Genomic DNA, 67,115 nt, shown 5'->3' with positions numbered 1-67,115 from the left:
ATGTTAACAACTTGGGAGATTTCTTTTTCCACACCAGCACCTTTTTAGTATTGGGGCTTTGGAAGGGTAGTGTGTGGAGAATACAGTATTCTGCAGGGCCATGACTGGCTGCCTCCCTTTGCCCATTTCTGTCCCTTTGTGATCCCCAGATGATGTCGTCCCCTTCAGAGGTAACAACAACTATATTGAACACTCATTTACTTGTCTTGACTTAAGTAACCCTTAGTTTCCATCTCTTTTGCATACACTGACTGAGCTGGCTGCACCATTCCCATCAGTACTGATATAACATGGAAGAAGCGTTGTGAGAGCAGACTTTCCCCTTGTCCTGAGTGTGTCTCACAGATGGTACAGTGAGTGAAGGAGCAGTCAGAAAGAGGCCGTGCGGATAGCTATATGGTAATGTAGGAGTTATGGAGGATAGCCTCTCTAGCTCGGCCTATCCAGACCCAGTCATCCATCTTGTGTGGAGGTTCCCATTTGAGTCGGGCTGCAGATAAATCAGCTTCAGGCCGTTCAGGCCCCAAGGCAGTAAATTAGAGCCACTTCCCGGTGGAAAATCAGCCTGCTCCCTCCGATGATTATCGTCACAGCTGCATCCTGGAACGGATCCGGCTGCCGCAGCCTCCACTGCCGCACCTTCCTCTGTCGGACCGGACAGGACCATCTGCCTCTGGGTGTGAACTACACACCCCACATGCCTTTACATTGCACAACACTGTAACACTAGTCAATGGGAAGTAACACCAGTCAACGAAAAATGTTTCCTAAGACAAGTCCATATGGACTGTTCCTCTCAAAGCACCAAAATAACAAGGGTTACACATAGACAAAAGGAAAAGTCGTGGCGGCAATCCAATAAATATGTGAAGTCTATCATTTTTTAAAACTTTTTTGTAAGCTGTAGTTCCTTTCTGGCCTTGTAGCTGATTCTGCAAGTTGAGGCAGTGGTTTCATGCCTTCACCAGAGTATAGTGCTACATCAACACTGGTACTGTAACTCATGTCATTTGCAGTGCATCATTACCACTTACAGGGTGAGAAGGGGGATGCTGGTTTTCCCAGCTGCTAATGCCTCAGCTAGGTCGTGAACCTGTAGTGTGTAGCGTTGACTTACAGCACAAACCCAAGTGGATGTAATGATATAGTGCATCTCTCCTGAACAAAAATATAAACGCAAGATGGAACGCGTTATCCCATGTTTCGTGAGCTGAAGTAAAAGATCTGACATGTTCCATACGCACAAAGAGCTTATTTCACTCAAATGTGCATAAATTTGTTAACATCCCTGTGAGTGAGCATTTGATCCTTTGTCAAGATAATTTATCCATCTGATAGGTGTGGCATATCAAGAAGCTGATTAAACAGCATGATCATTACACAGATGCACCTTGTGCTGGGGACAATAAAAGGCCACTCTAAAATATACAGTTTTGTCACACAACACAATTCCAGAGATGTCTCAAGTTTTGAGGGAGCATGCAATCGGCATGCTGACTGCAGGAATGTCCACCAGAGCTGTTGCCAGTATTTAAGGTTAATTTCGCTACCATAAGCTGCCTTCAACTTCATTTGAGAGAATTTGGCAGTACCAGCCTCACAACCGCAGACCACATGTAATCACGCCAGCCCAGGACCTCCACATCCAGCTTCTTCACCTGCAGGATCGTCTGAGGGGGGTTCTGAGGAGTATTTCTGTCTGTAATAAATGCTTTTTGTGGGGGAAAATGTATTCTGATTGGCTGGGTCTGGCTCCCAAGTGGATGCGCCTCTGCCCAGTCATGTGAAATCCATAGATTATTAGGGCCTAATGAATTAATTTCAATTGACTGGTTTCCTTATATGAACAGTAATGCAGCAAAATCTTTGATATTGTTGTATGTTGCATTTTTGTTCAGTATAATAACTCAGTGAAACGATAAGGAACTGTAAACACAGTCTATCTACTCTTACTAAATGATTCTGCTCATAGCTCACATGCCTTACATGTGAAACATTTGGTCCTTTACACCAACTCTGCTCCTATTTCCCTTTAGCTTTCCCCTCAATATCTACCCAGTTTCCCTATACAGTCATTGATCCAGTTATTGGTGGTAAGGTGCTTACTGTGTGTACCTCTACCTCATCGCATTCACAGTGGCAGACAGGGATGATGAGTATGGACCCTTGTCTTGCCCAGTCAGCTAACTACTACCATGGTTACTTCTGTCCTCTGCTTCGGTGCCATGTGATGACCTTGGAAAAAACAACCCACCCACAGACAGGGCTGACTGTGTCATCGCTGCCTTACAATCTGGACCACACACATACGCGTGGGGAGAGTAGGAGTGGACTGCCAGATCAATGCTGGCCTGACTATGGGAATTGGTGGGAATTTGTGGAGTAAGGGTTGTATGGACCAGATGGCTCTCAGACTCCTGCAGAGGGCCTGGGAGTGTCAGACACAGCACTTTGAGATCCACTACAGATTGCGTGTGTTTGCGTTCGAGCATGCGTGCGTGTATACGTGGGTGGATGGGTGTGTGTTTGTGCGTGTTTCTTTTAATCACTACTCAAGGATAGGATAATGTGGCCAGATAAGACTTCTGGAACATACAGTTATGCAGTGAGTTAATTCCACAATAACAATACTGTTATAGTAATGGTCACTGGTGGTCCATAAACCCTCACTACTCTCCACAACCTCATTCAATATGATTCCACTAATCAAACATTAATTTACTCAGAAACAAGATGGCAGCTAGCAGTGAATTAAGTGTATGCTTTCTCAAAAAATTAATGATGTGTTTGATAATACAATATTTAGAGGGTTAAAGATCCATTATGATAGGCTGCCTCAACATTCCAGAACATTTCCTGGAGTGTTCAGTTCTGAATAAGACTCAAATCATTCTCACACAGACCTCACCAGCCAGGTGGAAAACTTGCAGTTCAGCAAGGCTGACTAATTGGTCTAAAGTCTAAACTATTCCATCTACGAACTTCAGGTGTGGTAAGACTCCTTTCTCTTATTGCCACACTCTCTTCAATCCTGTATTAGGCTGTGTTTACACAGAGCCCAATTCAAATATTTTTCCATTAATTAGTCTTTTGACCAATCACATCAGATATTTTTCAGAGCTAATCTGATTGGTGAAACAAAAACTGAATTGGGCTGCCTGTGTAAGAGTACAACTTGGCTTGTTCTCTGGAATACAAAGCGGAATTTTCTGAATCAGTGGAATCCATCCAAATTGAATATTAGCCTTCATCTCAAATGCAGTTGGACTCAAGTACATTTCCCATTTATGAAGAGACATATGTGGAACTTTACTTTCAGACAGGGCAAGGACATAATATTCTAAACTTTCTCTCTGTGGTGCAGTATGCTCAGACAATACGCTTTATAAAGCTCAAAATGTATGTACACTGAACAAAAATATGAACACAACATATAAAGTGTTGGTTACATGTTTTATAAACTGAAATAAAAGATCCCATAAAATGTGCCATATTCACAAAAACCTTATTTCTCTCAAATGTTGTGCATAAATTAGTTTACATCCCTGTTAGTGAGCATTTATCCTTTACCTAGATAATCCATCCACCTGGCAGGTGTGGCATAAGAAGCTGATTACACAGCATGATCATCACACAGGTGCACCTTATGGTTGGGACAAAAGGCCACTCTAAAATGTGAGGTTGTCGTTACACAACACAATGCCACAGATATATCAAGTTGAGGGAGTGGGCAATTTGCATGCTGACTGAAGGAATGTCCACTAGAGCTGTTGCCAGAGAATTTAATGTTACTTTCTCTACCATAAGCCGCCACCAACGTCATTTTAGAGAATTTGGCAGTATGTCCAACCGGTCTCACAACCACAGACCACGTGCATCGTGTTATGTGGGCGAGCGGTTTCCTGATGTTAACGTTGTGAACAGAGTGCCCCATGGTGGCTGTGGAATTATGGTATGGGCAGGCATAAGCTACGGACAACGAACACAATTGCATTTTATCAATGGCAATTTGAATGCACTGAGATACTGTGACGAGATCCTGAGGCCCATTGTCATACTATTTATCCGCTGCCATCACCTCCTGTTTCAGCATGATCATGCACGGCCCCATGTCGCAAGGATCTGTAAACAATTCCTGGAAGCTGAAAAAGTCCCAGTTCTTCCATGGCCTGCATACTCACCAGACATATCACCCATTGAGCATGTTTGGGATGTTCTGGATCAACGTCTACGGCAGCGTGTTCCATTTCCCGCCAATATCCAGCAACTTCGCACAGCCATTTTAGAGGAGTGGAACAACATTCCACAGGCCACAATCAACAGCCTCAACTCTTTGAGAAGGTGTGTCGCACTACATGAGGGACATGGTGGGCACAACAGATACTGACTGGTTTTCTGATCACACCCCTTCATTTTTTACTTTTTAAAGTATCTTCGATCAACAGATGCATATATGAATTGCCGGTCATGTGAAATCCATAGATAGGGCTGAATTCATTTATTTCAAATGCCCGATTTCCATATATGAACTGTAACTCAGTACGTCTTTGAAATTGTTGCATGTTGCGTTTATATTTTTGTTCAGTATAGACATTGACAAAAATATATTACATACAAACCCGAAGGTGTGGACAGTTGCATGGGTATCATACGATCCCCCAGTCTCTCATGAGCCTTCCTTTCTCCCTCGCAGAAGCTTCATCTGCCAGTTGGGGATTTGTTCTAACTGATCGGCCTACCCCTCACCCCATGGGACTCTGACAGGGAGTTGAGTATCATGACACTGTGTCACAATGAGTGCACTGAGGGCACAGACACACCAGGGTGCCCCTGCTAAGCTGCTCTAGTTCCCTGGCTGTGTGTGATTGGTGGTGGTGGGGAGGCGGGGGCAGTGCTGTGATGGGTTATTTCTCAATTCATATTCCCCTCGATTCCTCAAATGCATTGGAGAAAAAGGTCTGAGGGGAGGGACCTTGAACCTACTCTTCCAATACAGGTAAGAAAAAGGCAAGGAGTCACCATGTGAGGAATAACAGAAAGACAAATGGAGAGCCCTGGTAACAGAGCATCCAGCCAGTCGACCCCCTCCCTCCCTCCAGATGTCTGCTCCCCCAGGGGCCCAACCTGCCATATAGGGCTCACCAGAGCACTGCTGAACCAAGGAATCAATCAACACCTCTTGTAGCACCTTCCATCTGTCTAAAGCAAAACACTTAGTGCAGTCTGGGGATTGAGAGCTGAACACTAGACAAAGGCTTCCGACATCAGTATGTCTACTGTATATAGAACTATCTAAATCGGTTGTGGTAAATACTGTAGACACAATGGTACTTTGTGATAATGAGTGTACCCTTTGTACAGTTCCTTATGAAACATTTACAAGAAAAAAGGCTTCAGAATCAGCTCATAGTATTTTTAATCCATTTGAAAAGCAATCCTTCAAATTATTTTCTTCTATGCATTTTCCAAAACATTACAAATGCCTGTTTACTTCATTTCTTTACTTGGGCTTAAGAACCATGTAGAGCACATACAGTAGTACAAAAGAGAGAATTGTTCTAGAAGTATCCTTTACATTTTATTTACAATTATGTTTACATTCTGCTTCTGCTTGAGGCTCTATTCAATACATATAGTTGAATTCGGAAGTTTCCATACACTTAGGTTTGAGTCATTAAAAATCATTTTTCATCCACTCCACAAATTTCTTGTTAACAAATTATAGTTTTTGCAAGTCGGTTAAGACATCTACCTTGTGCATGACAAGTAATTTTCCCAACAAGTGTTTACACAGATTATTTCACTTAATCACAATTCCAGTGGGTCAGAAGTTCACATAAACTTGGTTGAATGCCTTTAGAAGCTTCTGATAGGCTAATTGACATAATTTGAGTCAATTGGAGGTGTACATGTGGATGTATTTCAAGGCCTACCTTCAAACTCAGTGCCTCAAAAGAAATCAGCCAAGACCTCAGAAAAAAAATTGGAGACCTCCACAAGTCTGGTTCATCCTTGAAAGCAATTTCCAAACGCCTGAAGGTACCACGTTCATCTGTTCAAACAATAGTACGCAAGTATAAACAAAATGGGACCACGCAGCCCTTATACCGCTCAGGAAGGAGACGCGTTCTGTCTCCTAGATATGACTGTACTTTGTGGCGAAAAGTGCAAATCATTCCCAGAACAACAGCAAAGGACCTTGTGAAAATGCTGGAGGAAACAGGTACAAAAGTATCTATATCCACAGTAAAACGTGTCCTATATCGGCATAACCTGAAAGAACGCTCAGCAAGGGAGAAGCCACTGTTCCAAAACCGCCATAAAAAAGCCAGACTATGGTTTGCAACTGCACATGGAGAAATGTCCTCTGGTGAAACAAAAATAGAATTGTTTGACCATAATGACCATCGTTATGTTTGGAGCACAGGGGTGGCAGCATCATGTTGTGGGGGTGCTTTGCTGCAGGGGGGGACTGGTGCACTTCACAAAATAGATGGCATCATGAGTCAGGAAAATTATGTGGATATATTGAAGCAACATCTCAAGACATCAGTCAGGAAGTTAAAACTTGGTTGCAAATGGGTCTTCCAAATGGACAATGACCCCAAGCATACTTCCAAAGTTGTGGCAAAATGGCTTAAGGACAACAAAGTCAAGGTATTGGAGTGGCCATCACAAAGACCTCAATCCTATAGAAAATGTGTGGGCAGAACTAAAAAAGTGTGTGCAAGCAAGGAGGCCTACAAACCTGACCCAGTTACACAAGCTTTGTCAGGACGAATGGGCCAAAATTCACCCAATTTATTGTGGGAAGCTTGTGGAAGGCTACCTGAAACGTTTGACCCAAGTTAAACAATTTAAAGGCAATGCTACCAAATACTAATTGAGTGTATGTAAACTTCTGACCCACTGGGAATGTGATGAAAGAAATAAAAGCTGAAATAAAACATTCCCTCTACTATTATTCTGACATTTCACATTTAAAAGTAAAAAGTGGTGATCCTGACTGACCTAATACAGGGAATTTTTACAAGGATTAAATATCAGGAATTGTGAAAACTGAGTTTAAAATGTATTGGTCTAAGGTGTATGTAAACTTCCGACTTCAACTGTATTGAGTAAGTTTAGCGTTACAGTGTGATTGAAATGTAAAGCCAATGTTCCCACGCTAGCAGAGACTGCATTCACGGTAAACACTGCTTAAGTCGGCTCAATTGGAAATTACCTTTACATTTCTATCACACAATCTGTAACGCTTCGATGATCCAGACTGAAGAGAGCCCTGGTCCTCTTTCTGCAATGTTTTGAGCAGGTCAGTCATAGAGAAATAGATGAGTAAAGTTTGTGTTATCAGAACAAAAACACTTTGAAACAGCTTTGAAATAAACATGCCAAATACATTAAAAGGAACAGAGACAAATTAACATGCATTAGGCCACGACTAGAGTAATTTGATTGGATTAGAAACAGTGCGGTCTTAGTCAGCGACACACACATCGGACATCAACACCTCCCTAACAACGTTTTTGAACAACTCAGATGAATCAACTTAAAACGACATCTAGCAAGTCCCAAATTCTGACATCATAGTGACTGTGTGTGTTTTTAAGAGCGCCAGTGGCATCAGTAGAGGTCCCACGGCAGTAGGAGAGATGTGTACAATGTCCATTAGCGTAGTTCATGACTGGACATCCAGGAACATTGTCATCATACTGCATTGAATAAAGGAAGTTCACCTGGCATTACGTCCTCCATTTTCTAATCCAGAAAATGGAAGAGGTGGAAACACAAGAATACACTGTACATCCTTCATACTGTATCTGAACAGCAATCGATTCAGGTTAATGCCCTAAATGGTTAGTTTGCAGAGTATTGTTCAGCAAAGTGTAAATACCAGACTGCATAATAACAAAAGGATTCAGGATAAAATAAGAATTCCTGTACAGCGCAGAGGAGGCTGGTGGGAGGAGCTGTAGGACAGGCTCATTGTAATGGCTGGAATGGCATTGAATGAACAGCGTCAAACCTGGTTTCCATGTTTGATACCGGTCCATTTATTCCATTCCAGTCTGTACAATGAACCGGTCCTCCTAAAGCTCCTTCCACCAGCCTCCTCTGGTACAGACACATTTTCTGTATAGCATCCGGCATGAGAATTGGTCACATAGCTCCCTGAGTTGTGACACATGTTCAGTAAACTACAAGTAAAGATAACTTAAAAACAACAAAAAACAGAGAGACACAGTTTTCATACCAGCATTCAATTTAATCTCATGTGTTTCTCCCAAGCACTTGCTAATAAATGTATCTGCTTAAGGGATGTAATTCTAGCCTTCAAGAACTGAATGTTCATTTGAGAGATCCACACTCGTAACTTGAACTTTTGCATAAATCAAGCATTTGTCTCAATAAGATAAAATGAGACAACCATGTCTCAATTTAGGATTCAGCTGTAAGAACATTCAGTAAACTTGACCAATTTTACATCCTATTCATGTCGCTATACAGAACACATTTCCTAATATTTTGTTACAGAGCTAAACTAAGCTATATTTGTATGAAAACTAGTGACAATTCATTAAGGAATGGCTGTTTCATATTTGAAAAGTAAACGAGCACGCAAACAGGATGATGCAAACAAGTATTTGACAAATAGGAAACTAAAAAGGTTCAACTGGGGCAAGGGATTGGATATCTTGTTTAAAACAAAGCAGAAACATGAGGTAGCCGTTTCACAATTATGTATAAAATGTGTTTCTGCACATCCTTTAAGTAAATCAACTTTCAGGGTCATCGCAATGAAAGAAAAAACAAGCCTGTCAAAATGAAGAAAAAAATAAACAATGAGAGATTAACATTGTCACTGGCAATAAAACGACCATAAGTCTGACTTCATTCACCTTTCACTTGGAGAGGAACACCCAAACAATAGTTCTGAAAGCTGAACGCTATAGTTTGTCTGTGGTAGGATTGTACTGTCTAGGTCAGTGACTTATGTACGTAATGGATCATAGGGACAGAAGAGGTTTCATAACGGTACAGTATATACAGACAACTCAAAACAGGTTCTTTACACTGTACAGCATGGATATCTAAAATCCACTCATTTCTAAGCATTTTTACTTGTTCATAATCAGTAATATAGTAACAATATCTCATCTAAAAAGGATAAAAAACAATCCCATAAAGCATTGCACTTTGAAAGAGAGTCCCTTTGTCTTTCCCCATGCGATATCCATAAGAAAAGTATTGCCTTTGTGAAAGCAATACTCTTCCATTGCATCAGAAAATATTTGGCAATGCAGAAGCCGTAGCCTACTGAAAAACAACAAAGGGTTGGTTATGAATTACTCGAAATACATGGCCCCGGTGGGCCTTTAAATCCAGAATTGTCATTTGTTCCCTTGCAGCACAGAAACACAAGAAGAAACTGAAGGTACTGTATATTGGAACATCCTGAGATTTTCCTTCCTTTCACAAGAGACAAGAACAATCATGCTACCCTGTACTGTACAACAACCAGCAGCCATTTTGTTTCCTCAGGAAAACCATTTGGGATGAAGCACTGTGTGAGCACCAGGGCATTGATTTTAGGACAGAGGGGATAGGATAGATGGTAGAGGGGGGCAGCCTGTCTAGAGTCCCATGGTGGGTGGTGAGCTGGCCCTTAGCTAGGTCTGCCGGTTGGGAGAACGCCTACAATTGCACCCTATTCCCTACATAATGCAATACTTGTCATGGCCTTGGCCTAAAGTAGTGCACTATATAGGGAATAGGGTGTCATTTTGGACACAGAACCTGTCTAGAGTCCCATGCTGGGTGGTGGTGAGCTGGACCTGGGCTACGGCTAGGTCTGCAGGTTGCCGTACCTCAGAGGGATGATGTAGACAGAGATGTCGTCTCCGGAGCCCAGACGTTCGTTGGCTATCCTCCAGCCTCGGTCCTTCAGGACCCCCCGTGCCCTCATCACCAAGTCCTGAGCTGCCATCGTGTACCTGGGTCACAATGGAAGAGACAAAAGACACTATTGACAATATACTTTGACATAGGGAAACAGTTAGTTGTAATCATCTCCATACAGTGTGTGAACAAAGAGCAAGAGAATGATGACATTATAACCTACACTTTAGAAAGTCTCTATACTCTCCCACCAGTCATCTGGAGTTTACTTAACCCCAAACTAAGAAAGGGGTAGGACATTTCAGAAATGATTTTAATGTTATCACTTAAATCAACCATCATGCCATGGGATCCTCAAGAAAGGAACCTTTACGTTACTAGTCTCACAAGCTCTTCATTGACTTCAGAAAATACTTTTAAAATGTGTGTAATTACAGCAAGATACTGTAAGAAGCATATCCTCTCCAAATAAGAGTGAGGTGAGTGTGATTTGACCACAGCATGTCTGTTAGCAGCTGGGCTACAGTAGTATGAGCAGAACATGGAACGTAGAACATGCCTATACTGGTCGTCAGGGCCACAGTTGGCAAGAAAACCAGTGACTGCCTCGGCAACGTCCTGGTTGGATAGGACGTCCCACAGCCCATCTGTCCCCATCACCAGGACGTCATCCACCCCATGTTCATACTGCGTCAGTGGGTACACTTTGACCTGTGGATGGGGAGAGAGGGGGTTAATAGTGATCTTATTACAGAGAAAATAGAAGATCACAGACACATCCAGTCTGCACTTTAGGCCATTAATGGTGATAGAAAATCAACACCATTCAGAGGTATGCACTACACAATTTGTAACACCGTCTCCCTCCACACATTGTAACACCGTCTCCCTCCACACAATATCCCTTTAAGACCGGTGTGGTCTTAAAGGGATACTTCGGGATTTTGGCAATCAGGCGCTTTATCTACTTCCCCAGAGTCAGAAGAACTTGTAGAAAACATTTATGTCACTGTTCCCAGTATGAAGGAAGTTAAAGCTACACACAATTCCCCATAATGGCAAAGGAAAAAATGGCATTTATAAATGTTTGCAAATTGAAATAAATAAATAAATAAATAACTGAAATATTCCATTTACATAAGTATTCAGACCCTTTACTCAGTACTTTGCTGAAGCACATTTGGCAGCGATTACAGCCATGAGTCTTCTTGGGTATGATGCTACAAGTTTGGCACACCTGTATTTGGGGAGTTTCTCCCATTCTTCTCTGCAGATCCTGTCAGGTTGGATGGGGAGCGTCGCTGCACAGCTATTTTCAGGTCCCTCCAGAGATGTTCGATCATGTTCAAGTCCAGGCTCTGGCTGGGCCACTCAAGGACATTCAGAGACTTGTCCCGAAGCCACCCCTGCGTTGTCTTGGCTGTGTGCTTAGGGTCGTTGTCCTGTTGGAAAGTAAACCTTCGCCCCAGTCTGAGGTCCTGAGTTCTCTGGAGCAGGTTTTCTTCAAGGATCTCTCTGTACTTTGCTTCGTTCATCTTTCCCTCGATCTTGACTAGTCTCCCAGTCTCTGATGCTGAAAAACATCCCCACAGCATGATGCTGCCACCCCCATGCTTCACCTTAGGGATGGTGCAAGTTTTCCTCCAGACATGACGCTTGGCAATCAGGTCAAAGAGTTCAATCTTGGTTTCGTCAGACCAGAGAATCTTGAGTCCTTTAGGTGTTTTTTGGCAAACTCCAAGTGGGCTGTCATGTGTCTTTTACTGAGGAGTGTCTTCCATCTGGCCACTCTACCATAAAGGCCTGATTGGTGGAGTGCTGCAGAGATGGTTGTCCTTCTGAAAGGTTCTCCCATCTCCACAAAAGGAACTCTGGAGCTCTGTCAGAGCGGCCATCAGGTTCTTGGTCCTCCCTGACCAAGGCCCTTCTTCCCCGATTGCTCAGTTTGGCCGGGCGGCCAGCTATAGGAAGAGTATTGGTGGTTCAAAACTTCTTCCATTTAAGAATGATGGAGGCCACGGTGTTCTTGAGGACCTTCATTGCTGCAGACATTTTATGGTTACCTTTCCCACATTCCACAATCCTGTCTAGGAGCTCTAGGAGACAATTCCTTTAACCTCATGACTTGGTTTTTGCTCTGACATGCACTGTCAACTGTGGGACCTTATATAGACAGGTGTGGGCCCTACCAAATCATGTCCAATCAATTGAATTTACCACAAGTGTTGTAAAAACATGTCAAGAATGAGCAATGGAACCAGGATGCACTTGAGCTCAATTTCTGGTCTCATAGCAACGGGTCTGAATACTTATGTGAATAAGGTGTAAATGCATCGATCAGCGCTACTCCATCTACTAGCACTGCTACAGCACACGCTCTTCAAGTATCTGGTATAATGAAAAGGCATCCTGCAGTATGTCACAATCAGAGAACACTAAGTAATGCCCCTGGCTTTGGTCTTTGTACAAAGTGCCATGGTTTTGAAGTATTGTTGTTTCAATGTGCTGGTAGAGGGAGTACTGTTATGGTGATAACCATGGACATGTTGCCATGTTGTTCCTCCATAGGAGGCATATCACGTCACCTCATACAAACTGGCAGTGCTAGTCAGTCACTGAACAAACACTACATGAAGACGGTGTTGTAATAGTGGTTGTGAAAGAATCAGTCGAAAGGCTATAGGCAAAAAATATTGTCTTATCAACCTCTGTCTGACTGGAATAATAACCAGCAATGGGAGACACAATCTTAAGAATCTGTTTCACAATACAGTTCAAGGGAGATTTCGAAATTGAGACGTCATACTGTAAAACAGTGATGACTCTCCCACTAACCACATCTAACTTTTGACCCACAACAGGAAGTGATTAACAGGAAGAGCCTTGACCTTGGGTTCACCCAATGGGAAACCGTGGAAACCACTGACCGCTGGATTCCATAGCAATTTTATGACCTCCATCTTATATACATACTGTCTGCACATGTATTTACTGTGACTTTAAAGCAACAGCAAGGGCAGATAGACGGCAAGGAAAAAAGGTTTAAAAGAAGAGATCTTAAAAAAAAAGTTAATCTACTGTAGTAGTTGCATACTGTCTGAACCATGACTGAACTCAGAGGGTGATGAATTAAAGATCAAGAGAGTGTTGAGAGCTTCCTGACTATCAGGAGGCAGGAGGTACGTGTTCAGTGGAGGGTTGGTTGGGAGGTGAGAGCTTCTTTTAAGACTTGATGGGCCCTGGTCAAAAGCGGTGAACTATAAAAAGGGATAGGGTGCCGTTTGGAACACAGGCATGGCTTCCTCTCATTGTATCATGATGATCTTGAGGTCAATAAGGATTGATGCACTGGAATGTGATTACGGCACTATTAAAAACCCATCAGGTTATTGATAGACAGGAAATAGAAAATGAGGAGTACAGTACTCTACCTCGGGACAGCAGGACAGGAAGGGCTTGATGTAGATGTTGGAGTCATGCACTTTGAGCTCGTGGTCTCCCAGGCCCCTGGTGACCCCGATGGTAGCCAACACACGGGCCTGTGGAGGGATGAGACCATCAAAGAGAGGAACTATAATCACCTCCCTCTGACCCTATGATCCTCATTCCCCAACTCTATTTTGGCAACAACAATTATTTCCAAACCAATGTTTGGAATCATTTGATTCATTGAAGTCTTTTGATGTGTTGACCTCAGGGTCAATTCTACCGTTTTTTCAACTCTGTCAACTCCGCGGGATGGGGAATTGAAATAACAAACATGAATTGAAAGAATCCTCTTAAAATAAATCTACAAAATTGAAATTCTATTTACCCTGGCCCAGATAAATCAATCATACTCCCCTCTGAGATTCCTTATTCATCAGGGCAGAACTGAAAACTGGACCAATGATGGCCTCATGACCTTAATAATGATGACCTCCAAGGATATGTTCTCTCTGAGAGCAAATCTGATCTTCATAAACGCACACAATCCTTAACGATCTCTCGCCTCTCTCCCTAGTCTGAGACACCGGCACAGTCTACGGTCTCCCTCATTTGTACTCTGTGTGAAATTCCTTTTGATTGCTACTGTCTGCACATATCACCTCTGTCTCTGAAAAGGGCTATCGGCTCGGAGCTGGGGAGCAGTACTAATTGAATCTATATCAAATAGGAGCCATGTGAGGAGGAGAGAGAAAGAGAGGAGGGAAGCGGTGAGAGTGAGGAGAGAGGAAGATGAGAAAGAGAATGGCAGACCGAGGGGGGCGAGGAAAGAAAGAGGGGGTAAGAGTGAAGGTAGAGGAGAGATTGAGGAGGCAGTTGGCCTGACCTTGGATCAGTGTGCAGTGCAAATGCCGCAACTAGAGAACGATGAAAAGAGAGACTAGATAATGATGGAGAGAGACAGGGAGAGAGGGAGTGAGAGAGAGCTCCTCGGGCAGAAGGAGAAACGTCCTGGGATTAACTGTTGAGCGTATGTACGGACCCAACATGCTGTGCCAGGCTTTGAAGTGCTCTGGCGTTCCTCTCCAGCAGATCCCCATGCACTCCCTTCTATCGCCATATCTACCCATCTCTCCCTCCCTTCTAACGCTCTATCTACCCATCTCATGCCCTCTCTCCCTACACTCTATTGCCCTATCTACCAATCTCTCTCTCCCCCACTGTAAAGGGGGGACAGGCCTCGGCTAGCACTTGATGTCATGGGAACAGCCGACTGTGATAGGAGGGTTAGTGTGGTAACAGACTGCACTTGGGGGGATATCTTCTTGGTCCTCAACTAACGACACAGCCCTCTACTACATGTCAGATGATGGGCATAGTAGTAAACTGTGATAACCAGACTTTGGCTTGGCATCTCAGGAACCACATTAACAAGATATAGGCTAGCAATCTTATCGTGTGTGCAGTGTGACTGTTATAAAGATGGTCTGTAACGCCACCATAGTGAGCCTTCCTGCAGGCTGAAACTGCTCCTTCCTCCAGTGTGACACTGGGTTGACTAATGGTGCCCTGGTGGAGCTTTGATTACAGCTTAGCAACACAAGGCTGTGGGAGTAACCCTATCAGCAGGCAGGGAGCAGGGAGAGAGGCAGGCGGTTCGGCGAGAGCAGTCTTACCTTCTTCCCTTCGCCGTAGATTAGGGGAAACTTCAGGTCGTCGTCCTCAATGGTTTTATATGCCCTGCACACCGGAGAGAAGAGACTTTAATGGGTTTTTGTTTTATGGCAGCCAGGCAGGCAGTGGTTCGTACGCAGTGTGCCCGGGAGATACACCACCTCCCTCAGCTGAGCTGAGGAGACAGAGTTAGGAAGAAAAGAGAAACACCCAGACAATACAAAGACAGAAAACACATCTTCACATTTTTTTTTGCGAATGTATACCCTTGTGACAAAGTGGGAAATACCAATGAATGTATGAGATGGTGTTCCCGTTTCAGATTGTTTGTGTGTGTGTGTGTAGAGAGGGGTGATTGATTGACCCCCCCCCCTGTATAATCCCCCATATTCTCAAAGCAGTGCTTAAACAACCCCCACTCATGCATTTTTCAACAGCATGTGACTGGGAGTCGATGAAGATGCAGTACAAGAGATCAGACTGGAAAATATTACACACGTGCTAAGGAAAGGTCTTACATTTGAATCTGGGCATCTATAGTACATTCAATGTAAAAACGTCTATACTGGCTCCTTAAGAAAGCCAATGTACTAATGCACATTCCTTTTCAGTGTTAAACGTTCCACCTTCCTTTCTAAGCAGCAGTTATGACCACATCGAAAGTAACCACCCCATGGTCACAAATCACACACCATTTATACCAACTGAAAGGATTCTGGATTTTCTCTTCTAAATTCACACCTGGTCCTGCATGTGAATGTGATAAACACCAGCTTGGTAATGAAAGCCATCCTACCATATCTTGTCAGATGCATTTCAGCTGTGCTGGTGTAGAGAGAGGAGGGTTAGACAGGACTGGAATGGTTTTTAGATTACTGGTTCCACTCGGAGACCATATGCTTCCACCCTGGGCCAGCAGGACTCACACACTCAGCACTTTCTGCAGCGTGCAGAGCTAGATCGGAGGCCATGCTATCCATCCATCTACAGTATTTATCTATTCATCTATCCACCCATCCATCTGCAGGTATTCCCAAACTGGGGTACGTGTACCCCTTGACGTCAGAGGTACGCCAAATAAAAATGTGATTCCCATTTTTAAAAATGTTTTATTTAAAAAAAAATTTTTTTTTAAATCTTCACATTTTCAAAACAGTCCCTTTATATTTTCCCACGGGGCCGGGCCATACATTTGGGTGTTTCCCCCCCCCCCTCGCCTGAGTAGCCTCGTTTCACTGCCAAAAATCTAATTAAACCATCTAGAGTTCAGATAAATAACAACAATGCCAAATACAGGTAACCTAGTCAAATAATTAACATCCAATCACATTAACCGTTAGTCTCTTGCGGGAATTGCACTAACCGTCCGTATGTAACCTACCATAGCAGCTGCTCATGTTGGTATCTGTACTAATGGCGCAAAAGCCATGACAGGGAGACATAGTGGAGTGGTAACTCGCATGCAAGCAGTTGCTCCCGACGCCACTTGGGTACATTGCAGAATCCACCGAGGCCCTTGCTGCCAAGGGAATGCCTGACAGCTTGAAATACGTTTTGGACACTACAGTGAAAATGGTTAACTTTGTTAAAGCAAGGACCTTGAACTCATGTATTTTCTGCACTATGCAATGATATGGGCAGCGACCATGTAACGCTTTTACAACATACAGAAGTGTGCTGGTTATCAAGGGGCAAAGTATGGACACGCTTTTTAAAAATTAAGAGACGAGCTTAAAGTTCTCTTTACTGACCATAATTTCACTTGTCTGTCCGCTTGCATGATAACGAGTTTCTCACACGACTGGCCAATCTGGGGATGTTTTTTCCTCACCTGACTGATCTGAATCTAGGATTAAAGGGACTCTCCGCAACTATATTCAATATGCGGTACAACATTTAGGCTGTTTAAGTAGTTGGAGCTCTTCTCTGTCTGTATTAACACGGACAACACACAGGACTTTCCATCATTGTATGATTTTTTTGTTTGCAAATGAACTCAAGCTTACGGACAATGTCAAACGTGATACAGCGAAGCACCGGAGAGACTTAGATGCTCAATTATGCAGGTACTTCCCTGAAACGGATGACACAAACAACTGGATTCCTTATCCCTTTCATGCCCTGCCTCCAGTCCACTTACCAATATCTGAACAAGAGAGCCTCATCGAAATTGCAACAAGCGGTTCTGTGAAAATTGAATTTAAATCAGAAGCCACTGCCAGATTTCTGGATTGGGCTGCGCTCAGAGTATCCTGCCTTGGCAAATCGTGCTGTTAAGACACTGATGCCCTTTGCAACCACGTACCTACAGTGGGGCAAAAAAGTATTTAGTCAGCCACCAATTGTGCAAGTTCTCCCACTTAAAAAGATGAGAGAGGCCTGTAATTTTCATCATAGGTACACTTCAACTATGACAGACAAAATGAGAAAAAAAAAAATCTAGAATATGACATTGTAGGATTTTTTTAGGAATTTATTATACCCTTTGTTGGCAATGAAAGAGGTAAAATGTTTTCTGTAAGTCTTCACAAGGTTTTCACACACTGTTGCTGGTATTTTGGCCCATTCCTCCATGCTGATCTCCTCTAGAGCAGTGATGTTTTGGGGCTGTTGCTGGACAACACGGACTTTCAACTTCCTCCAAAGATTTTCTATGGGGTTGAGATCTGGAGACTGGCTAGGCCACTCCAGGACCTTGAAATGCTTCTTACAAAGCCACTCCTTCGTTGCCCGGGCAGTGTGTTTGGGATCATTGTCATGCTGAATGACCCAGACACATTTCATCTTCAATGCCCTTGCTGGTTTTCACTCAAAATCTCACGATACATGGCCTCATTCATTCTTTCCTTTACACGGATCAGTCGTCCTGGTCCCTTTGCAGAAAAACAGCCCCAAAACATGATGTTTCCACCTCCATGCTTCACAGTAGGTATGGTGTTCTTTGGATGCAACTCAGCATTCTTTGTCCTCCAAACACGACGAGTTGAGTTTTTACCAAAAAGTTATATTTTGGTTTCATCTGACCATATGACATTCTCCCAATCTTCTTCTGGATCATCCAAATGCTCTCTAGCAAACTTCAGACGGGCCTGGACATGTACTGGCTTAAGCAGGGGGACACGTCTGGCACTGCATGATTTGAGTCCCTGGCGGCGTAGTGTGTTACTGATGGTAGGCTTTGTTACTTTGGTCCCAGCTCTCTGCAGGTCATTCACTAGGTCCCCCCGTGTGGTTCTGGGATTTTTGCTCACCGTTCTTGGGATCATTTTGACCCCACGGGGTGAGATCTTGCGTGGAGCCCCAGATCGAGGGAGATTATCAGTGGTCTTGTATGTCTTCCATTTCCTAATAATTGCTCCCACAGTTGATTTCTTCAAACCAAGCTTCTTACCTACTGCAGATTCAGTCTTCCCAGCCTGGTGCAGGTCTACAATTTTGTTTCTGGTGTCCTTTGACAGCTCTTTGGTCTTGGCCATAGTGGAGTTTGGAGTGTGACTGTTTGAGGTTGTGGACAGGTGTCTTTTATACTGATAACAAGTTCAAACAGGTGCCATTAATACAGGTAACGAGTGGAGGACAGAGGAGCCTCTTAAAGAAGAAGTTACAGGTCTGTGAGAGCCAGAAATCTTGCTTGTTTGTAGGTGACCAAATACTTATTTTCCACCATAATTTGCAAATAAATTCATTAAAAATCCTACAATGTGATTTTCTGGATTTTTTTTCTCATTTTGTCCGTCATGGTTGAAGTGTACCTATGATGAAAATTACAGGCCTCTCTCATCTTTTTAAGTGAGAGAACTTGCACAATTGGTGGCTGACTAAATACTTTTTTGCCCCACTGTATGTGAGGGTGGATTCTCCGCCCTCACTAGCATGACAACTAAATACAGGCACAGACTGTGTGTGGAAAATTACTTAAAACTGAGACTCTCTCCAATACAACCCAACATTGCAGAGTTATGTGCATCCTTTCAAGCACACCCTTCTCATTAACATGTGGTGAGTTATTCACAATTTTCGATGAACAAATAAGGTTTAATATGAAATATGGTTAAATAAAGAGTAAAATTATTGATTATTATTATATTATTATTTGTGCCCTGCTCCTGCATGTGAGCCGGGTTGTGACAAAAACTCACACTCATTCTTATGTTTAATAAATGTATTGTATAGTGTGTGTGTGGCAGGCTTACAATGATGGCAAAAAACAACATTTGAGAATGCGCTGACCCTAGTGCTAGAGGGGGTATGCAGCTGGAAGTTGAACGTTTGAAGGGGTACGGGACCATAAAAAGTTTGGGAACCACTGATCTACAGTATCCATCCATCCACAGTATCCATCCATCCGTCCACAGTATCCATCCATCCATCCACAGTATCCATCCATCCATCCACAGTATCCTCCTTCCATCCACAGTATCCATCCATCCATCCACAGTATCCTCCATCCATCCACAGTATCCATCCATCCACAGTATCCATCCATCCATCCACAGTATCCATCCATCCACAGTATCCATCCATCCATCCATCCACAGTATCCATCCATCCATCCACAGTATCCATCCATCCATCCACAGTATCCATCCATCCATCCATCCATCCATCCACAGTATCCATCCATCCACAGTATCCTCCATCCATCCACCGTATCCATCCCATCCACAGTATCCATCCCATCCACAGTATCCATCTATCTTCAGTATCCATCTAGTGTTATACAAACGTGTAAGGCTGAGCACAGAAATACTGTCCTTCACTTTAGCACTTAAATATGATCTATGGTCCTTTCTGACTCATTCTGTAGGGTTATTTTCATTCCATCATTTCACCTACAAAAACATAAAGCTTTATACTGAAAAGCCCCAGCAGCCTTTATGATTTCAAAGGACATCTAGCAGACATCTTCAGACTAGTCCCTATGGGGACTGAGTCAGACTCCCAGTGAAGTTAGTGTTTTACCAGGATGCTCCCAGTCTCAGAGCTCGGTCTCGCTCTGTCTAGCTGGAGATAAAGCATTTGTGACAGCGTGACATACACACATTAATCCCCTTATAATACCTGCTCCCACTCATACCTCTGGGACTGTCAGGGACAACACTATGGTCGCTGCAAACAGCACCAGACATTCACAGGCTCATTTTCCTGACGAAGACTCAGCTTGGGGTTGAAATATTGTCCAATGAACCTACCCCTGGGAGCATGTACCAGTGTGTGGATTTCATTGTTCATTAGACCATGGTTTTATACAGTGTGGTGGTCTATTTCAGACAACCACACTGTAGTGTGTGACAGAGGAGAGGGGAGGAGAGGTGGTGGGTGTAGTAACTGCTAGCCTGTATCCTCCACTCTGCTGGTGATGAGAGATGGAGAGATGGGCAGGAGAGCAGTGATCTCATCTCTTACGAGTGGGCAGGGCCACTGCTCAGTGTACTGGGGTGATAGAGAGAGACATTAGAGTTACGTGCTCAGTATAGAAACCACGACTCAAACACACACAGGCACTTACACACACACACATCAATAAACTGTGGGGTGACATTGAGGGGCCGTCAGCTGCAGTCAGTCATGTATGCAGTCAGACAGATTGCGATATTAGAGAGTAAAGGCAAACCTTAAGACAACCGTTTGCCCAAGTTTGATAGACTATAAATCGATGCAGTGTGCGTTCAGAATTAAAAACAGGGCCAAAGTGGACAGGGGTGTGGGCCTACAGTATCTCTCAAAAAATAGACTATTTACATCACACTGCCATCGTAGGCAAGAAAGAGGGGAGTGCATGTGGAGAGGGAGAAGGAAGAGCGAGAAAGACAAAAGAGAGCAGTAAATAAATGTGTGACAATGATGAACGTTCTAGGATTCACCCCTCTCTCCTCTCCTTTGTCTCAGAGAACAGGAGTCCAGTGAGACAGCTTGAGTCCCTTGATCTCCTGCTCCCTCTCTCTCTCCCTCCCTCCTGGTCTCCCTCCACTGTGAGCCGGGTGTTTGAACATGTAGAACATGCATGCTGCTAAACATCCATCAACAGAACACAGCCCTGAAACACCACCGCCTGCCATCCTTAACAACCCCCCCATCTGCACTATCAACTCACAGCCCAGCTCACTGCCAACTGGGCATGAGAGGGAGGAGGTGGTGGAAGGAGTGAGGGAGCACACACACAAATGCAGTTACGTCCTTTTGTCTGTTATGGTACACTAGTGGCCAGTTGTAGTCCTAAGAAGAGGCCACTTTTAAAGGAATCTGTTTAAAAATACATCACAGGCATGTCTGAGTCAGTGAGACAGATCCTCAGTTCTGGATTCAATAAGGAGCAGCACGGCTCTACCTCGGCACATCTTAAAAGCACACAGACAGAACTGCATTGAGAAACGCTCCAGCACCAATAAACCTCCCCTCAATCACCTCTTGCTCGTTCACTCCTCCCTTCAGTCTGCCTCTGTAGCAAAGATGATGTGGAGCTGTGATGGGCCCTAGTTCTGTCCAGATCACTGATGAGCTGAAATGTCCCTGTCATTCATACAGACAACACAGAATGTCTGGGTCTATCAGAGCATTCCCCGTCATTCATACAGACAACACAGAATGTCTGGGTCTATCAGAGCATTCCCTGTCAATCAGCTTTACTGAGTGCCATGGATGAGAATGAGAGTTTCAGATAGTCAAAGTGATTGCGGACAAAGGACATTATTTCAATAGTACTGTGTAGTTGCTTGTGAAATTGCAAACTGTAAAGTTCCAATGACAATTCATGCAAAGATGCCTAATTTGAATGATCTAATGATTATGGATCTCATGACTATGGTAAAATGGTGGGGTAGGATGATTTCCTAAATGCAGCATCGGTCTAACTTATTCTAATGAGAGGACCAAGGCCCTCATTACTTCAGTTCCAGTAATCAAACAAACCACTGGTGGAAAGAAAGACAGACACAGAGAGACAGTTGGGTAGAGACAGACTAGACAGATAAATAGATACCCACCAGCCAGACATAGTGAAGTCCCGGTAAAGCATCCTCTTCCCCACCTCCTTCCTCTGTACACGTCTCGGGAACTCCAGATGTGTAAACTCGCCTCCTAACAGGTGCGGCTGCATGTAGGCCTTTACAGAGAGAAGAGAGAGAGGGAGAAAGAGAGAGGAGATTGCCTTCCTATCCACTGGGCATTTCAATCACACAGTCTATTAAACCAACCAAGACACCAGGCAGGAGAGTTCAGCCTAGTTACTGTCTGTACAGGGAGTCATATGTTGTGATAACTGACAGCTGTGCTTAATAAGAACAGAGCAGACCTGGGTTCAAATATTATTTGAAATCTTTCAAATACTTTGATCGTTTTCTCTGCCTGGAATGTTAGATGGCTGGGGATTGCACTTTTGCGACTAGTCTATTGGTTCCATTGCTCCAGTCAAGCACAGCTAAAGTTCGCTATGATTCAGGGGGTTGTAGTCGAGTTCCTCCACTTACCGGGAACTGTGGGAGCTATTACGCAGACCTGAGCAAAAAATATTAGCATTTTGTAGTTTCTTTCCAAATATCAACAATACAATATTCAAAGTTCTCAAAAATGTAGTCGAATATAGAGAATCAACTGAAGGCAATTATTTCCCTTGATATTCAAATAAAGGTCTCAGAAAAACAATTAACATTTAAAAGTATCCTGAATACCTCTCAGAAAAACAAATAATAATATTTAAAGGTATTTGAATATATGCAAGTTATTTGAAACCCCAAAAAATGATGGCTGCTAAATATTTGATGAAGAAAAAACTACAATAGTTTGTTTGGTCTAAAATACTGTATATGATCATTAGGGTTGAGGTCAATAACTGGATCTACACAACAAATGACCTGGGACATGGACTTATGATGTCCCTTTCAGGCATTTAGCTAGATCTAGGAAACCGTTTGTGAGGAGCATTGACTCAAACAATAGAGCAGAACATTTTTGCAGTTTAAAATAATGACAAAACTACATTTACATAATGAGTGAGACATAAGGTTACTTACACTTGACATCAAGTTCTTATACATATGTAGTGACTTTGTGGTCATGTTTTGTGATACAGTAGTTTAATTCTTCCTCTTACCAGGAACTGCAGGCGTTGCCTCTCTGACTCTGGTGTGAACTCTGTAGACATGGGGATGACCTCTCCACCCTGGATAATGATCGCTCTGAAGGGCAAAGCAACAAAACAACATGTGTTTATTTCTGTTAGTGTGTGTGTAAATACAATGGCTCTCCCACACCACATGTCCCTGCAAGAATGACCTTAATACTAGTAGACAGCATGTTTTCTCTGTTAGCCAAATTGCAAGTTAAAGGCTTTTTAAAATAACCACACATTTGTGAATCATTATATTAATCAAGTGTGCACCACTATGTGCAATGTGGTTTAGATGAGAAGCTCCTGTATAGTTTGAATTGGTATCCTTATTTTGTTTGTCTATATACTATTACAGTATGCTAATAGCTGAACTCAAACCTGAAGCCGGAATGTGGCTTTGGCCACACCACATCCAAGGCTAGTGTAAACAGAAAAGTTGAGAGAGATGGATCTCACCAGACATATTTTACTCATCGAAATCCACCCGTGTGCGTGTGTCTCACCTGCTGTCCCCGGCATTTCCAACATAGAGCTTTCCCAATAAAAAGAGTGCACACAGAGCAGTACAGCCTCCTGAGATGTTAAACACAGCCTTGTCTCTCTCAATCTGGGCATCCTGAAAACACAACCAAACAACCAAACACATAAGTATACACACAGCAAAAAAGCTTGGTCTCTAAACATATATTTTCCAATTACAAAGTAGCACGAAAGAAGGACCTGATGTGGATTAAAGTCCTTGCTACAGTAACATACCATATATAACGTTTGCATTTATAATAGTTCCCGATTAGCTGATACCAAGGCAGTAGCAACTCTTCCTGGGGTCCAATCACAGTAAGAGCATTATGTCCAGGAGCAAAAACAATAAATGAAAACCTAAAGATGAGGGGAGGTTTGAGGGAGTACTCGTTATTACACGGCTTAATTAGGTTGATTAATTTAGCACTAATTAAAACAGAGAAAATTATTTTTAAAATCCATGATGTTAATTCATTAATAAGGTGAATAATTAATCTGTCACTGAATTCATCAAAAAAGCTAACATTAAAAAAATGTAACCAACCTACCTATAGCTCCACCAAAATGATGTACTATTTCACACGTTAACCCTTTCTACTCTATACAAGTGAGAGTCGTGGAGAAGTTAAAATGGTTTGAAGCACAAACCAGAGTATGTAGCCTTGTCCGAGCAAGAACAGCTGATAGGGCAGCAGCCAATCTCCTGTTTCTGTAGCGTGAAGCAGCTTGATGTACATTGTACACCCCCCTGGATAGGATGCTCGTCTATCGCAGGGTCAACAATCCTACTGTGACACTGGCTGTATGAATACGGGTCCAGACCAGGAATTGATGAGTGAAAATGTGTGTCCTGCGTTACAGCAATGTCATGATCTCTAGAGATATGTTAAGAGTGAAGAAATAGTGCACGCTAATACATGTACTCTGTCCCTAGCATGTAGTCCGCTGTGGAAAACACACACGGTTACTTTTACAAGACTGTGTGCGTGTGTGGTTTGTGTCAAATAAAATTGTATAGGGCCGAATACAACAGGTGTAGACTTTACAGTGAAATGCTTACTTACGAACCCATTCCCAACAATGCAGAGTTAAAAAGTAAGACATATTTGCTAAATAAAAATGAATTTTTTTTTTTTTTTACTGAGTTACAGTTCATGAGGAAATCAGCCAATTGAAATAAATGAATTAGGCCCTAATCTATGGATTTCACATGACTGGGAATACAGATATGCATCCTTTGGTCACAAATACCGTAAAGTAAATGGGATCACAATGGGCCTCGTGCACCTTCTGTGCATTCAAATTTCCAATTGATAAAATGCAACTGTGTTCGTTGTCCGTAGCTTATGCCTACCCATACCATTGCCCCAGCACCACAGGGCATTCTGTTCATAACGTTGACATCAGCAAGCTGCTCGCCCAAATGACGCCATAAACGTTTCCTCACAACTTGAGACATCTGTGGCATTGTGTTGTGACAAAACTGCACATTTCAGAGTGGCCTTTTGCCCCCAGCACAAGGTACACCTGTGTAATAATCATGCTGTTCAGCTTCTTGATATGCCACACCTGTTAAGTGGATGGATTATCTGGGCAAAGGAGAAATGCTCACTAACAGGGATGCAACATTTGTACACATCATTTGAGAGGAAGAAGCTTTTTGTGCTTATGGAACATATTTTATTTCAGGTCATGAAACATGGGACCCACACTTTACATGTTGCATTTATATTTTAGTTCAGTGTACCAGTAGTACCATTACAGAATCAATGTGCAGGGGTACGAGGTAGTTGAGGCAATACAGTATGTAGGTAGGGGTAAAAGTGACTAGGCAATCAGGATATATAATAAACAGAGTAGCAACAGCATATGTGAAGAATGTGAAAGTGTGTCTGTGTGTGTGTGTGTGTGAGAGTGTGTTTTGTGTGTTGGACTGTCAGTGTAGTATGTATGAGTAGAGTCTAGTGAGTGTGCATAGAGTCAGTGCAAGAGAGTCAGTGCAAAACAATTAAAATAATGAAATAAATAATAAAAACAGGGTCAATGTCAATAGTCCGGGTAGCCATTTGATTAACTAATCAGCAGTTTTATGGCTTGGGGATAGAAGCTGTTCAGGTGCCTTTCGGTCCCAGACTTGATGCTCCGGTACCACTTGATGAACGGCAGAAGAGAGAACAGTCTATGACTAGGGTGGTTGGAGTCTTTGAAACTTTTTAAGGCCTTCCTCTGACAACGCCTGGTATAGAGGTCCTGAATGGCAGGGAATTCGGGCCCAGTGATGTATGTCGGATGTGGCAGGGCTTGCAAACGATCACAGAGGATTATAACGGGAAGCACAGCCGAGAGCTGCCCAGTGACATGAGCCTACCAGACGAGCTAAATGGCTTCTATGCTCGCTTCGAGGCAAGCAACACTGAACCATGTATGAGAGCACCAACTGTTCCGGACGACTGTATGATAACACTCTCCATAGACGATGAGAGTAAGACCTTTAAAACAGGTTAACATTTACAAGACCGCACAGCCAGACGGATTACCAGGAAGTGTACTCAGAGCATGCGCTGACCAGCTGGCAAGTGTCTTCACTGACATTTGTGTGCATGTGTGTGTGTGTGTGTAAAACTCTCCTGTAACAAGGTCCTAGTGACACGCCAGCAACCGTTTCCCACCACTGCTGGCGGCTTGGAGGAGAAACGCATTTCTCAGGAGATGTGTGTGTGTTTGTCTGTGTGCTTGTGTGTGTGTGTGTGTTACGAAGGGGGAACGACGTGAACAAACGTGTCCTTCACCCAGGGTGAGTTTTGAATCTGTAGCGGTGCATACATATACATCCTGTCAAACGCCTGTGGCTGCAGGGAGGGAAGCCTTCAATAATAAATATTTTCCTCATAAACAACTAGCTACACCTTTCTTCCCTTATGGCATCTGGTAGGCACAATGAAAAAAACTATTTCACAATTAAGCATACAAACAGTCAATGCAAGACAACAAGTTAGGATTAGGGTTTTTACCCCATTACAGGCATAATTGACTATAGCTTTAGTGGGGTAAATGCATGTATTTCCAGAGCAGCAGAGAGGAAGACTAGGCTTCCCAAAGATCTGATCTTCCCCTGTTATTTCTGTCCTTCTGTAAACAGATTGCTGATAAGGCCGTCGTGAGCCATGTTTCTTTTTGATGTTTACTTGTCTCTGTGTGTTTATCAGGCTCTGGCAGCCTCCTCCAGACACGGCCCGTTTCCATAGGAATGTGGTGATTCATGTCAGCCTGAGAACTAGACTCCGAACCGGTGGTTGGTGGTTACCCCAGATAAGAGAGGGGTAAACTAGTCAGACAGAGTTACTGGCTAATTTGCACCACCACCCCAATAATGATGAAAGATTTACATTTATTTGAGAATTAGGTTAATTAAAATAAGAAGCGAGAAGAGATGGGGGAGCAGAGGGACAGAAAAGTGTTGCCTTGTCCCTGTGAAGAGAGAGTGACAAAGATAAAGAATGAGAGCGATAGAGAGGGAGAAAAGAAAAGAGCAGCATATTCACGTTATGAAATCAAGTATGTGAATGAGCGGAATAGTGTGGAATATCATGGTACGGGGTTTAACATCTAAAATTCTCCATAATAGACTGCTGTTGAATCAAAGCCAAAAATGTGTGTGACATCCACTCAACTGTATCGGCATGACCGTGTACTGTTATTTGATGAAATTCTGGATTTATATATAGATGTTTCATCTTAAATTCTTGTACATCACACTTTCATTATAACACAATCGTTAAGCATAAAGACAGTCAGAAATGTGTACAGGTGCATGAGGTATGGTGCATTATTATTAGTCTCGATAGATTGGGTTGACAGTGACAATAGGCTGGGAAAAATCACACTAACTCTCAATAAATGGCTGCACACTGCCATCTAGTGGTGATGTAGAGGAAACAGCTACCACCGCAGTACCCAGGTTTGTCTGAAGTTATGCATGTTAATGTCAGCAGTTATATGGAACAGGTGAGATCAGAATGCATTTTGGCACTCAGATATCAGCATTTCAGGCTTAGATGTTATCAATTAACTAGACACCAGGAGGTGAACTCTCTCTCAGATGTGTAGATAGGAAACAACAGCTGAAGTCAGCAGGGACAAAAGCAAGAATCCTCATTAAAAACGTTAGACAACGGGGCTAAAAACCCACAACCTTCGTGACCCCTCATTGGCCAATCCTGTCATGACCACCCTTTTGATACTCCGTGTGTATGACCACTGGGCTGCTGACTGAGCTGAATTTAAGTCCACACATCCACTTACAGCCCCACAACCAGATGTTGAGCAGCACAGACATTTTTGGAGGGCCTGCGGGTTGGAAGGGAAAAGTCCACCAATTGCGCTACTGTAGATTGACTGGCACCATATGCTGCTGATTTGAAGGGAACAGTCACAGATAATGGATTAAAGCGATGGGGAGATAGAGAGGGGGTAACGCCTTATCACTGGCAGCCAGCTGTTAAGACACCCACTCGTCTTAATGCTAAGGAGCTGCCAGAAGAACACACAGACACAGCTGAAGATGGAGCAAATAAAAATCAAACCTGGAGTTAAGAAACATTGTAAACTGGGTGGTTCGAGCCCTGAATGCTGATAGCCCTGGTATATCAGACCGTATACCACGGGTATGATTAAACATGTATTTGTACTGTTCTAATTACATTGGTAACAAGTTAGAAATAGCAATAAGGCACCTCGGGGGGTTGTGGTACAGTTGAAGTCAGAAGTTTACATACACTTAGGTTGGAGTCACTAAAACTCGTGTTTCAACCACTCAATCAATCCCAGAACAACAGAAAAGGACCTTGTGAAGATGCTGGAGGAAACGGGTACAAAAGTATATATATCCACAGTAAAACGAGTCCTATATCGACATAACCTGAAAGGCCACTCAGCAAGGAAGAACCCACTGCACCAAAACCGCCATAAAAAAGCCAGACTACGGTTTGCAATTGCACATGGGGACAAAGATCGTACTTTTTGGAGAAATGTCCTCTGATGAAACAAAAATAGAAATGTTTGGCCATAATGACCATTGTTATGTTTGGAGGAAAAAGGGGGAGGCTTGTAAATTGAAGAACACCATCCCAACCCTGAAGCACAGGGGTGGCAACATCATGTTGTTAGGGTGCTGTGCTGCAGGAGGGACTGGTGCACTTCACAAAATAGATGGCATCATGAGTCAGGAAAATTGTGTGGATATATTGAAACAACATCTCAAGACATCAGTCAGGAAGTTAAAACTTGGTTGCAAATGTGTCTTACAAATGGACAATGACCCCAATCATACTTCCAAAGTTGTGGCAAAATGGCTTAAGGACAACAAAGTCAAGGTATTGGAATGGCCATCAACACAAAGCCCTGGCCTCAATCCTATAGACAATTTGTGGGCAGAACTGAAAAAGCATGTGTGAGCAAGGAGGCCTACAAACCTGACTCAGTTACACCAGCTCTGTCAGGAGGAATGGGCCAAAATTCACCCAACTTATTGTCGGAAGCTTGTGGAAGGCTACCCGAAATGTTTGACCCAAGTTAAAAAATGTAAAGGCAATGCTACCAAATACTAATTGAGTGCATGTACACTTCTGACCCACTGGGAATGTGATGAAAGATATAAAAGCTGAAATAATTCTCTCTATTATTCTGACATTTCACATTCTTAAAATAAAGTGGTGATCCTAACTGACCTAAGACAGGGAATTTTTACTAGGATTGAATGTCAGGACTTCTGAAAAACTTAGTTTAAATGTATTTGGCTATGGTGTATGTAAAATTCAGACTTCAACTGTATATAGCCAATATACCACGGCTAAGGGCTGTATCTAGGAACTCTGTGTTGTGTCGTACTTAAGAACAGCCCTAAGGCATGATATATTGGCCATATAAATAACATTTTATTTGTCACATACATGCGTTTAGCAGATGTTATTGCGATTGGATGTACCACACCCCCTCGTGCCTTATTGCTTAATTAACCTACTTCAGACATATAGGCAGAGTATGTCTGTATGTACAATAACCAGACAGTTATTATTAGAAATAAAGAAGGAAGCTGCATTCATACAATGCTTACTAGTCCTATTCCCAGTGGGTTGCGATGTTGATCTCCGTATGCCAACTGCTTATATAAATCGGCAGAAAAAAATACCGTAATTGCCGAGAGGCCGCTGATCAACGTCCATCAATTGAGCAGATAATGAACAGATAATAGATAGTTAAAGTGTGCTGCGATGTCTCTTAAAGTGAATGTGCTGTATTTAATTGATGCTGCGGTGTCCCTTATGCTATAATTCATGTCTAATTAATGCATGGTTTATATATGTAGAGTCCCTTACTCCCAGAACGTCACTCAGCACAATTGAAAATGCGTTCCTTCAGACCGGAGTTCAACAGGCCACAACGTAGTCGTTCGGATAGAAATAGATGTAGAACAAATATGCCGGTCTCTGAAATATAAAACAAGGAATCACATCCACGGTTTTCATTACACTTCCATCTACAATGTTCGCCTACTGAACATAGCCCTGAACTCACCATCTCTTTAAAGGCGTTCTCAATGGCTCCCATCACCATGCTCTCGTGATGGATCTTCTTCTCCGTGAAGAACCTGGTAGGCGGGGGGTGGCTGGGGGAGCCGGGGGCCCCTGCAGCCCCCCGCAGGGAGGCGGCCCTGGTGATGCCCCGGTGGGTGGTGGGGGTGAGGTGGTAGTTGGTGGGCTCTTCCCCCTGGATGATGGGGGCCAGCTGGGCCGGGTTCCTCAGGACATCCAGGACCTCCTGGAGGTGTTCTATGATGTGGTGCTGGAGCAGCTTAGATGCCACCACCGCTGCCCCTGAGCCCGCATGGCCGTCAAACAGACCCCAGTAGTGGAAGGTCAGTCCGGGCTCCACGTCCTGGACACACACACACAGTATTTCAGAAGGAAACAGATATTCCCCAAGCACAAACATATACCGTTTTTTTTCTTTTTTCTGTGGTAGACCTGAAAACTGTAGCACACACAGTCTCTGAGATGTACACAAGCTTCCTATCAAATATACCTGTGTGGTCCGGCATGCACAGACACACACAGGAATTTAAGTAGAACAAAACAAACGCATACAAACCACATGCATACAAATACATCACTAGACTTCATGTACCTAAATCACTTTCATATCCCACTGTAGCTGCAAAACTATTGTTTGCAAGCAGTCTGCAGTGTACAACAGAGCATACCAAAAACAGTACATCATGCTTGACTCTACACTGGTATTATTTCACTGTCAGATGAAGTGACTAAATGGGGCACTTGTGTAGGTGTATATTGGTGTAGGCTTTGAGTGGGCCTGAGTAGGGCGGGTTGAGAGGGACAGGAGGCTAGACATACAGCAGAGGGGGTAGATACTACAGCTCTGGAACCAACCCTGGTCCTGGTGATCTACAGGAACACATCTACTAGTCTGTAGCTCTGGAAACAACCCTGGTCATCTACAGGAACACATCTACTAGTCTGCAGCTCTGGAAACAACCCTGGTCCTGGTCATCTACAGGAACACATCTACTAGTCTGCAGCTCTGGAAACAACCCTGGTCATCTACAGGAACACATCTACTAGTCTGCAGCTCTGGAACCAACCCTGGTCCTGGTCATCTACAGGAACACATCTACTAGTCTGCAGCTCTGGAAACAACCCTGGTCATCTACAGGAACACAGCTACTAGTCTGCAGCTCTGGAAACAACCCTGGTCATCTACAGGAACACATCTACTTGTCTGCAGTCTTTTGTTCCCATCCATCACTTACACTCCCCTTTCAGCTTACCATCATTTTGCAGATTAGTTGACATTTAATTTTTTATTTATTTTACCTTTATTTAACTAGGCAAGTCAGTTAAGAACAAATTCTTATTTTCAATGACGGCCTAGGAACAGTGGGTTAACTGCCTGTTCAAGGGCAGAACGACAGATTTGACATGGTCAAGTGTGTTAGAGCTGGGCTGGAATATCAGTCTTCACATCCTGTGTGTTAGTGCTGGAATATCACAAACCTGCACACCGCACCCTGCAGCTCGCTCTAGAACCAGGCTTAGCGACCACTGCTGTAGCTGGAAGGCAGTAGACTGTAGCCTCATTTTGCCTTGCTTACCAGGCTTATATGTCAGACTGGATAAGAGACTATGGATGATATGAGGCCGGGGAATAGAAGAGTCTACAGGTCCTGATGTGATAGAATGAGGGGGAAGGCCTCAGGGTATTAGACTACATCTGGAAAAGTGGGGCTACTCACAGTGTTCTCCCTGAGCCCCAGCCCCTCTCCATTGGGCAGAGAGGACCTCCTCCGGGTGGTAGGGGGCCTGTTGGAGGTGGAGTTGCCCCCGGCACTGGGTCTACTCCTCACCACCACCACCTCACAGCACGCCTGGTCTTCGTTCAGATGGCTCTTCCCCGCGTTGATCACCCTGTGGGAGAGAGAGGCCAATGGGAAGCAGACACACATTCATTTCTCTTGTAAAGTAAGGGCAGCAGGTAAATCTGAACCAGTGGACACTTTATGTAAACAAACAACTCATACAATGCAACAATAAATAAGCAAGAATTGGAGGGAGGAAGCTGTGCGCATTCTGGAGAGCTGAGCACCTGATTTCTAGAGAGAGACGTGCCATGTCTTCGCCATACACCTCTCCCCTTCTTGCCTCAACATTCTCAATTACACTTCAAGACACATTATCTTCAAAAATATTTCAGTGGTCACAGTGGTATCAGTGGTCACCAACCAGTCCATCACGGTCGACTGGTCGTTCTCCAAGGCATTACTAGTCGATCACCAAACATTTTTGTAAAAACCCAACAATAAAGCCTTGCATTCCTATATATTCTTTTTTTTTCTTCATTTCATGTTGTTGGTGGTAGGTGCACTTGATTCAGTAGCCCTAGTGCCGGGAAAGCAACGTGTTCCCATTTTGAATGATTTCATGTGTGAAGGTAAAACTTCACCTACCCGGCAGGCCCAGAGAGCAAATCAAGTGCAACTATAGGCCTACCGCTGGCCAATCAGATAGCTCAGATCACCATGTCTGCACAGTTTCCTCAAGCCATGGACTGTAAAAATAAGCTTTGAACGCACAGCAAAGTTGATACTGTGATATTTCAAAACCACGACTAGACTCAATGAATACAGCAAAAAGCTGCTGTTTTTATGAGTAAGTTCATGTGTAAGTTGTCATTCAGCACTGTCAACACTTTGTTACACACTTAAAAGCCATAAAATGTGCCTTTTCCCTACTACCACTCAAGCCACAACCAGCACTGCAGCTATAATGAATGAATATAGCAAACTCTTCCGATAAGCCTGCTTTGCTATTATTAACAGCTTGTGTCTCTTAATATCAAGGAATATTTCACTTTCTCTGGTCATAGGAGTAGCAAAATGAATTGGTGCATGAGGCAGAAATAATGCAGTGCGACTTGAATTTCACCATTAGTAGAGGGAGAGCGGAGAGATGGTGAGGCAGCCTCACAGCTGCTCCCTCCCCTCAAACTGACCATCAGATGCAGGTCATCAGTCCAGAAAAAAGTACAATATTATAATATATATATTATAATATATATATATATATATATATATATATATATATATATATATATATATATATCATACACAAGAGTTTAAATCTGAAGTTTACATACACTTAGGTTGGAGTGATTAAAACTCGTTTTTCAACCACTCCACAAATTTCTTGTTAACAAACTATAGTTTTGGGCAAGTCGGTTAGGACTTTGTGCATGACAAGTAATTTTTCCAACAATTTTTTACAGACATATTATTTCATTTATAATTCACTGTATCACAATTCCAGTGGGTCAGAAGTTTACATACACTAAGTAGACTGTGCCTTTTAAATAGCTTGGAAAATTCCAGAAAATAATGTCATGGCTTTAGAAGCTTCTGATAGGCTAATTGACATAATTTGAGTGAATTGGAGGTGTACATGTCGATGTATTTCAAGAACTACCTTCAAACTCAGTGTCTCTTTGCTTGACATCATGGAAAAATCAAAAGAAAATCAGCCAAGACCTCAGAAAGAAAATTGGAGACCTCCACAAGTCTGGTTCATCCTTGGGAGCAATTTCCAAATGCCTGAAGGTACCACGTTCATCTGATGGACCACACAGTCATCATACCGCTCAGGAAGGAGACAATGTCTGTCTCCTAGAGATGACCGTACTTCGGTGCAAATGTGCAAATCAATCCAAGAACAGCAGCAAAAGACCTTGTGAAGATGCTGGGGGAAAAGGTACAAACCTGAAAGAACGCTCAGCAAGGAAGAAGCCGCTGCTCCAAAACCGCCATAAAAAAGCCAGACTACGGTTTGCAACTGCACATGGGGACAAAGATCGCACTTTTTGGAGAAATGTCCTCTGGTCTGATGAAACAAAAATAGAAATGTTTGGCCATTGTTATGTTTGGAGGAAAAAGGGGGGCTTGTAAGCCAAAGAACCCTATCCCAACTGTGAAGCACAGGGGTGGCAGCATCATGTTCTGGGGGTGCTTTGCTGCAGGAGGGACTGATGCACTTCACAAAATAGATGGCATCATGAGTCAGGAAAATTATGTGGATATATTTACGCAACATCTCAAGACATCAGGAAGTTCAAGCTTGGTTGCAAATGGGTCTTCCAAATGGACAATGACCCAAAGCATACTTCCAAAGTTGTGGAAAATGGCTTGAAAACAACAAAGTCAAGGTATTGGAGTGGCCATCAACACAAAGCCCTGGCCTCAATCCTATAGAACATTTGTGGGCAGAACTGAAAAAGTGTGTGCGAGCAAGGAGGCCTACAAACGTGACTCAGTTACACCAGCTCTGTCAGGAGGAATGGGCCAAAATTCACCCAACTTATTGTGGGAAACTTGTGGAAAGCTACCTGAAATGTTTGACCCAAGTTAAAAAATGTAAAGGCAATGCTACCAAATACTAATTGAGTGCATGTAAACTTCTGACCCACTGGGAATGTGATGAAAGTAATAAAAGCTCAAATAAATCATTCTCTCTACTATTATTCTGACATTTCACATTCTTAAAATTAAAGTGGTGATCCTAACTGACCTAAGACAGGGAATCTTTACTAGGATTAAATGTTAGGAATTGTGAAAAACTGAATTTAAATGTATTTGGCTAAGGTGTATGTAAACTTCCGACTTCAACCGCATGTTCACGCAGCTGTGCCTCACAAGTAATACAACAAATGTTCTATACCAGTGTAATCATATACCTAAAATGTTTAAATATATTTTCTAAATGGTCTGAGAAGAACAATGTCTGCAAGGCAATTCAAGCATAGCCAATATGCAGTGATAATGTATTGGGCCTATAGCCTACTGCACAAACCTCATTGCTACAGGACTGTTTTTAGTTGGTGAATGTTGCACAGGCGTACGTTTAAATATGGCTTCAAAAAATATCTGAGCAGTACATCTCAGCTTGCATGTTGACTCCGAAAGTGATCTGGACTCAGAACAGGTTGGTGACCGCTGTTTAAGGTGCTTTTCACTGACAGCCACAACTCAATCTGCTAGGCCTACTGCCACGCACGCTGCCCAAATTGCGGGCTTTCCAATGCCTAAGCACTTGTGCTTTGAAATAATCCACAGCTATTTTTTATTTTTACAGAAGCTAATGATCCTCTGTGACTAAGTCATGCTCTCTGGTGAATTATTTTCAATGGCTTTATTTGGACATGAGTAATTATATCATTTTGGCAAAACATAAATTTACTTTAGGGGAAGCCAGCATCCAAACTGCGCAACCGTCAACTTTCCTTTCCAAATCACAAGTGGCTAAAACCAGAGATCTGTAGGGTATGTAATGACAAGACGCTCATGTCTCCACCCTAACAATGGGAGGCATTGTTCTAAAGGCTCGAAGGCAGGCAACAAGGTTAGGTCTACATAGTACGCCCATATAAACACATTAGGCTTATTCTGGGAAGATTTCGGTGAGAGTGAGCCCTCTTGCTTCGCCTCTTCCTCTCTGCTGAAACTCTTACAGGAGAGAACAGCACAGTGAGCGAAACAGTGCCCCTCTGTCTCAGTATGTGTAGACCATGTATCTGATGCGGTCTGGCCAGAAATAGTATGACATTCCATCCTCTATTTGTCCAGACAGCATCAGATACATGGTCTACACATATCGAGACAGAGGGGGCACTGTTTCGCTTACTCGGCTGCTTTATCTGAGATTGATGTGTCTTTCTGGTGTAGGCATGGGTGGGCTTTTCCTTTGGCATAGACATGGGTGGGCTTTTCCTTTGGCATAGACATGGGTGGGCTTTTCCTTTGGCATAGACATGGGTGGGCTTTTCCTTTGGCATAGACATGGGTGGGCTTTTCCTTTGGCATAGACATGGGTGGGCCTCCCTTCTCAGATTGAGCAAAACATAAAATACATTGTTATTAAGATGTCTTCAATAATATTGTGGATAATTTTGCTCCGTACAAAAAATGAAAGGTTGAAAGGTAGATCGAATGCCTGGTACACTCCGGCATTATCAGAAGTCTTTCATAAAAGAGATGATGCTTGGGTCAAGGCCAGGAACACAGGGTTAGGCCCGGACTCGCAAGCTTTTAAGCAACTGAGGAATCATTGTGCAAGACAAATCAGAAAGGCTACAGCTGATTATTATGTAAACATTCTTTCAGATTGTAATGGGAACCTGGCTATATTCTGGAAAACTGGCAAATCACAAAAAAGGGTTCTACTTCCACCTCTTTGCCACAACAAATTCATTCAGACACTGGCCTCATTACAGGACAAATACCATCATTGATGCTTTTAAAGAACATTACATTTCAGCAGGCTCTCTTTGAAAGAACTTCTAAGCCAATTCACAATGATATTGGGCAGGAAGGTGATAGGGGAAACCTAGTGAATGAGAAGAGAAATTATAGTCAAACCTTTTCTTTTAGGCTATTTACAGAAAATAAGTTCTGGGCGCTTTGCTACAGCAATAGACAACAAGAAATCCACAGGGGCCGACTAATTGGATCCCGGTCTGCTTAAACGTGCAGCGCCCATCGTTTGTTAATAACCCAGATGTTTTATTTAACGTTGTTATCATGAAATATTCCAAAAGTATGGAAATCAGCTCTTCTTGCCACTCCATAAGGACGGGAGAGTAGTTATCTTAATAATTACATCGCTACATTTCAAGGCTTCCTTGTCTAGCTAAGATTCTTGAATTCTTAGTAAACGCACAACTTTACTCTTTTTTAATCTGAGAAATGTATTTTCAATGTAAACCAATCAGGGCATTGCACTATTCAAGCCACCACTTTAGCTGTTAATGATCTTGTCAATGCTTCAGACACTACAATGAAATGTGCTGCTTTGCTTGTGGACCTGTCAAAAGCTTTTGATACTGTTAATCATGTTATTTTATTGAATAAGTTGTCCTCCACAGGCCTGAGCTTTGACGCCTGTTAATGGTTTCATGATTATCTTCGTGACAGAACTCAGGCTAACGGGATTGATGGGGATCAGAATTTCCCCGACGGCATCCCTAGCCGCATCCTCAGAGCATGCGCAGACCAGCTGGCTGGTGTGTTTACGGACATATTCAATCTCTACCTATCCCAGTCTGCTGTCCCCACATGTTTCAAGGTGTTCACCATTGTTCCTGTACCCATGAAAGCAAGGTAGCTGAACTAAATGACTATTTCCCCGTAGCACTCACTTGTCATCATGAAGTGCTTTGAGAGACTAGTCATGGATCTTATCACCTCTACCTTTCCTGACACCCTAGACCCACTTCAATTTGCTTACCACACCAATGGACTATGCAATCACACTGCCCTATCCCATCTGGACAAGAGGAATATCTATGTTAGAATGCTTTTCATTGACTAGCTCAGCATTCAACACCATAGTACCCTCCAAGCTCATCATTAAGCTTAAGGCCCTGGGTCTGAACCCCGTCCTGTGCAACTGGGTCCTGGACTTCCTGACAGGCCGCCCCCAGGTGGTGAAGGTAGGAAACAACACCTCCACTTCGCTGATCCTCAACACTGGGGCCCCACATGGATGCGTGCTTAGCCCCTCCTGTACTCCCTGCCCTCCTGGATACTTACTGCACCCGATGTCACAGGAAGACCAAAAAGATCATCAAGGACAACAACCACCCGAGCCACTGAATGTTCACCCCGCTATCATCCAGAAGCGAGGTCAGTACTGGTGCATCAAAGCTGGGACCGAGAGACTGAACAACAGCTTTTATCTCAAGGCCATCAGACTGTTAAATAGCCATCACTAGCACAGAGGCTGCTGCCCCATATACATAGACTTGAAATTGTCACTGGCCACTTTAATAATGGAACACTAGTAACTTTAATGTTTACATATCATCTCATATGTATATACTGTATTCCATCCTATTCTACTGTATCTTCATCTATGCCGCTCTGACATTGCTAGCACAAATATTGACATATTCTTAATTCCATTCCTTTACTTTACATTTCTTTGTGTGTATTGTTAGATATCTAACAAGTAATATTACTGCACCGTTGGAGCTGGAAACGCAAGCATTTCGCTACACCCGCAATAACATCTGCTAAACACGTGGCAAATAAAACTTGATTTGATTGGGAGAAACTCCCCAATCAAAGACTCGCTGCTGTAATCACTGCCAAAAGGTGCTTCAACAAAGTACTGAATAAAGGGTCTGAATACTTATGTAAATGTGCTATTTCAGTTCATAAATTAACAAACATTTCTACAAACCTGTTTTTGATTTCTCATTGGGTATTGTGTGTAGATTGATGGGGGGTGAAAAACAATTTAATATGTTTTAAAATAAGGCTGTAACGTAACAAAGTGTGTAAAAAGTCAAGGGGTCTGAATACTCTACGAAGGCACTGTTGACTCATCAGATGGTTCTCCAATCTAACATGTTCCTGCATATATATATATATATATATATATACACATATATATATATATATATATATATATATATATACACACACACACATACACACACACTTAGGCATTTGTATTGATATGGATTTGAAATTTAAAAAACAAATGACTGGTTAAGAAGCTAAGATTTAAATGTGTCTTTTTCTACACAAACATATTGAGCTCTCTCTAAGCAGTAGTAAACAGATTATTCAATCAACCTTTTTATCTGTTCTTATGGTGAAATTATTTATCAAAGTGCAGCTGCTACTACTTTTAAACCATTGGATGCCATCTACCATAATGCTTTTGTTACACGTAACAGTTTTGAGACTCACCACTGCATCCTGTATCAAAATGTTGACTGGACTTTGCTAAAGACCTGCAGATCACCACATTACTCCTGTTTGTTTACAAGGCCCTACTTCATAAACTTCCGTCTTAGCTAACTTTGCTGTCGAGTAGATTCACCAGAGTTGCCTGACCCGTTCACAGGATTGGTTAACTCGAGGTTCATAGGGTCTCCACTGAGCTAGGTAAAGCTGCTTTTAGTTCTAATGCACCGTATTTTTGTAAACAAAATTCAAAGTACATTTCATCTTGATGTTCTGGTAACGTTCAGGCAATTTAAAGCATTAATTGGGGACTTATTTGTGGAGGAATGTAACAGCTTTTCTAGTTGATTTGTGATGCTTTTGTCTGTACTTCCCATGACTGTTTTTGTATTGTAATGTGTGTGTATGTATGTAAACTCAGCAAAAAAAGAAACGGCCCTTTTTCAGGACCCTGTCTTTCAAAGATAATCGTAAAAACCCAAATAACTTCACAGATCTTCATTGTAAAGGGTTTAAACACTGTTTCCCATGCTTGTTCAATGAACCATAAACAATTAATGAACATGCACCTGTGGAACGGTCGTTAAGACACTAACAGCTTACAGACGGTAGGCGATTAAGGTCACAGTTATGAAAACTTAGGACACTAAAGAAGCCTTTCTACTGACTCTAAAAAACACCAAAAGAAAAGATGGCCAGGGTCCCTGCTCATCTGCGTGAACGTGCATTAGGCATGTCCGTACTGTGAGACGCCTAAGACAGCGCTGAACCCACCGTTGCTGGACCAGACAGGACAGGCAAAAAGTGCTCTTCACTGACGAGTCGCGGTTTTGTCTCACCAGGGTGATGGTCAGATTACCCTTTATCGTCGAAGGAATGAGCGTTACACCGAGGCCTGTACTCTGGAGCGGGATCAATTTGGAGGTGGAGGGTTCGTCATGGTCTGGGGCGGTGTGTCACAGCATCATCGGACTGAGCTTGTCGTCATTGCAGGCAATCTCAATCCCATTGAGCACATCTGGGACCTGTTGGATCGGAGGGTGAGGACTAGGGCTATTTCCCCCAGAAATGTCCGGAAACTTGCAGGTGCCTTGGTGGAAGAGTGGGGTAACATCTCACAGCAAGAACTGGCAAATCTGGTGCAGTCCATAAGGAGGAGATGCACTGCAGTACTTAATGCAGCTGGTGGCCACACCAGATACTGACTGTTACTTTTGATTTTGACCCCCCTCCCTTTGTTCAGGGACACATTATTCCATTTCTGTTAGTCACATGTCTGTGAAACTTGTTTAGTTTGTCTCAGTTGTTGAGTCTTGTTATGTTCATACAAATATTTACACATGTTAAGTTTGCTGAAAATAAACGCAGTTGACAGTGAGAGGACGTTTCTTTTTTTGCTGAGTTTATATATAGTGTATAATGTTATATTATACAGGGCACATTTGAAAAAGAGACCTAGGTCTCAAAATGTCTTCCCTGTCAAAATAAACAGATATTTTTTTGAAGCACACACCCTTGGGGGGCCCATATTAAGAGTCAGCATGGTGGAGGTTTTGTTGACTACCCTCATCACCTGGAGTCTGCCCGTCAGGAAGTCCAGGGTCCAGTTGCAGAGGGAGGGGTTTAGTGTACTGTATGGTTGAGGATACTTTTTTAGTTTAAATAGTGTTTCTTGTACCAGGCAGATTACACAAAATGACCTCCACCTCAGCAGAGTTTCCCATAGATCAGGGATTCCCAAACTCGGTCATGGGACCTCCCATGGGTACACATTTTGGTTTTTGCTTTAGCTCTACACAGCTGATTCAAATAATCAACTCATCATTAAGCTTTGATTATTTGAAAAAGCCATGTGCTAGGGTCAAAAATCTAAACGTGCACCACTGGGAGGCCCCAGGACCGAGATTGGCAAACCCTGCCACAGATAAAGATACTGTAATGAATGATCCCTAGGTGTTTGAGCCCAGACTGTCTGAGATGGAGCTACAAGGAGGCGGAGCTGCAGAGCTAGACTCCCGACCATCAAGTGTTACACTTTTATCTTGATAGGTATTTGATCTGAGTGGAATGGGCAGCCAGGTCAGGCCTAAGGGATGAACAGCATCTTCAGAGACAGTGATTGTGGTATTCAGTTGGTTACCTCATTCCACTTCCTCTATATGGCCTCACTTACTCGGTCTGACCTTAAATAGACCCGAATGCATTTGGACCAGTCATTGTGTACCATTGCCTGGTCCTAATAATAGGGCAGTGGCTGTGTTCCAATATCAACAGTCAACACGAGCATATCACGTCAAAACAAGCCAATGTATTGGACATTGCTAAGTGCTTGTGTGGATTTGGGAATGTAGCCAGTGATATGCTTAGCTATGAAGTCACAATTTGACTGTTACGCAGTAGAATACTGAATCAATGTGCATCAGTGTTGGGAAAGTTACCCAAAATAGTTTACCAAGCTACAGTACCAAATACTTCACACTGGAAGAAGTTAAGCAACACTAAAGCGACCCTTAAGAAAATATAAATCAAATCGTATGTAAAACAGCTGTAGACCAACAATGCAGAGAGCAAAAAAATAAAAAATAAATTGTTACTTTAAAAAAGTAAAAACTACTTTGTGAAAAATTAGATGTAAATCTGAAATGTCAGACTACAAATTCCAAGAACCAATCACTTTGGGGTCATATGTTAATAGGCCAAATTACACCTTCTGTTAAAACAAAAATAAATGTTTCAAGTGAGAATTAGGCAGGTCTGAACCCAAAAAGGAAAGGAAATGATTGCCTACCCAGATTTTATTTTTGCAGAAGACAGTGTGTAGTTCCAGTAGTTAGCTACACCGCTACATTGTAAAACACATTTTAAAAAAGCAACTGTAGTTAAATTACTAATTGAACTACATGTAGTTTACTACTCCCCAACACTGATGTACATGTGAAGGGTGTGATTGTGCAATCAGTCATAGTCTGAACAAAGCCGGTGCAGAGAAGAGCAAACCATCAGTCTCCATTGTGAAAATTGCATCTGAGGAGAAGTACAATTCTCTTATCACCAGTAATCTTACTTCACAAGCAGACCTTGATCATTCGACAGAATAGACATTTCTCGTGTAATCTAATTCCTCTCTTATACATTCTGATTACATTGTCAGGGTCTATTTAATGACAAAGGCACGACTTGATTGATCAATCGAACCCAAAGTGAGTGATTAGATCACATTTAAGTCACGCTCAAACCATAACATTATATTAGGAGAGGAGAACACTTAAAATGTTGACACTGATACAGTTCCTGTGTATAACAGTCGCCGTGATTGATGGACAATTGACCTGAAACTGCTCTCATTTTCTTGTGGACATCTGCCTTGTTATGAGATAGAAACTATGTACAGTAGAAACATTATGCAACATCATCATGTGCTACACCATCCACTATCTATGTGAGTACAGTGATATGTATGGGTACTCTGAAGTTGACCGACATCCCCTTAGACATGCATGTCCGCCGGCCTCCAGTCATCAAAGTAGCAGTGTTCATGCTACATAGAATCACATATCGACTGATGTATTGATCCTTATCCATTCAGTTCATGAGTGCTATGTAAATGCAGGACAGGAAGCAGGGAGAGAGGAAGAGAGAGAGGAGGACTCTCTGCCCTTCTGAAATGTTAGCACTAACAAGACCTGACAGCAGCCTGGGAGAGAGCGTGCGAAGCGGCCGGGTCAGGGTAGGGATGCTGCTTTAGTTTAGACTGCAATATCCATTATATTCTTTCTCCATCCATCAGTTAAATACAACAGCCTGCATCCAGCTCTTATAACACAGCCTATGACTAGGTTATCACAGTTAGAGGGTGATTCCTTGGCACAGGACACTGTTTATTCTCTCCCTAAGTGGATCAGTAGATATCACATCATCTCAATATGGCCTGGCTTCCGGCTGGGAGGAGATGGGCCAGGTCTCACCACAACAACACGGCCTGCTGGTCAACCAGCTGTTGACAAATCCACTGCAGTGTAGCAGTGCCATGCCTACACAGAGCTGGCAGAGGCATGTTGGGCATAGCCTCACATGGACTAGATTGCTTTTATTTGTAGTGGCTTGTAAAACTGGTGCTTTGCAGCATGCATGCTGAGTAGGTGCTGAATGACCATGGTTGTCCAAATGGGATCTTCCGCTGTCCCCATAGAATAACCTTTTTTGGTTCCAGGTAGAACCCTTTTGGGTTTCGTGTAGAACCCTCTGTGGAAAGGGTTCTTCATGGAACCCGAAAGAGTTCTACCTGGAACCAAAAATAGTTATTTGAAGGGTTCACCTTCGACCTTAGAGGTCGACCGATTATGATTTTTCAACGCCAATACCGATTATTGGAGGACCAAAAAGGCAGACACCGATTAATCGGCCGATATTTATTTATTTGTAATAATGACAATTACAACAATTCTGGATTAACTTATTTTAACTTAATATAATACATCAATAAAATCAATTTAGCCTCAAATAAATAATGAAACATGTTCAATTTGGTTTAAATAATGCAAAAATAAAGTGTTGGAGAAGAAAGTGCAATATGTGCCATGTAAGAAAGCTAACGTTTAAGTTCCTTGCTCAGAACATGAAAGCTGGTGGTTCCTTTTAACATGAGTCTTCAATATTCCCAGGTAAGAAGTTTTAGGTTGTAGTTATTATAGGAATTATAGGAATATTTCTCTCTATACCATTTGTATTTCATTGACCTTTGACTATTGGATGTTCTTATAGGCACTTTAGTATTGCCAGTGGAACAGTATAGCTACAGTCCCTCTCCTCGCTCCTCCTTGGGCTCAAACCAGGAACACAACGACAACAGCCTCCATCGAAGCAGCATTACCCATGCAGAGCAAGAAGAACAACCACTCCAAGTCTCAGAGCGAGTGACGTTTGAAACGCTATTAGCGCGCACCCCGCTAACTAGTTAGCCATTTCATATCAGTTACACAAGCCTAATCTCGGGAGTTGATAGGCTTGAAGTCATAAACAGCTCAATGCTTGACACACAATGAAGAGCTGCTGGCAAAACGCACAAAAGTGCTGTTTGAATGAATGCTAACGAGCCTGCTGCTGCCTACCACTGCTCAGTCAGACTGCTCTATCAAATCATAGACTTAATTAACATAATAACATAATAAAACATAGTAATACGAGTCGTAGGTTATTAATATGGTTGAATCCGGAAACTATCATCTCGAAAACAAGACGTTTATTCTTTCAGTGAAATACGGAACCGTTCCGTATGGGGTGGCATCCATAAGTCTCAACATTCCTGTTACATTGCACAACCTTCAATGTTATGTCATAATTACGTAAAATTCTGGCAAATTAGGCGGCCCAAACTGTTGCATATACACTGACTGCGTGCAATGAACGCAAGAGAAGTGACACAATTTCACCTGGTTAAAATTGCCTGCTAACTTGGATTTATTTTAGCTAAATATGCAGGTTCAAAAATATATACTTCTGTGTATTGATTTTAAGAAAGGCATTGATGTTCATGGTTAGGTACACATTGGAGCAACGATACGCACCGCATCGATTATATGCAACGCAGGACACGCTAGATAAACTAGTAATATCATCAACCATGTGTAGTAAACTAGTGATTATGATTGATTGATTGTTTTTTATAAGATAAGTTTAATGCTAGCTAGCAACTTACCTTGGCTTACTGCATTCGCGTAACAGGCAGTCTCCTTGTGGAGTGCAATGAGAGGCAGGTGGTTAGAGCGTTGGACTAGTTAACTGTAAGGTTGCAAGATTGAATCCCCCGAGCTGACACGGTGAAAATATGTCGTTCTGCCCCAGAACGAGGCAGTTAACCTACCGCTCCTAGGCCGTCATTGAAAATAAGAATGTGTTCTTAACTGACTTGCCTAGTTAAATAAAGATTTAAAAAAGGTGTAAAAAAAAACATTGTAATAATTGACCAAATTGGTGTCCAAAAATACTGATATCCGATTGTTATGAAAACTTGAAATCACCCCTAATTACTCGGCCATTCCCATTATTCGGTCGACCTCTACTGCTAATCCTTTTTTCATTCTTGTGATTGAAATGTCTCCATACCTAGTGGCTAGTTGAGATGATTGAGATGATATTGAGATGTGATCTCTAATCCTGAGGGAGTAAACGGGTATCACCCTCAACATTCCACAGTCGAGGGATGCAGACAGAGGGGTTTTGGTGTCATTTAAAACAACACAGATCCATTAAAACATGTTTGTTCTCTGAAGTTCAAACCATGACGATCTTGAACTCACCACTGCATTAGGCCTAAATACTGTATATTCTACTCTTTTGCACTGGGCGAAAATGCTATGGTCAGTTTTGTGGATTTGTGCCAGTAGTCATGTCTAGCTTGAGATGAAGAAGCATTTGCACATCTAAAATCGGGTTAATCATCGGGACATGGGAGTTGAAGCTGTAACATCCATGCAGAGGAGAGCTCCTTCCTTCACACTGTGTCCTTGTATTACAAATTGCATTTCTTTATCATAGACAGATAATATGTCAGTCTACCAGAGCTGAGAAATTACTAAGAAATGGAAAACTGTGGAGAATAGATGGACAGATTAAGCTTGAGAGAAAATAGTCTAAAATCTAATGACAGACAAGGAACAGACATTAAAACTATTTGTGTGTATATATATATCAAACAATAGTTTTGGCAAGTCGGGTAGGACATCTACTAGTAATTTTTCAAACAATTGTTTACAGACAGATTATTTCATTTATAATTCACTGTATCACAATTCCAGTGGGTCAGAAGTTTACATACACTAAGTTGACTGTGCCTAATCAGCTTGGAAAATTCTTCAAAATGATTTCATGGCTTTAGAAGCTTCTGAACTGGGAACTCGGAAAAATGCAAGGTTGAATCATTGATATTCAGGTCGTAGCTCTAGAAAGAGGAACGAATTTGACAGCATGGCCAATGTTGAATGTTTATTATTTTAAACTTGGAAAAGAGCCCCTTACTCACAGATTTCAGACCACACAGCCCCTCCACTAAATAGCATGCTAGTGTTACTTTACAATGCTACTTTCACTGATTCCTTTCAACCCACTCATTGTTGAATTTGAGATTTCCAACTTGTTGTGTAATGTTTACATCCAATGGCTAAGATTGAAAGTATGATGTTGACATGATCAGTCCAATCAAAGCGACTGTACATGTAACATGATTTGACAATTTTATCTGTGGCCAATTACTTTTTAATTTTATTTTACGTTTATTTAACTAGGCAAGTCAGTTAAGAACAAATTCTTATTTTCAATGACGGTCTAGGAACAGTGCCTGTTCAGGGTCAGAACGACAGATTTGTACCTTGTCAGCTCAGGGATTTGAACTTGCAACCTTCCTACTAGTCCAACGCTCTAACCACTAGGCTACCCTGCCACCCCGACCTTCTTGGACGGGTACTTCTAATGAAACTATGGCAGCACCCAAGCGGCTAGAATTTTCGAGCTCTACCTTTAGACTTGGCAGTGATGTAGTGTCCTAATGGGTGACAAAACACTGGGTAGGCAACTAAATTAAGCTGCTGGACGATTTTTGTCTGAATGGATGGTCGGGTCAGAACATAATTATAATAATTTGTACACTACAAATTGACCATAACAAAGCCCAAAAATAGATTGTGTTTGAAAATAACAATAATTTCAAACATTGATTACATTGCGACACGATCACGTCTCTTGGGAAAATATTGCCTAATTTAAACAAATGTTTAACTGGATTCCTGGTGATTTGACAATCTTTGATTTAAAAAAAAATGTAACTCCTAAATAAATAAATATCACTTGCGGGCGAGTTTTGGCACAAGGGCTGCCTGTTGCCAACCCATTGCACTAGTGTGGCAGGCTACGCTGACAGACGCAATTATAGCCTATTCCCATGGAACTAACCGGGGCACAATCAAATGAGGCTGATGTTTACGCTTCCTCTGGTGCAGGTAGTGCAATGTGCATGCTGTAACCTGCTGCGACTTAATAAAGATGGACGCATACTTACTCTGCATAACCAGTGGCCCACGGCAGCCTCTTCGTCTCTTTCAGAATGAGTATCGGCCGAGCAATATGATCCGCCGAGCACTCGATTTCATCCGGTGACAGTCCCAGAAACTCCGGTCTTGTGTACGGGTATTTCAGCGGTAAATCGGAGCCACCGAGAGGTTCACTGTTCGAACTGCCAGCCATCATACCGCCCATAAAATTGGCCACAGCTGATTTCACCCGGGTGAGCATGTTCTTGCTGCAGCGTGTGTCCAAGCAATGCTAATGCCGGGGTACCCTCACTCAGAATATCGCCTTGGCTTGGCGGCGCGTTTTGCGGACCGCAACGGTTCAGGTATGCGCCTCTCTCTATCAAATCATTCTGTACCGAATGAACGCGGAAATAAACTCATGGTGAGCACAGTCATGTGACAAACCGTTTGCTTGCTGGATTAGGTCGCGTACCTATCGCGCTATGACCGTGAGCAGCTGTTATTGGCAAAGCGCCAGTAGGTGAAAAATGTAGGCTAATTATCCTGGAATGCCGTGGTAGGTAGGCAACAGTAGACTGCTACAACAAGAACCGAAGGCAATGTACAGTGAAATACACTTCAAACCAAGTGTTTGCTTGCCCTGAAATGCTCCATGCTCAGACCCTCAAAATATGGCGAGTGAAGTCAGCTGACAGATAGCCTATATCCTCTTTGGAATAGCCTACATCCTCTTTGTAGTAGCCTAGTTGGTCTCATTTTCTGCACGACAAAGCATGTTCTGCTCATTCAATTTGAGACTCTCCCACATCACATGCTCTTCTCAGTCATGTCAAAGTTGTCCTTGTCCCATTTTCATTTTGTGTAATGGGAATATAACTTCCACGAGCCTATGTGTCTTTTAATTAGGCTATTATGGAATAACCAGGTAAATACCAATGTTATAGTAACCATACCTATCGAGTTATGATGTTCTATGATCAATACATTTGTTTTGCTGTGACTAGGTGATGGGAGGATTTGACTATATTAACTCATGTATTATGGTAGTATTTTCCAGATCTAGTTTCTCATTATGGAAGGAGCCTCTCAATGAGAAATAAGGAACTCCTGAGACACTGCAAATGCCAAACTGGCAACATAGATCAATATTTAATTAATGGGTTTGTCTTTTAAGAGGTTCATTGACCTAATTACAGACAGCCAATCAGAGAAAATATATCAGACAATCTAGAGGTATATATTTCTATGCAGACAGTCAAAATGATGCTGCCTGTGATTATGTTCTATATAATGCAAGTGTTAGTCCCTATACAGTGCCTTCAGAAAGTATTAATATCCCTTGACTTTTTTCATATTTTGTTGTTACAGCCTGGGGTTAAAACTGATTAAATTGGAGGGGAAAAAATTCACTGGCCAACACACAATACCCCATAATGTCAAAGTGGAATTATGTTTAAAAACAATATATACAAATTAATTAAAAGTTAAATGTCTTCAGTCAAGTATTCAACCCCTTTGATATGACAAGCTTAAATAAGTTCAGTCGTAAAAAAAGTCAGATAACAAGTTGCATGGACTGAGTGCAAAAAAGTGCTTAACATGATTTTTGAATAACTACCTCATAACTTCCTCAGTCGAGCAGTGAATTTCAAACACAGATTCCATCTCCAGGGAGATTTTCCAATGCCTCGCAAAAAAAACCTGACATTTTAGCATGGTGAAGTTATTCATTGAACTTTGGATGGTGTATCAATACACCCAGTCACTACAAAGATACAGGCAATTTTCGTAACTCAGTTGCAAGAGAGGAAGGAAACCGCTCAGGGATTTTACCATGAGGCCAATGGGGACTTTAAAACAATTAGTTTAAAGCTGAAACATGTAACTTTTTGGGGCAACCCAACAAAATTCACAGAAATGTGAGTTATAGATCTGTCATTCTCATTGAAAGCAAGTCGGAAGCGATAGATCTCTTCTATGTGCTACAGTATTTCTATGCTTTACGTTTTTGTGTCTTTTGCTTAATTTTTTTTACATCGGCTTTAAACATCTGAAAATACAATATTTTATTATAAACATGCATCCTGTTTGCAACAAGGCACTAAAGTAAAACTGCAAAAAATTTGGCAAAGAAATTCACTTTGTCCTGAATACAAAGCATTATGTTTGGGCCAAACACAACACATCACTGAGTACCACTCTTCATATTTTCAAGCATGGTGGTGGCTGCATCATGTTATGGGTATGCTTGTCATCGGCAAGGACTGGGGAGTTTTTCAGAATAAAGAAACGGATTGGAGCTAAGCACAGGCAAAATCCTAGAGGAAGACCTGGTTAAGTCTGCTTTCCACCAGACACTAGGAGGTGAATTCACCTTTCAGCAGGGCAATAACCTAAAACATAAGGCAAAATCTACACTGGAGTTGCCTACTAGGAAGTCAGTGAATGTTCCTAAGTGGCCAAGTTGACTTAAATCTACTTGAAAATACAGTACTGTATATGGCAAGACCTGAAAATGGTTGTCTAGCAATGATCAAGAACCAATTTGACAGAGCTTGAAGAACTTTGAAAAGTATAATGGGCAAATGTTGTGGACTGGTGTGGAAAGCTCTTAGAGACTTAGATGAAAGAGATATTATATCATTCTGTATTTCATTTTCAATACATTTGCACAGAAAAAACATGTTTTCACTTTGTCATGGGGTATTGGGTGTAGATGGGTAAGCAAGAAAATCTACCTAATCCATTTTGAATTCAGGCTATAACACAACAAAATGTGGAATAAATCAAGTGGTATGAATACTTTCTGAAGGTACTATATATCCTAGTTTCAAAAGGAAGTCTGGATGATTTCCTTTCGTGCTGCTGCCAGACACTTTATCAGAAACATGAAAAATCAATTATTACGGACTTCTGTTGTCTGCAAAATGAGCTCAAATCAATCAGGCTCTTCTTTCCTCTGACAGACAAGTATTGAAATCCAGAATCAACCCAGTCAACTCACTTATATTGCTAGTTGAATTTAAAGGCTAAGCATCTTCAGGATTGTTGTTTTATATAATATTATTTATGCTCAGGGCTTTGATGTATAATAGGGTGTATTCAAGCACACTAAGGTCAGAACAAACATGCTAGGGTCTTGGGCATGCATCCATGACTGGGTCAGTCATAGCTGAGATTGATCTGATTTTTTTTTAAATTTTTTATTTCACCTTTATTTAACCAGGTAGGCTAGTTTAGAACAAGTTCTCATTTACAACTGGGACCTGGCCAAGATAAAGCAAAGCAGTGCGACACAAACAACACCACAGAGTTACACATGGAATAAACAAACATACAGTCAACACAATGGAGGAAAAAAAGTATATATACCGTGTGTGAAAATGAGGTAAGGCAATAAATAAGCCATAGTGGCAAAATAATTACAATTTAGCAATTAAACACTGGAGTGATAGATGTGCAGAAGATGAATGTGCAAGTAGAGATACTGCGGTGCAAAGGAGAAGAAAAAAAAACAGTATGGGGATGAGGTAGTTGGGTGGGCTGTATACAAATGGGCTATGTACAGGTGCAGTGATCTGTGAGCTGCTCTGACAGCTGGTGCTTAAACTAGTGAGGGAGGTATGAGTCTCCAGCTTCAGTGATTAAAAAAAATATATACAGTGCCTTGCGAAAGTATTCGGCCCCCTTGAACTTTGCGACCTTTTGCCACATTTCAGGCTTCAAACATAAAGATATAAAACTGTATTTTTTTTGTGAAGAATCAACAACAAGTGGGACACAATCATGAAGTGGAACGACATTTATTGGATATTTCAAACTTTTTTAACAAATCAAAAACTGAAAAATTGGGCGTGCAAAATTATTCTAAATTCTATTCTATATTTTGTAAATTACATTGCCAAAGTCAAGGATCGGTAGGATAGTCAGTTTTACAAGGGTATGTTTGGCAGCATGAGTGAAGGATGCTTTGTTGCGAAACAGGAAGCCGATTCTAGATTTAATTTTGGATTGGAGAAGCTTAATGTGAGTATGGAAGGAGAGTTTACAGTCTAACCAGACACCTAGGTATTTGTAGATATATTCTAAGTCAGAACTGTCCAGAGTAGTGATGCTGGACGGGCGGGTAGGTGCTGGTAGCGATCGGTTGAAGAGCATCCATTTAGTTTTACTTGTATTTAAGAGCAGTTGGAGGCCACGGAAGGAGAGTTGTATGGCGATGAAGCTCGTCTGGAGGTTAGTTAACACAGTGTCCAAAGAAGGGCCAGAAGTATACAGAATGGTGTCGTCTGTGTAGAGGTGGATCAGAGAATCACCAGCAGCAAGAGCAACATCAATGATGTACACAGAGAAAAGAGTCGGCCCGAGAATTGAACCCTGTGGCACCCCCATAGAGACTGCCAGAGGTCCGGATAACAGGCCCTCCGATTTGACACATTGAACTCTGTCTGACAAGAAGTTGGTGAACCAGGCGAGGCAGTCATTTGAGATACCAAGGCTGTTGAGTCTGCCGATAAGAATATGGTGATTGACAGAGTCGAAAGCCTTGACCAGGTCGATGAATACAGCTGCACAGTATTGTCTCTTATCGATGGAGGTTATGATATCGTTAAGGACCTTGAGCGTGGCTGAGGTGCACCCATGACCAGCTCTGAAACCAGATTGCATAGCGGAGAAGGTATGGTGGGATTGGAAATGGTCGGTGATCTGTTTGTTAACTTGGCTTTCGAAGACCTTGGAAAGGATGGGTAGGGTAGCAGTTTGGGTCTAGAGTGTCTCCACCTTTTGAAAAGGGGGATGACCGCGGCAGCTTTCCAATCTTTGGGGATCTCAGACGATACAAAAGAGAGGTTGAACAGGCTAGTAATGGGTTTCGCAACAATTTGGGCTCATAATGTGTTTTGCCTTCCACCCAGGACAATGGATCGGATTCCAGCCAGCGAACCAAAACAACATTGCGGTAAAAGGGGCAAACGAAGCGGTCTTCTGGTCAGGCTCCGGAGACGGGCACATCGCGCACCACTCCCTAGCATACTACTCGCCAATGTCCAGTCTCTTGACAACAAGGTTGATGAAATCCGAGCAAAGGTAGCGTTCCAGAGAGACATCAGAGACTGTAACGTTCTTTGCTTCATGGAAACATGGCTCACTCGAGAGACGATATCGGAGTCGGTGCAGCCAGCTGGTTTCTTCACCCATTGCGCCAACAGAAACAAGCATCTCTTTGGTAAGAAGAGGGGCGGGGGGGGGGGGGGGGGTATGCCTTATGATTAACGAGACGTGGTGTGATCATAACAACATACAGGAACTCAAGTCCTTCTGTTCACCTGACTTAGAATTCCTCACAATCAAATGTCGACCGCATTATCAACCAAGAGAATTCTCTTCGATTATAATCACAGCCGCATATATTCCCCCCCAAGCAGACACATCGATGGCCATGAACAAACTTTATTTTACTCTATGTAAACTGGAAACCACATATACTGAGGCTGCATTCATTGTAGCTGGGGATTTTAACAAGGCTAATCTGAAAACAAGACTCCCTAAAACCCTGGATCATTGTTATTCTATCTTCCGCGATGCATATAAGGCCCTCCCCGCCCTCCTTTTGGAAAAGCTTACCATGACTCCATTTTGTTGCTTCCAGCCTACAGACAGAAATTAAAACAAGAAGCTCCCGCGCTCAGGTCTGTTCAACGCTGGTCCGACCAATCTGATTCCACACTTCAAGACTGCTTCGATCAGACTGCTTCGATCACGTGGATTGGGATATGTTCTGCATTGCGTCCAACAACAACATTGACGAATACGCTGATTCGGTGAGCGAGTTCATTAGAAAGTGCATTGGCGATGTTATACCCACAGCAACTATTAAAACATTCCTAAACCAGAAACCGTGGATTGATGGCAGCATCCGCTCGAAACTGAAAGCACGAACCACTGCTTTTAACCAGGGCAAGGTGACCGGAAACATGACCGAATACAAACAGTGTAGCTATTCCCTCCGCAAGGCAATCAAACAAGCTAAGCGTAAGTATAGAGACAAAGTAGAGTTGCAATTCAACGGCTCAGACACGAGAGGTATGTGGCAGGGTCTACAGTCAATCACGGATTACAAAAAGAAAACCAGCCCCGTCGCGGATCAGGATGTCTTGCTCCCAGACAGACTAAATAAATTCTTTGCTCGCTTTGAGGACAATACAGTGCCACTGATAACCTGCGGACTCCTTCACTGCAACCGACGTGAGTAAAACATTTAAACGTGTTAACCCTCGCAAGGCTGCAGGCCCAGACGGCATCCCCAGTCCTCAGAGCATGCATAGACCAGCTGGCTGGTGTGTTTACTGACATATTCAATCAATCCTTATCCCAGTCTGCTGTTCCCACATGCTTCAAGAGGGCCACCATTGTTCCTGTTCCCAAGAAAGCTAAGGTAACTGAGCTAAACGACTACCGCCCCATAGCACTCACTTCCGTCGTCATGAAGTGCTTTGAGAGACTAGTCAAGGACCATATCACCTCCACCCTACCTGACACACTAGACCCACTCCAATTTCCTTACCGCACCAATAGGTCCACAGATGACGCAATCGCAACAACACTGCACACTGCCCTAACCTATCTGGACAAGAGGAATACCTATGTGAGAATGCTGTTCATCGACTACAGCTCAGCATTTAACACCATAGTACCCTCCAAACTCGTCATCAAGAGGGTCTCGACCCCACCCTGTGCAACTAAGTACTGGACTTCCTGACGGGCCGCCCCCAGGTGGTGAGGGTAGGTAACAACATCTCCATCCCGCTGATCCTCGACAATGGGGCCCCGCAAGGGTGCGTTCTGAGCCCTCTCCTGTACTCCCTGTTCACCCACGACTGCGTGGCCATGCATGCCTCCAACTCAATCATCAAGTTTGCAGACGACACTACAGTGGTAGGCTTGATTACCAACAATGACGAGACGGCCTGCAGGGAGGAGGTGAGGGCCCTCGGGGTGTGGTGTCAGGAAAATAACCTCACACTCAACGTCAACAAAACAAAGGAGATGATTGTGGACTTCAGGAAACAGCAGAGGAAGCACCCCCCTATCCACATCGACGGGATAGTGGAGAGGGTAGTAAGTTTTAAGTTCCTCGGCGTACACATCGCGGACCAACTGAATTGTCAGACAGAGTTCAATGTGTCAAATCGGAGGGCCTGTTATCCGGACCTCTGGCAGTCTCTATGGGGGTGCCACAGGGACCAACACAGACAGCGTTGTGAAGAAGGCGCATCAGCGCCTCTTCAACCTCCAGGAGGCTGAATAAATTTGGTTTGTCACCAAAAGCACTCACAAACTTCTACAGATGCACAATCGAGAGCGTCCTGTCGGGCTGTATCACCGCCTGGTACAGCAACTGCTCCGCCCACAACCGTGAGGCTCTCCAGAGGGTAGTGAGGTCTGCACAACGCATCACCGGCGGCAAACTACCTGCTCTCCAGGACACCTACACCACCCGATGTCACAGGAAGGCCATAAAGATCATCAAGGACAACAACCACCCGAGCCACTGCCTGTTCACCCTGCTATCATCCAGAGTGTGAGGTCAGTACAGGTGCATCAAAGCAGGGACCGAGAGACTGAAAAACAGCTTCTATCTCACGGCCATCAGACTGTTAAACAGCCACCACTAACATCGAGTGGCTGCTGCCAACATACTGACTCAACTCCAGACACTGTAATAATGGAAATTGATGGAAATTGATGTAAAAAAAAAATATCACTAGCCACTTACTATAATGTTTACATACCCTACATTACTCATCTCATATGTATATACTGTACTCTATATCATCTACTGCATCTTGCCATCTTTATGTAATACATGTATCAGTAGCCACTTTAAACTATGCCACTTTTATGTTTACATACCCTACATTACTCATCTCATAAGTATATATTTTAATCGATACCATCTACTGCATCTTGCCTATGCTGTTCTGTACCATCACTCATTCATATATCTTTATGTACATATTCTTTATCCCTTTACACTTGTGTGTATTAGGTTGTAGTTGTGGAATTGTTAGGTTAGATTACTCGTTGATTATTACTGCATTATCGGAACTAGAAGCACAAGCATTTCGCTACACTCACATTAACATCTGCTAACCATGTGTATGTGACAAATAAAATGTGATTTGATTTGTAATTGTAGAAAGAGAGGGTCCAGATTGTCTAGCCCTGCTGATTTGTAGGGGTCCAGATTTTGCAGCTCTTTCAGAACATCAGCTATTTGGGTGAAGGAGAAATTGGGGAGGCTTGGGCAAGTTGCCCAACTGCCTGTGTATATTGGTTCCCTTCCCTGAGAAGCTGCATATCGTGGGGAGCTATTTGATGCTAATGCAGTGCGCCACAGGATGTTTTTGTGCTGGTTAAGGGCAGTCAGGTCTGGAGTGAACCACGGGCTATATCTGTTCCTGGTCCTACATTTTTTAAATGGGGCATGCTTATTTAAGATTGTGAGGAAAGCGCACGTGAAATGAACGTCAATGTCTGCTGTCTCCCACAGATATGGTATGGAGTTTTGTCTGCAGTCACCAAGAGAACTGGCATGTAGTGGAACACATGAGAGAAGAATGCCCGAAACAGTCTGTGTGTGATGGAGAGGAGATCTCAATTGCCAATGAGAAGTAATAGTGTTTAACATCTGGTGTTTGAGGTTTGTTACAGAAGTTAGATACAGTACAGTAGTAGATTTGCTCAAGGGGTTTACAGTTGACTTCTTGGCATTATGGATGTGTGTTATTCCCAAGGGAAAATAATACCTTTGCTACCTCCCTGTTCTACCAACCTGAATGAACATAAGGCTATACCCTAGACGTGTTGGTTTCAAAAATAGAGGCATTTTTAAGTATTTTTCCATTGTCAGCCAAGAGTGTCTGAAAATGTTCCTACTTTTTGACATTATAGTCATTTAGCAGACACTCTTATCCACACCAGTGAACAGTGACCTGACTGACAAACAGCTGGATGATTGGTCAGGCAGCTTGTGTTGTTGTATTGTGAGTCGTGTCTTGTTGGCTGTCCATGGCTGCCCATCTCCTCACTAGAGCTTTATTTATTTATTCTGGTCCAGCAGAAGGAGATCTGGCTGTGATTTTATCAGCTCATCAATGTTTTTTTCCTTCAATTTGAACGCTTTTAACGGCTTTTCTTGCGTCACCAGAATGTTATTTTTCCATTACTTTAGGGTCAAATCCTTACTTAACCTCCGTGTTAAATTAACATTGGATTGACGTCAATGCCTAATGCACCTGAAAATCAGTTAGGTTGAATACTGTATTCACACTACAAAAACATCTCTCTCTTTTTCTCTCTATCCCTCTCCCTCTCTGTGTTTTGTTTGAGGTCTGTCTTCAGAGAGGGATAGACCATCTCTGTTTTGTCATGAGTGGATTATGCCTGTGATGAGACAGTGAGGGGATTGAGGGAAGAAGCCACTGGCCTGGCCTACCCTTGTCATAAGGTGTGTGTGTGTGTGTGTGTGTGTGAGAGAGAGAGAGAGAGAGACAGACACCAGAAGTCCCCACACGCATAGTAAACAATCAAAACATTTACCAACTGGGGACATTTTGTTTGTCCTCACAAGGTCAATGCTATTTCTAAGGGGGTTAAGGTTAGAATTAGTGTTAGGGTTAGAATGATGTTTAGGGTTAGGGTTAATGTTAGGTTTTTGGGTTAATGTTAGCGTAAGGGTAAGAGTATGAGTTAGGGTTTAGGGAAAATAGGATGTTGAATGGGACTGAATTTTGTGTCCCCACAAGGTTAGCTGTACAAGAGTGTGTGTGAGAGAGAGACACCAGAAGCCCCCACAAGAATAGTAAATAAACAAAGCATTTACCAATGGGGACATTTTGTTTGTCCTCACAAGGTCAAATTCTATTTCTAGGGGGGTTAAGGTTAGAATTAGTGTTAGGGTTAGAATGAGGTTTAGGGCTAGGGTTATTGTTAGGTTTTTGGGTTAATGTTAGTGTAAGGGTATGAGTCAGGGTTTAGGGAAAATAGGATGTTGAATTGGACTGAATTTTGTGTCCCCACAAGGTTAGCTGTACAAGAGAGCGTGTGTGTGTGCGTGTGCGTGTGCGTGTGTGTGTGTGTGTAAAGAGAGGAGGTGGGGGCACTAGATATCAGCCCACTAGGCCTAAAGATGGGCGGGACACAGATGGATGGACAGACAGACTGTCATCCACTCATTCAAGAGCCTTAACTACACCATCAGATTATCCATGGGATTTTCTGTGTGTGCGTATCATGAGTCATGGTAATGACTCGACAAAGCTCAGAGCTTTGCACAGTGCTTTGTTCAGCTGATTAGAGGATCTGACCAGCTGTGCATTAAGAAGAGAAGGTGGTAATGGATCAGCATACCAGGATCACATTGAGACAATGCATCCAGGTTTCCCTCCTCCAGTCCTCCGGTACATCCAACATACACATTTTTATTGTTGCCGTGGACAAAAAAACTGATTGAACAAGGGCTTGATGAGTAGTTGACAAGTAGAATCAGGTTTGCTTGTCTGGGGCCACAGCAGAAATAGATTCTGTTGGGGGTACCACTGGGCAAGAACTGAATTAACGTTGTTTCCACGTCCTTTCAACCCCAAAAAATATAAGTGATGACATTGAATCAATGTGGAAAACTCATTGGATTTGCAAAAAGTAATCAACGTAAGGTCATTTCATGTTTTAACCAAAATCACGACATGGTGCCATTTTTTGTTATTTTCACGTTGAATTCACAATAGTTGACAACTCAACCAAATGTAAATCAAAACTAGACGTTGAACTGACGTCTGTGCCCAGTGGGTAGACCAATATTCAGTTAGTGGAATCAGGGAATTTGTTGGTAAAACAGTTGTGTTAATAATAGCAGTGACGGAGACTTCTGTCTTGGATTTAACCTGGAACAGCTCAAATGCACTCTTCCTGACTGTCCGGTGTTGTTCTAACAGCAGCCATAAGAACCTTGCACTCTGGAAAAATCTTACTGCTGCCCGTGTGCCACAACCATGTAACAGTAAAGTAATAGCAGTTTTAGTGTAAAGTGTGTGTGTGTGTGTGTGTGTGTCAGTTAAATAGTAGTAAATTCCTTGTATGACCACCAGGTGTCACCAAGCTCATTCAGAATCTTCCAAGGAAATTCGGCTGACATGTTCATCTGGCTTCATTCACACCAGAGATCCCAGTAGTTATCAGCAGTGGATTGAGTAAGTGTGTTGGATTAGATAAAAGCATGGCGGGACTTCACAAACAACCCCTTTGAGACTTTTTTGTTGTTGTTGCTTTTTACAGTCCTTGATCTTTTGTCTTAGCTGATAGGGCCCTTGGCTTTTAATAACATGACTGAATGAGTGTGTCTAGTGTGTTTCTCATCACACCCAATGTGATTCTGTGTGGCTACAGGGACCTGTATTGGAGGCAAGCTGTGAGTGTGTTGATAGAGATTTAGTAGGAGCAAACTGGCATCCGATTCCTTTCCCATCTGGTAAGTTTCAGGGTTAAGCTGTGGATGTTCTAACAGACTCCGCAGGGATCCAGTCCTGGGCCATTGTTATTTTTATTACTGTGTGTGCGTGTGGTTATGTGTTTCTCTGTCTGTCTGGAAAACTGGACAGTGGAAAACTCCACTTTTGACTCACTGTTAGAAGTTGCAATATTGTACTAACAGAGGAAACCATTTATTTTCTGAGAATAGGGCCACAAATGAGTATTCAAAGAAGAAGAATTCAACAAAAACCTGAATTACTGTGTCTGATCTCATCACTGCCCAGTCACTATGCAGAGGATATCTGGCATCCAAGCCTTGGCTGCAGTCTATGAACATCCACAAGAAGGCAGGCAGTGAATAACTGAGCCTCTGTAGAGGAGCCAGCGCTGAGAGAAGCCTGTGCTGTGCTTACATTTATTAACCTGATATTACATTTTCTCACCTCCACTATGTGTTTCATACTCCTATGCCAGGACATTCACGAAGGCCAACCCCGTAAATATCCATCTTTATCAGTCCTAATTCCTTTTTACAAAGTAGAAAATATAAATGCAGCACTTCCTGCCACGCTGATAACTAATGTACTGTATTTCTCATGGAGGGATGTCACACATTCTGTGTGTGGGTGCAGTGTGTTTAATTGAAGACATTCCCCGATAAACCCATCTTCACACAAACGCCAGGGAATCTTGAAATAACCCAGGAGGTTGCTGAGGGAAGGAGTGCTCATAATAATGTCTGGAATGGAGTAAATGGAATGACATCAAACACATGGAAGTTTTGATACCATTCCATGAATTCTGTTCCAGATATTACTATGAACAGGTCCTCCACAGTTAAGGTGCCACCAGCTGCCTTGGGGACAGTACCACAGGAGGTTGGAATGGTATCAAATACATCACACACATTGCTTCTATGTGTTTGATGTCGTTGCATTCACTCTGTTCCAGCCATTATTATGTGCCGTCTTCTCCTCAGTAGCCTCCTGTGGACAGTACATATTCTAAGTTAACTAGGCAGGTGAAGGTGGACTGAGTCAGTTACAGTGAGTAGCTCCCTGATGGATTGCATTGGTTCCCATGACAGTCGTGTTGCTTTGAAGAGTCGACCCATTTCACCTTAACTGGGTAGGTAAAGTCTATTTATTGAAGTCATTACACAGTAGGTGTGAACAGGCCTACTGTAAATCGATATTTTAATGACTGGGGTTTAAGTCATCTCAAATAATTACGTTAGATTATTTATGCCCATTCATTTTGATTGTGCCCAGGTATACCTGTGCCTTGTTTATGGTAGAAATGTGAAAACATATTCCTGTCCCTACTGTATAAATGAGTGTAGAACACAATGCCAGGGTAAGCCACTGACTGTAGTGCAGACATGTCTAACACAACGATGTTCCCCAAGAGAATTTGAAGGTTAGATCGATTCCATTAAGCACATCATAGACTTGCCTCTCTCTGTGGATGGCATTGAGCAGCAGTCAATCTTTATATAAGCTTCTTAACAATCAATGTTTCATTTTATTCTCAGATTCTATGATCCTGTAAGATAAAATGCAGGCATGCTCACAATACTGCATGCCACAACAATATGGAAATAGATCATTTATTAATGAATCAATAGTTATGTTCCCACAGGGGTTGTTCTATAGATCATTTGGCCTAATGAAGTACACACGACATTTCACCACATATGGGCTTTCAGGTTCTGTTCCTGTGAACTGTTGTGACACACGATATCATAAACTATGAGAACTAACTCAGACTAACATCAGAACAACACCATGTCATTCATTCAGGTCCAATTAATATGAACCGATTATACCATAATGTTATATAAACAACTGGAAGGCTTGTCTGTCTCAGGCTGCGTCCCAAATTGTTCCCTATTCCCTATAGAGCCTGGTTAAAGGTAGCACACCCTCAATCTGTTCATTAATCATTAGCGAGGACATGACAATTTGGTTGGGGTTTCCAGGTAACCACAGAGCTGTGGAAGAATAGTTTATGCGTGTTACTCTTGTTCCCTGCATGTTTTACTCTGTTCCTGCTGAATGCATATGAAGACCTTCCACATTGTTGTGTTATTTATCAATGGTGTTGCTTTGAGAGGCTTGAGCTACTGTTTCTGTTTTAAGTCTTTAGGTACTTACTTTGTTTCCAAACTTCTGTTCCCGCCCGGTTAGGCTGGCTGTCTCTGGCTGTGTGGGCTGACGGTGTGCCTGGTAGCCTCCATCTCACTTTCCTAGCTGTGCCTTTGATTAGTGGTTGCGCGCTTGGCCTCTGAGCTCACTGAGAAAGACTATTGTCGGTCAGTCGAGCGGTCACGGTGGCATCCACAGGCCTTTCACCCTGTGTTTCCAGACACATTAAAGCACCGCTTTTATTAATACACTTCAGATATTACATTTTACTCTTCCTGGAATTCTTCTGTGAAATTCACCCCCTTGCCATTTAAGGCCCCTGCAAACAAAAGTCAAGCCACCACGGACAACGATATGTTTCACCGTCTCCAATTAACTTATGTTCGATTGTATTTCCAGGTGACCCTGTTCTTAAAGGGATAGTTCACCCAAATTACGAAATTACATATTTTGTCAATTTGATCCTGGACTTCCTGATGGGCTGCCCCCTGGTGGTGAGTGTAGACAACAACAACTACACCACGCTGACCCTCACCACGGGGCCCCTCAGGGGTGTATGCTTAGTCTCCTCCTGTACACCCTGTACACCTGTTGTATATAGTCAAGTTATCCTTACTCATTGTCTAGTTATTATTACTTTTATTATGTGTTTTACTTTTCTATTTTTTCTCCTTTCTCTCTGCATTGTTGGGAAGGGCCCGTAAGTAAGCATTTCACTGTTAGTCTACATCTGTTGTTTACAAAGCATGTGACAAATAAAAATGTGCTTTTCTTACCAATCCATGCTTATTTAAAAAAAATGTTTTTAGTTGCACTGTTTCAAAATGCTAATGTTTTAGCATTTGTGGCACAAGTCCCAGAACCAATATTAGCATTTTTCGTGCATCATATCCAAAAGTTTCTAAAATGTATGCCTGAAAAAAGCTCAAATCGGTACCATGACTTTTAGGCATTTGTGGTACAAATCCCATTTTAAGTTATGGTACGGATATCATTTTTCACGCATCATGTTCAAATCATCTGTGGCTTTCTTTGAGCTTTCAGATGATTTGGACATGATGTGCAAAAAATGCTAATATCTGTACCAGGACTTTGATAGGAAATGTTACCATTTGGAAACAGTGCCATGTAAACTAAACCAAAATCACAGATTGCTGTCAAACCTTGTCTATAGACTGCTTACAGGCTATGGAAACCTATGTCATTTTGTAATTTGGGTGAACTATCCCTTTAAGAAATGGCAACTGTTTAGTTTCACCACACCGGCATGTTTTGTGGAATCTCTGTATATATATTCTGCTCATCTCTTGTAACATCCACTTCTGTCCCAGGAAACAACAGCCTAGCAGCTGTGTTACTTTGGAAGTTCTATGTGTTCCAAGAGGTCATTCTTATGAAGAATTCTGACCCACAGTTCTAGGAACAGATGACTTATGGGTATAGAGTAAGCTGACTTAAGAGCATGTTGACAGTTTAGATTAGCCGTCATAATGAAAGTACACTTCAGCCATGCACTGCCCCATATGTGCACTGCAGTTGGTAGTGAGAGAGAATAGCCAAACAGTGGTAAATCAGTACTTCGCTCTGACATTTTTACTGTATTCATTCTTGTGAATTGGCAACAATGTGGGGTATTTAAAATGCTATTGATAAATGGATTACAATGTTATAGTTCACTTGACCTGTGGTGAACAATAGCACAGGAAGGGGAGACTGTTGTTATAGTGTGGAAGCGGACATGTTGCAGGAGAGCTTGGTCTCTGGGAGGTCCTCTTCATGAAGCTGTGGAGGCATCCCAAATGGCACCCTATTCCGTTTAAATTGCACAACCTTTGCCCAGTAGTGCACTATAGGGTGTCATTTGGGATGCAACCCATGGGTGGGTGAGACACTTCCTTTACAATTGAAGGGCTTGTTAAAAACACACTCCGGTCCTCTTAACTTTACTACCTAACTTCCAGATTGAAGTGTGTCAGAGACTCATCTCTCCTGTTATAGCTCATGTTATCTTGTACAGTATGTCATAAAATGTAACATTGAACTAAGATTTTCACCCCAAAAATAAACTTCATTATTTGTATTGTAAATCTTGAATAAATAGTAACGTGATCTGCTGTACCCCTGACCATTACGTTAAGAAGAGGGAGAGAGAATTCCTCCTACAGCTTTTCTGAACCTAATGGTCTCATATATATATATATATATACACTGCTCAAAAAATTAAAGGGAACACTAAAATAACATCCTAGATCTGAATTAATAGATCTTATTAAATACTTTTTTCTTTACATAGTTGAATGTGCTGACAACAAACTCACACAAAAATTATCAATGGAAATCAAATTTATCAACCCATGGAGGTCTGGATTTGGAGTCACACTCAAAATTAAAGTGGAAAACCACACTACAGGCTGATCCAACTTTGATGTAATGTCCTTCAAACAAGTCCAAATGAGGCTCAGTAGTGTGTGTGGCCTCCACGTGCCTGTATGACCTCCCTACAATGCCTGGGCATGCTCCTGATGAGGTGGCGGATGGTCTCCTGAGGGATCTCCTCCCAGACCTGGGCTAAAGCATCCGCCAACTCCTGGACAGTCTGTGGTGCAACGTGGCGTTGGTGGATGGAGCGAGACATGATGTCCCAGATGTGCTCAATTGGATTGAGGTCTGGGGAACGGGCGGGCCAGTCCATAGCATCAATGCCTTCCTCTTGCAGGAACTGCTGACACACTCCAGCCACATGAGGTCTAGCATTGTCTTGCATTAGGAGGAACCCAGGGCCAACCACACCAGCATATGGTCTCACAAGGGGTCTTAGGATCTCATCTCGGTACCTAATGGCAGTCAGGCTACCTCTGGCGAGCACATCAAGGCCTGTGCGGCCCCCCAAAGAAATGCCACCCCACACCATGACTGACCCACCGCCAAACCGGTCACGCTGGAGGATGTTGCAGGCAGCAGAACGTTCTCCACGGCGTCTCCAGATTGTCACGTCTGTCACATGTGCTCAGTGTGAACCTGCTTCATCTGTGAAGTGCACAGGGCGCCAGTGGCGAATTTGCCACTCTTGGTGTTCTCTGGCAAATGCCAAACGTCCTGCACGGTGTTGGGCTGTAAGCACAACCCCCACCTGTGGACGTCGGGCCCTCATGGAGTCTGTTTCTGACCGTTTGAGCAGACACATGCACATTTGTGGCCTGCTGGAGGTCATTTTGCAGGGCTCTGGCAGTGCTCCTCCTGCTCCTACTTGCACAAAGGCGGAGGTAGCGGTCCTGCTGCTGGGTTGTTGACCTCCTACGGCCTCCTCCACGTCTCCTGATGTACTGGCCTGTCTCCTGGTAGCGCCTCCATGCTCTGGACACTACGCTGACAGACACAGCAAACCTTCTTGCCACATCTCGCATTGATGTGCCCTCCTGGATGAGCTGCACTACCTGAGCCACTTGTGTGGGTTGTAGACTCCGTCTCATGCTACCACTAGAGTGAAAGCACCGCCAGCATTCAAAAGTGACCAAAACATCAGCCAGGAAGCATAGGAACTGAGAAGTGGTATGTGGTCCCCACCTGCAGAACCACTCCTTTATTGGGGGTGTCTTGCTAAATGCCTATAATTTCCACCTGTTGTCTATTCCATTTGCACAATAGCATGTGAAATTTGTCAACCAGTGTTGCTTCCTAAGTGGACAGTTTGATTTCACAGAAGTGTGATTGACTTGGAGTTACATTGTGTTGTTTAAGTGTTCCCTTTATTTTTTGGAGCAGTGTATATATACATACAGTGGCTTGTGAAAGTATTCACCCCCCTTGGCATTTTTCCTATTTTGTTGCCTTACAACCTGGAATTAAAATATATTTTTCAGGGTGTTTGTATCATTTGATTTACACAACATGCCTACCATTTTGAAGATGCAAAAATATTTGAAACAACACAACAACAACAAACTTGAGCGTGCATAACTATTCACACACCCCCCCCCCCCCCCCCCCCCCCATGGTAATACTTTGTAGATCCACCTTTTGCAACAATTACAGCTGCAAGTCTCTTGGGGTATGTCTCTATAAGCTTGGCACAACTAGCCACTGGGATTTATGCCCATTCTTCAAGGCAACTCTGCTCCAGTTCCTTCAAGTTGGATCAGTTCCGCTGGTGTACAGCAATCTTTAAGTCACCCCTGATTCTCAATTGTATTGAGGTCTGGGCTTTGACTAGGCCATTCCAAGGCATTTAAATGTTTCCCGCTAAACCACTCAAGTGTTGCTTTAGGGTCATTGTCCTGCTGGACTGTGAACCTCTGTCCCAGTCTCAAATCTCTTGAAGACAAAACGGTTTCCCCTCAAGAATTTCCCTGTATTTAGCACCATCCATCATTCCTTCAATTCTGACCAGTTTCCCTGTCGATGAAAAACATCCCCACAGCATGATGCTGCCACCACCATGCTTCACTGTGGGGATGATGTTCTCGGAGTGATGAGGTGTTGGGTTTGCGCAAGACATATCATTTTCCTTGGTCAAAAAGCTCAATTTCAGTCTCATCTGACCAGAGTGCCTTCTTCCATATGTTTGGGGAGTCTCCCACATGCCTTTTGGCAAACACCAAACGTTGTTGCTTATTTTTTTCTGGACACTCTTCCTTAATAAAGCCCAGCTCTGTGTAGTGTACGGCTTAATGTGGCCCTATGGACAGTTACTCCAATCTCCGCTGTGAAGCTTTGCAGCTCCTTCAGTGTTATCTTTGGTCTCTTTGTTGCCTCTCTGATTAATGCCCTCCTTGCCGAGTCTGAGAGTTTTGGTGGGCGGCCCTCTCTTGGCAGGTTTGTTGTGGTGCCATATTCTTTTCATTTTGAAATAATGGATTTATTAGTGCTCCGTGGGATGTTCAAAGTTTCTGATATTTTTTTAAAACCCAACCCTGATCTGTACTTCTCCACAACTTTGTCCCTGACCTGTTTGGAGAGCTCCTTGGTCTTCATAGTGCTGCTTGCTTGGTGGTGCCCCTTGCTTAGTGGTGTTGCAGACTCCGGGGCCTTTTAGAACAGGTGTATATATACTGAGATCATGTGACAGATCATGTGACACTTATATTGCACACAGGTGGACTTTATTTAACTAATTATGTGACTTCTGAAGGTAATCGGTTGCACCAGATCTTATTTAGGGGCTTCATAGCTAAGCGGGTGAATACATGTGCACACACCAGTTTTCCGTTTTGTATTTCTTAGAAATTTTTTTTACAAATTATTTTTTTCATTTCACTTCACCAATTTCGACTATTTTGTGTATGTCCATTATATAAAATCAATTTAAATTACAGTACCAGTCAAAATTTTGGACAGACTCTACTCATTCCAGGCCATCAGACTGTCAAATAGCCATCACTAGCCGGCTACTCAACCCTGCACCTTAGAGGCTGCTGCCCTATATACATAGACATGGAATCACTGGCCACTTTAATAATGAAACACTGGCCACTTTAATAATGCAACACTAGTCACTTTAATTAATAATGTTTACGTACTGCTTTACTCATCTCATATGTTTTTACTGTATTCTATTCTAAAGTATCTTTGTCAATGCCACTCCGACATTGCTCGTTCTAATTTATATATTCTTAATACCATTATTTTTCTTTTAGATTTGTGAATTGTTAGATACTACTGCACTGTTGGAGCTAGGAACACAAGCATTTCGCGACACCCGCAATAACATCTGCTAAATATGTGTATGTGACAAATACAATGTGATTTGATATACAGTACCAGTCAAAGGTTTTGACAAACCTATTGATTCCAGGGTTTTTCTTTATTTTTGCTATTATCTACATTGTAGAATAATAGTCAAGACATCAAAAATATGAAATAACACATATGGAATCATGTAGTAACCAAAAAAGTGTTAAACAAATCAAAATATATTTGAGATTCTTCAAAGTAGCCACCCTTAGCCTTGATGACAGCTTTGCACACTCTTGGCATTCTCTCAACCAGCTTCATGAGCTGGAGGGAGTCTGGAATGCATTTAAATTAACAAGTGTGCCTTGTTAAGTTAATTTGTGTAATTTATTTCCTTCTTAATGCGTTTGAGCCAATCCGTTGTGTTGTGACAAGGTAGGGGTGGTATACAGAAGATAGCCCTATTTGGTAAAAGACCAAGTCCATATTATGGCATGAACAACTCAAATAAACAAAGAGAAACAACAGTCCATCATTACTTTAAGACATGAAGATCAGTCTATCAGGAAAATGTCAAGAACTTTGAAAGTTTCTTCAAGTGCAGGTGCAAAAACCATCAAGTGCTATGATGAAACTGGCTCTCATGAGGACCATCACCAGAAAGGAAGACCCAGAATTACCTCTACTGCAGAGGATAAGTTCATTAGAGTTAATTGCACCTCAGATTGCGGCCCAAATAAATGCTTCACAGAGTTCAAGTAACAGATACATCTCAACATCAACTGTTCAGAGGAGACTGT

At 42.6% G+C, this 67,115-nt stretch overlaps 1 protein-coding gene across 1 annotated transcript; it reads right to left on the bottom strand.

The window, feature by feature from the left end:
- Positions 1–8,245: 8,245 nt before the first annotated feature.
- On the bottom strand, positions 8,246–47,225 carry LOC110521387 (protein phosphatase 1H). The gene is made up of 10 exons (XM_021598917.2): positions 46,993–47,225; positions 31,938–32,109; positions 30,203–30,562; positions 23,611–23,723; positions 23,090–23,174; positions 21,984–22,102; positions 15,003–15,066; positions 13,332–13,439; positions 10,460–10,611; positions 8,246–9,995 (listed from the first exon to the last, which is right to left on the bottom strand). The coding sequence occupies exons 1-10, from the start codon at positions 47,223–47,225 to the stop codon at positions 9,848–9,850; spliced, it is 1,554 nt and encodes a 517-aa protein (XP_021454592.1). The 3' UTR covers positions 8,246–9,847.
- Between the last annotated feature and the right edge of the window lie 19,890 nt (positions 47,226–67,115).

This window comes from Oncorhynchus mykiss, chromosome 30, assembly GCF_013265735.2.
Source record: "Oncorhynchus mykiss isolate Arlee chromosome 30, USDA_OmykA_1.1, whole genome shotgun sequence".
Lineage (NCBI taxonomy): Eukaryota > Metazoa > Chordata > Actinopteri > Salmoniformes > Salmonidae > Oncorhynchus > Oncorhynchus mykiss.
This window is presented reverse-complemented; position numbering and strand designations above follow the sequence as displayed.

What these genes read in the sequence shown, in the direction of transcription:
- LOC110521387 (XM_021598917.2), bottom strand. Translation starts at nt 47,225, where the DNA reads ATGCTCACCCGGGTGAAATCAGCTGTGGCCAATTTTATGGGCGGTATG. An exon ending in GACTTCACTATGTCTGGCTG is followed by an intron (nt 15,067 to 21,983) that starts GTGGGTATCTAT and finishes TCCGGTGTGCAG; the next exon opens with GGCATATAAAACCATTGAGG. An exon ending in TCTACGGCGAAGGGAAGAAG is followed by an intron (nt 13,440 to 15,002) that starts GTAAGACTGCTC and finishes ATCCCTCCACAG; the next exon opens with GCCCGTGTGTTGGCTACCAT.